We start from the raw sequence: 72,089 nt of genomic DNA, 5'->3' as shown, positions 1-72,089 counted from the left end.
ATTATACTCCCATTATTGCAGGATGCTATGCTTGTCTGCAAGACCTTTGCAACACTGTACTTTGTCTTTGTATTTGATACCTACGAAAATGAACTAGCGATGCTAGATCTTATGCAAGGTACATTGTTATAAATTTTCATTCTTGATTTCACATTTTCTAAGTACCCTTTTTGAAGAATTTTTTATCATCTTCTTCGTTTTATGTAGCCATTGCATAAGCTCAATATATTCACTTATGTATAGAAATGAACTCGTTATTGAAAGAAGTCACATTATTCGAGACAATACAAACTTATGATTAAGTAAACTTTGTTGTATATTTGATATATATAGGCTTACTGTTTTACAGGTGCATGCTATTATAGATGAAATTGTGTTGGGAGGTCAAGTTTTGGAGACAGATTCTTCCTATGTATATGTAGTGAAGGTTGTACAAGAAATAACTAGGTCTGCATCCTTCTGATGTTGTTTCCATTGTCCTTTCTTAATAACACGCTTTTATTTTGCGTGATGATAATGACTTCTCAAGTTTCATGTAGGTTGGAGAAGGCTGCAAATTCAATATCACTAGTTCCAAAATCAATAATGCCTGGCAGGGAAGATAGTTCATCCAATTCTACCATCTTTGATCATAATCTTTTACTAGAATTTCTTGTTCTTCTGGAATGATAATCAATGATGGTTTTGATTTGACAACATATTTGTAAAGAACCCCTTTGTTTTAAGATAATATATAAAATTATGGATCAAATTATGCTTAATATCCATATTTAAGATGCATATCCAATTATCCTTAAAAAAAAGGAGATATGAGAGAAAAAATAAACAATAAGTGAATTAGTATTGATTGAATTTCAGGCTTACCAAAGTAGTAAAAATATGAATATACTATATCTCATATCCATATTTTCTCTTAATTTAATAAATATAACTTAATTTATAAACCTAAACCTAATGAGGCAGAAGCAACTCAATGAAAGTAATGATGAAATATGCTGGAAAACAGAAAACAATGAGAAGTTTATTACAGGAAAGACATGGGAAATGGTTATAACAAGAGGACAGGAGCATAATGTGGTATGGTCTCCAAAGATTATTCTTCGTCACTAATTTATTCTCTGGCTGGTATACAGGAAAATGTTGACTACAAAAGACAGAGTTCGAAAATACATAAACATTCATGATATCAACTGTGTCCTATGTTCGGGAGTTGAGGAAAGCATAAACCATTTATTTGGGGAATGCTCTTTTGTAATACAAATCTGGAGGATGTATGCTGCAAACATGAACATCATCAATTTTTCAAGAATATTGGAAGAAACCCAAGAGTGGATAAAGAATAAAGTAAAGGAAGATCATTCTATGTAAGTATGTTAAAATGTTACTTTTGAGCAGTAATCTACAATATCTGGAAAGAAAAAATTCAAGAACTCACAGTGAAAGAAGTAGAACTGCTGGAGATACTTGGAGAGATATAACTTTAGATGGAAATGCACTCATTCAATCCTGGAGAAGAATCGAAAGGATTTAAGAGAATAAAAAGTTCTGCCAGATATGGGATATTTCATTTGAGCAGAAGGTCACAAGTAGAATAAAAGTAAAAACGCGGTAGACGTTAATTGATTGTTGTTGTCTGTAATTTAATTATTGTTTTATTGTCAAATATAGAAATTGTCTAGATCTGATCTTAATTAATAAATATGAGATAAATATGGTCCTAATGGTATATGATAGCTTAAATCCCAAATTTGATGAAATATGTATGTCTAAACCAACTTGTATATATATAAAATGATCGCATTTATTATATATATAATTAATTAATTTTTCTGCAGTATTATTAAATAACATTAGCGCGCACTAAAGATATGGTCTTTATATTACACATTAAAAGCAATCATAGTGTAATCATAACATCTTATTTTATTGAAATCAGAATATTCATTAATTATGTTAGTTTTTTTAATCGGATTGTTGGCCTAAAGTTACTAATATTCAGCCATTCCCACCCTCTTACACCCAATGAAATCATTGTCCAAAGCTCTTACCATTGATCTAGAGGAACTCAACAAAGATAATGTCATCCTTGGGTAACCATGACTCTAATATATATTTTTTTATCTTGTTACATCAAACTTATCGTCTACTTGATTAGAAACAATTTATTGTTGCAATTCTAATGAGTATATAAATCTTAAAATTTGCTCAATAGACCATTCACATTCATTTTTTCACTGCATGAATAAAAACATTATTATCCCTATTGCATAATAAAGTTCATTTCTCTATCAGTTTTATCTTCTTGATTTCGTTAACCGCTATTAAAATATAATCATTATATTGATATTACTCTCTCCATTAATATAAACAAGCAAAATAAATATATTCTACTCTAAATTCACTTGTTGATAAAAAAAATTACATAAATAATAATGTATAAATGATTATTTCTATTTAGTGTCACATTTATAAATCTATAAGTATTCAATCAACTAAGATTTAACATGATATAAAGACACGCAAATTTTAACGTGAATGAGTAAAATTAACGAATTCTTAAAACACTTAAACCATCCATTATATTACTTAGAATGTATTTTTTTTTATGGTGAAAATTCTTAAATCTAGGAAGAGATGAAAAAATAATTGTATTACCAAAATAAAAATAAAGATGATCATATAATTTGATTTCGGAATAAATAAAAATTGAGTTTAGAATAAAATCAAATAATATAAAAAAAAAAATCATTTATTTTATCAGTTGATTTAACTAGACATTATATAGTAACTTAAGGTAAAAAAATTACACTTGGAAAAGTAAATGAAAATTTTAGCTCGAATGAAAAAGAGAGAGGAGCAAGTTAACAAAGACTGTTAAGATTTCAGGAATATTTGGAGAAATACCTGGCTAGGGTTTGGTCTACGAGGAATTGAACAACGATCTCGATCCACCATCGAGTTATCTGCAGTAATTCGGTCGGAGACTCAGTCCGTTCCCGTGTTTGGACGGCGGCGGCGACGGGAAAGAATGGCCTCTACCCGGTAAACGTCTCCGTTCAGTGTTTTTTTCACTCTCTGGGTAAATCATTTTGAGAAAGTAGTGAAATGGTTATTAGGAAGCAACTTTGCAGCAATTGCTATCTCTTGTTTCGTCCTCACACAAAAAGCTTATCTTCAGCAACCTTAGAATCAAGTTTCAATGACATAGAAACCCAAATTAGATCATTATGTGATAAATCCAGTCCCCGACTCGAAGATGCTTTGCTCCTCTTTAATCAAGCTGTTGAAATCCACGGCCTGCCTTCTGAATCAACATGCGATTTTCTTTTACAAACATTTTCAAAGTCAAAGAAGTATAACATGGTTATCAATATCTACAATAAGATGAAGGGTATTCAAGTTTTTTGCAGTTTCATATCATTGCAAGTTCTGATCGAGTTTTTCCTTCATTCAAATAAGCCCGATTTTTCTTTTGGAGTGTTGGGCACGATGGTGAAGTGTGGTTTTCAAGTTAACACGTTTTGTATAAATGTTGTTTTAAATGGACTTTGTCGAAATGGTGATACTTCAAGAGCTGTAAAGGTTTTCAATGAATGGTGCAGAGGGTCTGTATTGCCTGATGTGATTACTTTCAGCACTCTTATGAACAGGCTTTGTAAAGAGGGTCGAATGGGAGAAGCAATTGATTTGTTTGACGACATGAAGCTGAAGGGCATCAATCCGGATGTTATTACTTTCACAACTCTTATGAACGGGCTTTGTATAAATGATCGAATGAGAGAAGCAATGGATTTGTTTGATGACATGAGGTTGAAGGGCCTCAATCCGAATGTTCTTACTTACAACACTCTTATGAACGGACTTTGTAAAGAGGGTCGAATGGGAGAAGCAATGTATTTGTTTGATGACATGAAGTTGCAGGGCATGAATCCGAATGTTTCTACTTATAACACTCTTATGAACGGGCTTTGTAAAGAGGGTCGAATGGGAGAAGCAATGGATTTGTTTGATGACATGAAGCTGAAGGGCTTCAATCCGGATGTTGTTACCTACAGCACTCTTATGAACGGGCTTTGTGAAAAGGGTCAAATGGGAGAAGCAATAGATTTGTTTGATGACATGAAGCTTAAGAGCCTCAATCCGGATGTTATTACTTACAACACTCTTATGAACGGGCTTTGTGAAAATGGTAAAATAGTAGAAGCAATTGATTTGTTTGATGACATGAAGCTGAAGGGCTTCAATCCCAATGTGATTAGTTTCACAACTCTTATGAACGGACTTTGTAAAGAGGGTCGAATAGGAGAAGCAATGGATTTGTTTGATGACATGAAGCTGAAGGGCTTCAATCCCAATGTGATTACTTTTACAACTCTTATGAACGGACTTTGTAAAGAGGGTCGAATGGGAGAAGCAATGGATTTGTTTGATGACATGAAGCTGAAGGGCTTCAATCCCAATGTGATTACTTTCACAACTCTTATGAACGGGCTTTGTAAAGAGGGTCGAATGGGAGAAGCAATGGATTTGTTAGATGACATGAAGCTGAAGGGCTTCAATCCCAATGTGATTACTTTCAACACTCTTATGAATGGGCTTTGTAAAGAGGGTCAAATGGGAGAAGCAATGGATTTGTTTGACGACATGAAGCTGAAGGGCTTCAATCCGGATGTTTTTACTTACAACATTCTTATGAACGGGCTTTGTAAAGAGGGTCGAATGGGAGAAGCAATGGATTTATTTGATGACATGAAACTGAAGGGCTTCAATCCGAATGTTCTTACTTACAACACTCTTATGAACGGACTTTGTAAAGAGGGTCGAATGGGAGAAGCAATGTATTTGTTTGATGACATGAAGTTGAAGGGCATGAATCCGAATGTTTCTACTTATAACACTCTTATGAACGGGCTTTGTAAAGAGGGTCGAATGGGAGAAGCAATGGATTTGTTTGATGACATGAAGCTGAAGGGCTTCAATCCGGATGTTGTTACCTACACCACTCTTATGAACGGGCTTTGTGAAAAGGGTCAAATGGGAGAAGCAATAGATTTGTTTGATGACATGAAGCTTAAGAGCCTCAATCCGAATGTTATTACTTACAGTGCACTTGTAAATGGATTTTGCAAAGCTGAGAATTTCGACGAGGGAAAGAAACTTTACGATATGATGTTGGAAAAAGGAGTTGAACCGGACGCATTCATTTATTCAAGTTTATTACAGTATCTTTGCAAAATGAGGCGATGGGAGGAAGCTAGCGAGTTATTCAATGTGATGTCACACCGAGGAATAAAACAGAATCTGGTAATCTATAGCGTTTTAATCGATGGGCTGTGTAAAGATGGAAGGCCTATGGATGCCATGCGGTTAGTAGACTTAATGGAGGAGAATGGTGAAGAGTCAGACAAAATAACATATACTTCACTAATCAATGGATTTTGTAAATCTGGTATGGTTACCGAAGCTTTAAGAGTCTTTGAAAGAATGACTAAAGGGAATAATAATAAAATCGACATTGTTTCTTACAATTCATTAGCTTGGGGGCTTTGCAAGAATGGGAAGGTTGATGAGGCGGTGAGGTTAGTATCTTTGATGTTGAAAGACGAGAATCGTGTAGAGCCAAATCATCAATTGTTAACAGCTTTAATTTACGGGCTATGTAAAGAAGGTCGTCTAAAGAAAGCGATGGAGATTCATCGTGAAATGAACATGAGAGAAATATTTCCTCTTAATATACTAATACATGCTCATTTGAAGAAAGGAGATGTTGGTGAAGGAATGAAGTTATTGAAGAATGGGCTTGAAATGGGATTAGTTCTGGATTCATACACTTATTCAGCGTTGATAAATGGATTCTGCCGATTGAGAATGATGAACATTGCGAAAGGTCTTTTGATTCACATGACGAATCGTGGAATTCTGCTTGCAACTCGTCATTACAACAAGTTACTAGAAATTCTCTGCAAAGAAGGTAGTTTGGAGGAGGCAAAAAGTTTCTTTTTAGCGATGAGCAAAACAGACAGTAAACCGGATGTTTTCTCTTTCAATATCATAATTCATGCAACTCTAAGAGCGAATGATCTACAATCGGCGGAACAATTATTCGAGGAAATGCTTCAAATGGGCGTGGAACCTAATGTTGTGACCTTTTCAACACTTGTAAATGGATTTATGAAATTAGGACATTGGCAGGCGGGAAAAGCCACCTTCGAGAGGATGGTGGCTTGCGGTTATGGTCCTACTGCTGCTGTATACGATTCTTTGCTAAACGGTTTTCTTGCGATGGGTGAAAAGGAAGAAATAATTGGTTTGCTTAGACGGATGGCAGCTGATGGGTTTCGTCTTAACGAAGAAATTACTGATACAATTCTCAAATGTTTGTGTCTTTTTTCTGAACATGATAATGTTGAAGAGATCTTGCCTAGTTTTCAACAGGAGGTTTCTAAGGTGATTTGAGAAGAAAATGGAAGAATTGTATTGAATTGAAATATTTGAGTTAAAAATGATAGTGATCATACTTGGGTGACTCTATTACTTAACTCTATTGTCTTTTTCTGTTTTAAGATATGAGATTGTGCTTAAACAAATATTTTTTATATACATATCATTTAAAAAAAAAAAAAGGTAATTACATAAGTGTTTTGTTGATGGATTAAGAAGGAATATTTAAATAGGCATCCAATTTGCATCCAACCAATCAATGTCCAAATATATTTATTATCATTTAACCTGTAGCATTTTTAACTTGTAAGCAAACTTCATTTTATTTTTATTTTGACTTTCCATGACTCTTATGATTATTTAGGCAAAATTTATATATCAAAATTATTGGGTTCTATGTAATATATAGAAGGAGACATTGCATCAAATAAAGAAGCTTGAAAACGATATATTTTGAATGTGGTAATAATTTCGCAAAACATAAATAACCGAATTTATTTGTATGTATAAATTTTATGGAAATATTTGTTAGATTTTATTACTAATAACATTCTCTTTCTAATAACATTTTCTGTCACGTTGTAAAAAAAAATATAATTATTTTTATATATATTAATACTATTTTTACATCCATTCCATTTAAAAGCATCAGTAAAAACCACTTTATAAATAATTAATTTTTCATTTACAACAACAAAATAAATTACTTAACAATAATTTGGTGGGTGAGTTATGTTAAATTACAAACTAATTAACTAATTCATTCTAAATTTCCCTCTTATTTTTTAAATGTAAACATTATAAGTTACGAGTTTATCATTGACTATATCACGAGGCTACTTAGACGATCCATGTATATATATGATCCCATCCATGTGCACATTAAAGGGGCGGATTGATGATGTGTTTTGAATTTGATGGTTAGCTGTTTGTAAGGTAGTATGCATGTGTGTGGTGGGGAATTACAAATTACAAATTATTAATAAGAAAAATGTACGTATGATTTTCATAAAGATTTGTCATAAAATATCGCTGACATAGTTTTTAAACAATTAATTCATCATATTTTATAATGACCTCAAAATCAGAGACCAAGGCTGTCTGGCTGATTGAATAAAACCAAAGGCTAACCTCCAAACCACACTTAATTTCCATGCATATAACCAGCTACAAATGCGGAATGTGACTCACCCATTTGTTCAAATCACCCAACTATTTTTCTTCTTTTTCGAATGTTAAAAGATAGAATACCTCATAATCTCCGTTTCAACTTAAAATTAACGTTTTATGTGAGAATTGAAAGGACCCGTTGTCCATTAACCTCGATAGAATGTATACAACTTGTTAGAAGACAAGGATAGACAGACAAACAAACACATGAGTTTGATTAATTAATTAATTAATTAATTGGGGTCAGTCTTGTTTGGCTTCCCAACATCTAACATATGAATATATAGCCCAGCTGTATCTTTCATTTTAATTTCAATTCATCAATCTCTAAAATCATACATATATTCCTCATTATTAACTCCTAGGGCTCCTCCCATCTTTTTTAATTATTGATTTCTTTCTTGGATTTTATCAAATTCAAATTTATCACTTTTATTATTTTCTATAACTAATATATATCCTTTTTTATTTAAAAATCTAGACAGTATTATAAACCTGCTTGATTTTTTTTCATTTTTAATCTGAGTGTTGGATAAAATCTTTATTAGACTTTAATCGTTTGAAAATATTGAGTTTTAATTAGGTAAAAAAAAAATATGTTCAATCACACTATCTTCTTCCCTATATAAATAAAAGAGCACATTAATATTATAATAAATTACTTTTTAACCATATTAATTAAATTAAAAAAAAAAAAACATAAATATTTATAGATGAAGTTTATTATTAGTACTGCCCTATTTCGTCAGTCAAATCTCAATTTGCTGTGAAAAGAAATTAAATAACATATGTAATGATATTAATAGTAATAGTTTTACTCAGATGATCAGAACCGTTGAGATAACGACATGTGGCGGCGTTTGAGTTGCGATGGAACGATCGAGATGAGTCCACCGAGCGGCGGCCTCATCTTTGACCTATAAATCATCTCATCGTACGGTCGACAGTAAAACCTCATCAACGGCCCAAACGATTCCCGAGTCTTCTCCGCCTTCTTGCTGACGTGGCTCTCCCTTCTGAAGAACACCGCCGGAGATTGGAAGAATGACGTGGAAGACGGCTTCGGGATCGGAGTCCTAGGGTGGCTATTCACGGCGGCGGATGACGTCACGTCCACGTCCATCCTTCTGGACCTCTGTGGCAACGGCGTGGACGGCTTACGGATAGAGTTGAGGTTGCCACGTGGCGCCGTCGACCTTGCCAGCGGGGACGCGAAGGAGAGTGACCTGGCATTGAGTGGCGAGATCATGGCGGGGCCCACCTTAGAGGCTGATGAGTCAGCAAAGGATAGATGCCACGGCTTGAGGGAATCCAAGTTATGGGAGACTGTGAAAGTGAAACGGGATGATGAACAAGATCCAATCTTGGCCGTTGATTTAAGGCCGGAGGATGAGGACGAGGATTCGAATCGGAGGGATGAGGCTCGTGGACAGGCAGTGAAGTTGTTCGAATCCAACGGCTCTTCGTAATCGAGTGACGACACCAACGAGGTCGCATGTGCCAACTCTACAAACGGACGCACTCCCTGCATTTCATTTTTCAAAAAAATAAATGTGTGCCCTTATAGAAACTATTAACTATAATTAAAAATGTCAAACCAACCTAGTACTAATCTCTATTCAAAACAAATGGACAATCAACAATCAAACAAAAGTATGTTTGGACGGCTAGGATTGATTGCCCTACACCGCCAATCACGGACCATGTACCAAACACAAAACCCTTGTTTGATTTTCATATTGAAATTGAGGGTCATCTTTAATTTTATATGATGTACGGTAGATAATCGAGAAATTGAAATTACCTTCCAAAGATAAGAAAATAACGCGGGTGGATCGATGACGAATGTCTTATGGAGTCTCCCGGGATAATACTCAGCTACGAGCTTAAGCATCGCCAACAACACGTTCATGAAAGCTGAACCCGAGCGATAAAAGCCTAATCATGCCAACCAAACAAAGTACATATATAAAATTAACATTCAAATCACCAAAAACATTTTTGTAACCATTTCAAGTAAAAAAAAGTTAAAAGTAAATTTTGGGTAAGAAAAATCTGAAAACAATAATATCTAGTTCTGTGTTTTTTTTTTATATTGTCAAACGAGGACTTTTACTTTAAGGAAAAAAGCTGGGGTTGGAAGAATATAATTGGGGATAATGACGGTTTAAACCCTATGGACCCGACCACTTTAGTTTCCCGGACCCTGACCTATCAAGGGCACTCCGGGCAAGATCTGACAAAAGTGTTTGCTGTTCAATAATTACCACTTTATTCCATTTTATACTTCATTTATTAAATTAATTAATTCTATTAATTTAATATCTTTTGACATTTCATGGGAATGTAAGAAACTACATTAATAACTGTACAATCTCTGTACAACTGAGTCAAAGCCTGTGGAGAGAGAATTCTGAAAAGATGGAAATAATTTGATTTTATAAAAATTAATTTAAAATTTTTATTTTTTATTAATTAATATTCAAATAATTCAACATAAAAAGGGTATTATAGTAAAACTCACTTGCATCGAAGAGCAGAACAAATTCAGAAACATTTCTGGGCATCGTTTGGATGGCCACCTCCAATGTAAACACCAACAAGCGAATAAACCTAAAAAAAAAAAATTAAATTTTCAGAACTTCAATAACTTAATTATATATATATTAATAATATTCATTTATCTTACATTTTCTGTGAATGAAATTTCGGGTAGTCTTGCTTTACTCGAAAAATCTATAACAAAATAAAAAATAATTGGTCAGTCATACTTTTATATCGAATAAAAATCAAAATAGTTCGATAAATTACAAGAACGGGTCTGGATTCCTCGTCGTGACCAGCCACGTATGCAACCCCTTCTGCTAGCTCGGCGGCGAACTCATCCGCCATCAAATTATCTGCATAATATTTTTTAAATGAGAAAAATATGAAATTTTATTTAATTGCAAAAAGTAAAATTATCTTAAGACGTTTGTTGCAACGGTAAAATTATTTTAATGAAAAGTGTAAAATTACGTGTGAAAACCTCGTTTATATTTATTATAAGGTTGTTAGAACACTTTAACGTAAAATTCAAAACTGAAAAAGCAAATTACAAGCCTGTCATATCTTATACATTTAGGGATTTTCAAATAGTCTTACAAAAAAATCATCAATAGTTTTATCAATTAAAATATTTTTTCCTAAAAAGAAATAAAATTAAGTCAAACACAAAATAAAAATTACCGTTGAATATTTGTTACAACGGTAAAAAAAATATTAAAATGAAAAGTGTAAAACTACATTAAAAATCCTCGCTTTTATTAATTACGGGGTTGGTATAACACTTTAACGTCAAATTCAAAACTAAAAAAGAAAAAAACAATTCATATATCATATTCAAATTTGAATTTTCAAATAATTTTCAATCCACTTTTATCAGTCAAAATATTCATTATTATTTTCATTATAAACTATATCTTCCTAATAAAGTAAAATAAAATACAATAAAATAAAAATTACCGTTGTACATTTTACAAACAACGGTAACAAATTTAAATAAAAAAAAGTACACAAAAACGTATAAAACAACCCTACTTTTATTAATTGCGGGGTTGTTCCAAACACTTTAACTGAAAATAAACAAAGTGTTAAGTTCAAATTAATCAAGTATTCAAATAATCTCATAAGGCTATAACCCACCATTTTTTTCAATTCAAAGAAACAAGTTATTCAAATTATAAACAGAATCTGAAAAAGCTTAAAGTAAACCCAAAAAAGATTACATTTTTATTTTTGAAAATGATGATTAAGAATTCAAATTATAAGATGATAGATATACATACCAATACCAATAGTCTCTCTCCAAGAGAGACAAGCCCTAAGTTGTTTTGCAGCTTTCTTGATATTATCTCCTTTAGATTTCAGAAACCTCTCCACGCATGCGTTATTACAGAATTTCTCCTGTCAAAATCAAATCAAATCAAACAAAACATAAATCATCATAGTACATTTGAATCAAAATCTGTAAAACCTTGTCCTTTTCAAAAAAAAAAATACCTGTTTTAGAGACAAAGGAGCTTGCTTTCGGATAAGTTCAAGTACGAATTGAACTCTCTCCTTCTCTTTCAACAGATCAAGTTCATGTCTTTCTTTCTTCATTTCTATTATCAAGAATTCCGACAAAAGACACTAGAATTCAGTTTCAGAAGAGAGAGAAAGAGATAAACACAGAGAGAGAAAGAGAGATGTTTTTGTTTGTATGAGATAGAGAGAATGGTGAAAGCTGTATTTATAGCGATGGGAATGAGTGAAGCCGTTGGGTTTGTAAAATGAGAGAGTAATTCATAATAGGTAAACCGGCTAAGCTGGTTTATTATTATTTACTTTCCATTTTTGCCCTTCTACTTTTTAACTTTAAATAATAATATTACTCACAGATTGTCTTTTTTTGGTCCACCCATTTGTCATATATATTTAAATATTTTATTCATTATTACCTTTCAAATAAATTAATATATATATTATTATATTGGACTTAATGCTTCATTGAAAAAATATCTTCAAATGGGTAAAAGATAAATTCTTCTTTGACCAAACAATTACTTTTTTTTAAGCATAATATATATAGTACCTAGAATTTGTTTTTTCAAATTTTAGTGGTTCACATTAAATTTTTAGTCTCCAATTTTATTTTATTTTAAACAAAGAAAATGGAGATAAATATAAATTTGATTATTTTTATTTGTCTAGTAAAAATTTATTGAATTAATCTTGTAACTTAAAAACCCATTATTAAAAGTATCATCTTATGATGTCATTTTGTTTTTTTACTAGTTTGATATATATATATATATATATATATATATCTTCACTTGATATATTTTTTTCGACATTACTTATCAAATTTTGTGATAAAAATAGTTTTCATTTCCACTCTGACTATTCGGTAAAAATTAGCTCGAGACGGTTTGATTGGTGTGCTCGATTTGTTACACATCATTCTTTGTTATTATGAATTTTAAATGATTATTAAATCTTTTCGATTAGAGTTTATTTTTAACAACAAATCCTCAATTGATAAGATTATAACGTTAACGGAGATGTCGATGCTAATGGTCATCACCACCTTGTAGCAAACATCTACGGAGAGCAATGAAAGTGGATCGAGTTGAAAACTTGTTAAGAATTAGTAAATTGTATGCACCTTATAAATAAGCTTCTAACAATAATAACAATGATTTCAATTTGTTGTAGAACCAGTGACGATGAATTTGTCATCCGATACGAGAAAATGTCAAAGGAATTGATTGTTTAGAGCACAAACAAAAAGAACAAAGTTTGAAAAATCAATGATAAAATTGATCTAAATACTTTTATCGTAAAGAAAGAAAACCAAGTTTCAAGTTAATCTCAAGTCTTTCCCGACTTGAAGCTTTGAGTACAATTAGAGCTTTCTTTCTTTCTATGGTTCAATGTTATTTTTATTTCGATTAAAACATGACAACTAATGTTATGAATTTGTTTAGAATAATGAAATTTGTTATCCTATAAAAGAAAATTACAACAATATATTCTAATAATATTTTATTTCATTTATCCAAACCAAGCAAACAAGCTAGCTATAACAAGATGTTTGTGTTAAAATGATAAAAGTCCATACAAAATTACAAAATTAGAGTTAAAACTCTCCATTCTAGTCAAATCATTATACAAATCGACAAATGCACCCATCTCTTTCAAATCCCGACACAAATATCAATGGCAATGTAATCTCGTGCTATAGTGACTAATCGCAAAAATTACCCTAGTAATGTTTGAATTTGAAAAATGGTAAAAAAAATAATAGAGAAGTAAAATTTGTAAGAGATGATGAGTATAATGGCACGGGGATTTTAGGATGATTTTGTGGGGACTATATATATTAACATTATATATAATGAATGAAAAGGATAAAAGGTGGCAGAGATGAGAGTAGTGGTGTATAATCATTGATGAACAAAGTAAGTACTTAATTTGGATGGGTATGTACAGATGTAATGATCATGGATGATGATATACCAACTTTATGCGTTTTTAAGTTCTTGACAGACAAAGTTATGGCATCTATTGTAACTGCCAACAGAGTTATGGATAGATAATGAAACACAGTACATTCAGAGAACACACATGGTGCCATGCATGAACTCATGAAACCCGTAGCTAGAAGTAGCATACACCTTTTTTTGTTTTGTTTTGAAGTTTTTGACAGTAACTATTGAGTTAGATCATGATGAAAGTTCTTCTAACTAGTTCGATTCCAACTCAAGTTATGACAGTTTTGATGCTTCATTTTTGTTAATTGTTTAGAATTTGACCATATATACCAAACTTATAATTGCATGATAATATTGACATGTGTTAATTGAGTTCTTTTTTATTGTCTATTATTTAAAATGTGACCATCAATATAGTTTATAAAAAAAATGATTTATAAGAGGTTGAAGTTTACGAGTTCAATTCTTACTTTAATGTCTTATCTTGAAATGAAAAGTCATGATTGTGGGGGTAATACTGACTAGGGACGGCAATGGGGCGGAGAATGCATTTACCTTCCCCACCCTGTTTTCACTTCGGGATTTTTTTACTACCATCCTTGTCCGTTCGATTTTTTATACTATATTCTCTATAAAAATAATTGTATATAATAAAATTATGAGATATAAACGAATTTTTTAATATAATTTATATTGTAATATATTGAAATTTTATATTTTTATAATTAAATATATTTAAAACTCTTATAAAATATAATGAATAAATAAATATATTGATGATTTTATATATTTAATTGCGTTTATAGTGTTTCGATGGAATCAGGGTAAAATCTAGGCGGGTCTGACCGGGGACACAAATACTATCCCGTCCAAACCGGGGAAAACCGACTCAAATGAGACAATTCAGTTAGGTTACCGTTAACGATTTTTAAATTGACATCTTTAATGATAACTTTGTAACTTAAGATAATATGTTATAAAAAAAATTTGATGCATGATTAAGAGTTTGTTGGCTTGGATTAATTTTAATATACTTATTTATTTAAAAATAATGTTGATAAGTGAGATTTTAAGGATATATATATATAAAGACTTAACACGTATTAAAAATAATAATAAATTTATTTATTTATTCTTTAAATAGAGGATATATTATTATTTTGATTAATTAAAATTCAAAAATTAATAAAAAAAATATTTGATTATGATTGGATTAAAAAAACAACCGAACAAGCTCTTAGTATTTATTTGAGCTAATCTTTTTTTTTATTGGATCCGGATTTAGGTTTTGAAAAATTGAGTTATCATCCTGAAAACTTTAAAATATTAAAAAAAATTACATAATATTGAGGACATTTTGGTATTTTAATAAATAATTTCATTGCTATGATTAATAAATAAATAAATGAAATAATGATAAATTATTTAATAAACTAATTCTCATATGGTCAAAGGTAACACTTGTTTTTTTTTTTTTTTTTTTTTTAAATGCAACCTCTCTCCTTAAAAAAAAGTAAAAGAAACAATGCAATTTTATAAATAAAATTAGCTTAATTTAAGTATTTGTGAGAACCCATGCAATTAAACCGCCATTTAGATTCTAATCTTAACGTCATTCCCTTGTCTAGTATATATGTATAGTTTGATGTACTTTAAATATATTAATAATTTCATTAAGTCAAAACCTTCTTGAGATTAGATTTTATAAACATGGAGGAGAGAGAGAGAGAGACAAATTCTTTGACACATCAAATACCTTTTAATCAAACTAGCTAATTCCCACATGAGAACACTAAACATGCTATTAAGTCAACATTAAGATTCTAAATTACTCCATTCTTATACTCATTAACATTTTGATTTGGGTTGAGTTAATTAGTTTTTTTAAATAAATTTAAATTGATTAAATTATACTTAAGTAAGAGCTTACATTCAACTATATGATGAGATGTGTGAGATATTGGATTAATTTGATAATTATTCGTAGGGTCTAGTTCACGTGGGCGAGCGGTTGAGCGATATTAATTTGAACGTGATATATTTAGTAATTTGAGTAAAAAAATTTAAACTAAACCTAACATGTTTATTCGTAATTATCTTGAACTCAACTCAACTGATTTGACTCGACTGATTTGAATTAATTCAAACTCAGTCTAATTTAATCCCATTTAATCCGATTTAATTAATAACACGTATCTTCATTTCATATTAAAATGACATCAAAATAAATTAAAAATATAACTAAATTACAAATTCGTTTACAGAAAAACTTAAAAAATTATGAGTGAGTGAGCATCAATTAACAAAACTTTATAAAAGAACCTTATAATTGGGTTGACAAATTTATTTTTGTTCATTTAAGGTCGACTCAATTTTGATTTTTTTATTAATCAGGTTTATATAAGTTGACATGATATCGACCCAAACAAAAATACATGACTCAAATCTGGTTTTTTCTTGTTCGGTTCGGGTTACAAATTGTCGAACCTAACATTGGACATGTTATTTTAAATTATTTTAAAAATTATTAATTAAACAAACTTAAATACAATAATAATAATAATAATAACCATTTTAATAAAGCTTTATTGTTAAATAAAAATATACAAAAATAAGTTGATAAAGCAATTGTAATATATATATTTTTTGAAATGGTCTAGCAAATTTGATAAAAAAAAAAAAATCAAATAGATCATAATTATATGACGTGAGAAAATAAAATAAAAAAATCACAAAATTAAAACGTTATAATTAGAATGAGTTTGATTATTTGAAAAGACTCCATATGTTGTAATGATAATCGAGTTTTTTATATCATGCCTTATAACTAATTAGCTAATCGAATATTTTTCCATTCAAATTGTGTCGAAAAAACAGTTTAACGATTCAAATCAGTTTAGTGTTCAACTCGGTTGGTACTTTAAGATTAGTTTTAGTTAAATAATGATTATATGTAAAAATTATTTGTGATTAGAATTAAAAAAAGTATAAAATTACTGTGATAATATAATCGCGAGATTTGAGATGAATCAAAGTTGACCCATGTATAGTGGAGGAGGTGATTAAGTTTTCTCGTGATACATAAAATAAATAACATTATTAATTAATAAAAATCAAAAGTGGGGGATTTAGTGAAACATATATGGAGCTTGGGATTAAGGTTTCTCGTGATACTAAAGAAAATAACATTAATATAAAATCAAAAATGGGATTTTAGTGAATTACATGTTTCACTTGTCCTCACTCACATTCACTTTTATATTAGATTCCTCACTTTCTCTCTCCCACCCACCAAAATTATATATATTCATTTCTAATATCAATTATATTTAATAAGGGTGTATTAGATGCTAAGAAACATCAAACTAATATTAGGCACCTCCTATTTTTCAATAAACATCAAGTTTAATTCATATAAATATGATCAAAATATATATAAGAAGTTCTAAATAGTGGAAGTTATTACACAACTAGTCAACTAAATGTTAATGACAAATATAAAGATTTAAATGGTAGTAAGAAAGTCTATGACGGACCATTAAACATGCAAATATATGTTGCGATTTCATACATACTAGTACTAATACAAGCGAAATTCATATGATAATCCAAACAAACAAGAAAAATCGCTTGCCGAAAAGAGGCCATGGAATTAATGTAACATCAAAAGGTTAGAAACTTCTATTATAATATGAATAGATTCTATCAACCAAGTCAAACAAATGGAGGTCAAGAAATAAAAACAATTGGACTCCACCTATATGAAGATTGAATCGACGTATCGCATTTTTTTGTATTGTCGTAGAGTAAAAGATATTTGAAATTTCTTTTGGAGCATTACTGAAATCTAGTGTGTGATTACCAATTTCTCGGTGGTTGTTGAAATATTTGAATTCATGCGATAAATATGGTGAGCTTGAATCGTTGTGTTATTATTATTATTATAGTTGAAAATGAACGGCTAACAAATGTGCATCATACACAACATTGTTATTACGATAGTTTCGAATATTTGTTTTTGAAAGTATGTAGAGTTGGTTGGGGAGCATTGTCATTTTTTAGAGGACTTTCGTGCTAGTTAATTTTTTTTTTGTTATGCTTAGTTTTATTGTACTTGACCATTTTTTTAAACAAATAAAGATTAGTATACTAATAATAAATATATCAAAAAAACATGATGTATCTAACTTAAAAGAAATAAAATTTTTGCAATATAAATGAATGTCAATTACCGTATTTCATAATTCTTTTATTAAGATTCAAAGTGATGAACTTATTTCCTTAGTGGATTAATATATAGACAATCACTTCCCCATCACCTGACATTGCAGGAACTTGACTAAGGATTCATCTTTAGTTAAGATGTAATTGTTCGTCAAGTATTCGTCCTTGGAATCGAATATTTGTCCTTAACAATGATATCGTTAAATTTTCGGTACAAGTCTTGCTGTTAATTCATTTTGCTCTTTATGTTTTGTTTTTGAAACGTGACAAGTGACAATGATATAACGAATTGTCTTTAATTTAAGAGTCAAATAGTACCTATATAGATATTTTACCTTAGGTCATTGATTTCATTAAACTCTATATTTATAAAATGAAATAAAACTTGTTAAAAAATATATATTTGAGTTATTTTGGATAAAGTACTAATATATTCATTAAATAATATTTTTTATGTTTTAGTTAAATTTTAAATATTATTGAGTAATAAAATGATATGATTTATTTAAATGAAATAAAAATCACATAATAGGGATATATTCGAGCTGAGGGAGATATAGGGGGTACAATATTCCGACTGTGCTTTGTCTGCAACATTTAAGGCTTAGAATAATAATTTCTATGATTTTTTTAATTTTTTTTAAAAATATTAGTTTAAAAGTAAAATTACTTAAATGTTTTTTATATTTAAAATTTTAATTTTATAAATAAAAATCACATTTAATTGATAAAGTGACTTATTGAATAGTTAAAAAAAATGATGATACATAAATCAAGGGTGAAAAATATTTATATAACTCATTTTAAATTATCTCTTAATAAATTATAAGAGAATTTTGCAAAATAAAATTAATGAGTTTGAATTTAACTTAAAACATATTAAATGAAAGTAATTTATTACCTTATAAAAATTAAAATATAAAAAATTATCTTATAAATAGACATAGTTAATTTTAAATTCAACTCAAATATCTCCACAATTATTTTTTATCAAACACTGTAATATAGTATTTTTATATAAGAATAAGTTTACTTATTATAATATTGAATGATAATGATAGTTTAATTATTTGATTTAAATAATCTAGTTTTCTATCAAATATTTATTTTTAAAATATGTAATGGAAAATAAACCCAAATCATTGAATCTAGATAAATTTATAATAGATATTTAAAAATAGATAAAAAGGACTTAGGTTATATTATTGTTGAGCATATGGGGCCAAGCAAAATTTACAAAAGTCTACTTGCAACCTAACCAAATGGCATCTTTTTATTACTTTTCTCTCTTTTCAAAATTTGAACATCCTCCCATTCTCTGTTTCTCTCCATATATTTATAGATTTCAAAATTATGATCACATTTCAATCTATACATTTTAAGGTGAAAATGTAAAAAGATTCTTTGGATTTGAGTTTGATTGTAATTAAAATACAGTTTAGTAAATAATTACAATTATGTATCAATAAATAATTATATATTTGAAAAAGAGGGGTTATTAGGATTGGAATTAATCAAAATATGGTTATTTAGAAATAATAATTTATGATAATTTTGAGGAGGTGTAGATTTTTTTTTTTGGTAAAAAAGACTTAAAAATATTAATATATAATTATAAAATAATAATTTAAAATAGAGAGGGTATATTAGTATTTTAAGTAATGAATTGAATGATGTGATGAAAGCGATAGAGAATGATACGATGATTTTGGGTTATGGTTATTTGAATAACCTCAAACGAACCAAGTCTTGATGTGATAAATATGTTGGAGATATTAAAAATGATTTTAAAAAATCGTTTAATCACACAACTATACCGAATGTAGCTCGTATATTTTAAAAAACGATTAACTCTTCAACCGAAATAACCAACTTTTCAGAACGAATCTTAACAAACGTCATAATATATAATAACATTATGAATAATAAGCATTAAACGACTACAATGTTTAACGAATTCTCTTAAACTAGATAATTCATCAAAAAATAATGGGTATGATAACTCAAATATATAGGTCTCTTATATTAGCCGTCTCAATCCAAACTAACCAATAACTCATTTAGGTTGAAACATGTTTTTTTTTTAAATTATCATTTATTACATTCATGTTTTATTTTCTTTTAACCCTCTAATATTCTTATTTTTATAAATTTTAAAAATTAACCAATTAAAATTCAAAAAATCTTTTTTTTATCAAACAATATTTTCCAAATAGAATAACCCAACATAAAAAAAAAAAAATCCCCCAAGTGGTTGGTGGAAGCATATAAATGTATTTTTGTTTTGCTGAAAAATATATATAAATGTATAGATATCAGATGGATAGTAGGACAGTGAAAGTAGGATCTTTGTCCACATCAAAACTAGGCAAATCATATCCATCCAAATTATATTTGTACACTTATTTTTGTCTAACATCTTTATTTTTAAAATAAAAATTAAGTTATGAATTCAAAATTTAGTTTAACGATGAACAAATTCATTTGGGTTAACTGTTTATATTTTAAAATTAAATTTTATAAAACAAGGCACAGTATTTTTATATTTCACTAGATTGATTTAGTAATTTAATTTTATGATAAAGAGCTTCTTTATATATTTAGGGTATATATATAGATTTTCAATCAAATAATTCAATTATTTTTTATAAAATATTATATTTTTTACAAAAATTAAATACTAAACTAAAACAATTATTTTTATTTGTTATCAATTATTTTTAATTATAGTTATTCAAATTATCACGAGTTTTAATGAATATATATTTTTAAATAATAATAATTGAAGTAATAAAATGGTAATATTTATAGTGATGTCATGTGCTCCTTTTTTTTTTCTTTCGTTTTTATGCTAAACGACAGAAATTAATAGCGACATACTAGGAATATGTTTGAAGCTTATTGCAATGAAAATGAAATGATCAACCTCTAATTAATTAAGTTCAATCTAATTAGTGAAAAACTATGCAAAATTTATTTATTCTAACTTATTTTTTAAATATTAATAGGAAAGTGATTTCAATACAAATAACAATATAAAAAAAAATGCAAAAGGAAGAAAATAAATTAAAAGTTTTTAAGAATTGGAAGTGTTATATATAATCAATTAAATAAAAAAAAAATCTAAACATATCCCTGTTTCAGTCGAGTTTGCAACCAATGATGAAATCAAACCAAATAAACACAAATACAATTTATCCCAAGTTAAAATATAAAAACACTAACCAAAATAAATACAAAATCATTGTCAAATAGAAGAAATCGAAAAAACGGGAGCAAAAGAGAAGACGGTCCAACAAACAAAAAAGACGATTGGATCATCTTAGAAAATTTCTATCGTCATTTATTCAAATCTGTATGGACGGATCTATAAAATAAAATGGTGGTATGCTTGAATATTTTTTTAAATGTCCTACAAAGTTTAAAGAAGAAATTATAAATACAACTATGAATTTCTTTTTTAATTATATTAATAAAATAGTGTACATATTAAATTAAAAAATAATAAGAAATTAGAAAATAATACCACCTTATTTGTTTGATCAACGACTTAGATCCGTCCATGTATCCATATATATAATATATATATATATATATATATATATATATATATATATATATATATATATATATATATATATATATATATATATATATATATATATATATATATATATATATATATATATATATATATATAGGCAGTGTTTGTTCAGCAGTATTAGGATAATAATTCAAACAGTATATTTGATTAAGTGTTTGGTTAAATTTTTTATATAAACAGTATTTAGAGGTTATATATTTTATATATCAAACTAGGTACAAATTTGTACCTAGTCAAACCAGTTATAGTATAAAAATTTATTTTCAAATTTATCCCACTCGTTTCTCATTTTTTTTTTTCATATTATATTTAAATTTGTTTTTATATTTAAATTGTTATATTTTAATTTATTTTATATTTTAGTTTTATATTTTATAATTTTATTTTGAATAGATTGATCTAATGTACATTGATTATTGATCGATAGACAAGTATCTTCCATTTTACGAAGATTGGTGTATTGTATTTTAAAAAGATCGAGTTAATGATATAGAGTATGAAAATATTGGAAAAGAGCCTACATCAAGGTTAGTTCATGCAAGAACTAATGATGTAGAAAAAGAAAAACCAGATAAGAGAAATAAATAATTTGTATTTGACATGTTAATGTTAAATACACATTTTTAATTATAATTTGCTAAATCTATTTAACTTTGTTATTAAAGAAAATAATATATGGTGTCAATCCTATTAATTATGTGAGTAGTGTGAGCAACTTGGTTGTCAATCATTTTATTTTATCAACTAGATATATTTTTAAATTAGATAAAAGAAAATTATTTATTACTATAGTCATGATTTAATATAGTGGTAATAAATTTAATTCTTAAACGAGATCCTAAAGAGTGTAAGACTTTCCCATGAACAAATAAGTAAAAAAAAAAACTATAGGTAAAAAATAAAGTTTCAATATTGAACCTGAACAAAGAACTATCTTTGTTAACATCATTTTATAACATAGCACAAAATGTGTTCATAAATTTATGGTAACATTATTTTATAACATAGCACAAGATGTGTTCACAAATTTATGATAATATTATTTTATAACCTAACACAAAATGTGTTCACAAATTACAAGCATTACAAGAAATAATAAAAAAAATTAATAAAGAGAAATAATAAAAAAAATTAAGTAAATATTAATTTAACAATTAAATTAAATTTATATAAATATAAAGGGGCAAAAATGTCTTTTACATTTTATACAATATTTTATACTACCAACCAAACAAAAATTTATAAAATTTATACAATTTATAACCCTCTTATACTTTCAACCAAATACAAATAACATATATAACTTATACCTCTTAATACCCCTTATAACTTATAACACATACAATTAATACCTATATAACTAATACCATCTAACAAACGCTACCATATATTACTTCCTCATAAACTGTTTTTTTTGCTAGTCATCTTTGATTTTTCTTATTTCCCTAATTCCTTTTCAATAAAAAAAAATATAATATTAATATTTAATATACTGTCCCTTCTAATTAATATTTGAGCGATGAATTCAAATCCCACGTTTTTTTAATCATATGAATACATAAAAAAAATTATTCTTTTTTATATAGAATTGACAAAATTGCGTAATAAATTATTAAAATAATTTTATCGAATAAATTATTCCATATAAATAAAATATAACATATACGAGTCATCTTAACTTCCCAAAAGAATAGACCGATATTAAGGAAAAATGACAATCATTAAGACAAATGCTAATAACTTTAGTTTAAATGTCTTCACGTGCTTCTTTACAAAACATTATTTTCGGGTCTTTTTATTTATTTATTGATATTTTGTCATCTCCTACAAAATAAAACTATATGAACCTTCCAATTAACCGGGAAAAAAAATATTACTATAGAAATGTGACATCACCTCTTAATTTCTTCACTGTTTATTTATCAAATCATTAAAAATGGTAAAACTTATTTTTATCAACTCGTTTTATCTAAAATTTGCTCGTTGTTTTTTTAAGTTTTTCCTAAATTTATTCAAACCCTCCCCAATTATAAATCTTGGATTCGTCCCTGAAGTCTAAGAATAACACCCCGAAAGTATTGCAAGCTTCTTCCTTTTTGAGCTCAGTCAAGAGATTTTAGTTAGGCACAGCAGCGCAAACGATGTTCTGGTTCAAAAATAAGATAAAAACAAGGTGACATTGGAGTAAGTTACAATAGACATTGAAGAAGAACTTGAAGACTAGGCGTCACAAGGGCTCTTCATCTAGTATGTAGACTAATCTTTATATTCCTAAAACAGTAAGCAAAAGAAGAGGTAAGAACTAACTCCACCGGCTAGAGGGATATGGACTCTTTAGAAGGCTCACAATAACCTCTTCATTTGGGAAGTAACGAAGATGACATCGAATAAGAATTTAATCTTATTCTATATAGTAAATGTTTGAAATAAATAAATGTAAAAATGATTCAAATAAATGAATATTATTAAACGTATTAAAAATAACAAATTTATATATGCATAATAATGGAAAACAAATAAAGCTGATTTAATTTTTATTTTATGAGGGAAAAGTGACATATGAGTTGAATTTTAATAGATAGTGGAAAGATGAAATATTAACGTTGGAGAAAGGGAAAGTGTGATGGCAAAAAAGGAAAGTAATCATTTAATTTAGATATTAATTAGTTGTAAACAAGACTCCACTTAACTTATAAAGTGTTCTTACCAACTAATTATTAATAATTAACATTCTTACAAACCCTAATTAACCTATACTTTTAAATATACAGTCATGATTAAATTGTACTAATTAGTTAGCATATTTATTTATTAAGAACTTATTACATTTAACTATTATTTTTGTTATTGACATACATTTCAATAAGTCATTTTAAACATCAATGCATAGAATACTTTGTGTTATGTCCAATAAAAAAAATAATCATAATATCATATCATGAACGACTAGTGTTTTGATTAAAAATAAAAATAAAGTAGCCACAAAATTCAAAATAAAATTATTCCAAATAGGCTATAGACATGGACAAAGTAACAAAGAAATATGATCTTATTAGCTTTTCCCTTTAATCTTCAAGGGAATCGAACCGTTGCATGAAAGAAATGGAATAAGATTCAACTTATTCTTTTAAATATGTATGAATTTATTCACAATTTAATTTATTAGAGAGTAATAAAAGATATGAAGAGTGAATAAAAATATTGCTAGACAAATTCAGTTTATTATTATTGCAGATAAAGAAATAATATGAATTTGTGTTTTTTATATAATTATTGAATTTAAATAATTTTTTGACATAGATTTAAAAATAAATATAAAGATCTGGTTAGGTTTAAGTTATTTAAATAATCACAATATAATTAAACATTATTTTATTCTCTTATTCATTACATATTCAATTTATTTATTAAAATACTAAAATATTTTATATTTTTAATTATTTTTATGTCTTTCAATTAAAAAGCAAATCACTTCCTCACCATTATTCCATTCACTTCTTAAATAACTCAAATTATTTTAATGTTCAATTTGTAAAAGTTTTAACTCACAGTAGAATGTCCTACACCCGCTATATATATATATATTCATTTTTCGTTGTTTTATCTCCATGGTCCAAAAAACATCAATCATTTTCGGTTCAGGTTATTTAAAGAACCTGGAAAGAGAGAAAAATGATTATTGGTAATGATTGGTGATAATTTTGAGGAAATGATGATGTTTTTTGGTAAAAAGACTTAAAGGGTATTGATATATATAAATAAAATAAATAATTATAATTTAAAATAGATAGTATTTTAGTATTTTGGTTAATGACTTAATTGATTTGAAGGATGAGAGGGGGAGTGAAGTGACAATTGATTTGGTTGGGTTATTTTGAAAACCCAAATACGAACAAGGCCTTGATTTCTCATGAATCACCTCTTCTAAATACTATGTTAAATATATTATGAATATTAATTTGAACTTTTGGTGAAATAATACTTATAGAATATATTTATATTATATTTATATTTAAATTTATTTATACTTATATAGTAAAAATATTTAACCGCTTAGGCAACCAAGGTAGTAGACAGTCATTTACCGTCTACCGCCATTTAGAACATCGATGGTAATACATTGAAAATGTATACTATTAAAAAAAAGTAATAAAACATGAATAATAAATAAATATATTAATGATATGATATAATTAATTATGTTTATTAATATTTAAGGGTAAATAACACAACAACAACTAGTCGGAGAAAAATATCGTGTGACAATTCTGATAATAAAAACTGCATATGAATTATATTTGTAATATCCGAAACTAGGAAACTTCATCGCCCCTTGATATTGAATTATGAATTATGTTAATTTTCTAATTTAAAATAATAATAAAATATATATCACAGTTAAAATTATGATTTGTTTGTTTAAGAACTATAAGTGCTGGGAAATTTGACGAAATTTCCCTAAAGAATGACTTATTTGCATTTGTGGTCATCCTTTAATTTTTATTGCTCTGTTAACCACTTTATTTTGTTTGGACGAAAATACCTTTATCGCATAACGCGAATAGACTTCGCGTTTCGCGAAAGGATTTTTTATATATATAAATACTCAAATTTTTTCATTTCGTTATTTTTTCTTTCTCTCTTTTCTCTCTTCTCTCTTTTTGCGACGGTACGGCAACGGAACCCTAAACGAATACATTATACAGATCGACAACGAAAACCCGTTCTAATATCAGGTGATTGGATCGATTTATGTTCTTATATTCATTATGTTCATCTTTAAACCTTAAACCATTAGGTTTTCTTATTATTCATCTTACTATTCATCTTGGTTTGTTATCTTGTCGATGATGATGTTTGTAGTTGATGATGCTCTGATTCGGTTCCGTTTGAGAGAAGATTCACTTGATTCTCGCGATTGGGCTTCTCGCGAAGCGCCTTCACGTTTCGCGAAGGGTTTTCACGTTTCGCAAAGGGCCTTCACGTTTCGCGAAGGGATTTACTTTTGGTTCTTACTTCTCTTTGTTCCATTACCAGCAACTAGAGAAAAAAACCATGGCACACTGAGTATATTATATCGCTTAATGCTGATGAAATATCTCAAGGAAGTAATACCTATGTTGGAAAGATAAGGTAAGGAAGGTCCGGTTAGTGAAAAATGTATATGGGGGTGATGTTTTGCTGATAAATTGTTGGTTATTGTATGGTTTTACAGTTCGGATATCATTGGGACCAACTTTAGAATATATGATAGCCAGCCTTCTAGTGATAGAAGAAGAGTTAACAGGTGGTTTTCGAGTAAGCAAATAAGTCCCCATATTGTTCCATCTATCAACATTGAAATTAGACATGTAGCTTACAACTTCAGCATCCTGCATTATTGTTCCCCCAAAAGAATGAGATGTATGGTGAAAGGTCTAGACCAAAATACAACGAAGAAATGGGATGGATCATATGATACAGTCCTGGAGAATACAGCTCTGAGAAGGCATGGACATCTATAGTGTTGGTGCTAGTACTTGAACAAGTTAGAAAGGGAAGATAATTTGGTGTCTTGCGTTTTCCTACTTTGACAAAGATGGAAGCGGTCTCATAACTGTCGACGAGCTTCAACATGCGTGCAAAGACTTTGGTTTAAGCGATGTTCATCTTGAGGATATGATCAAAGCCGTGAAAGAAAATCTTGTAATTTTATCAACAATAGACCAATTGAACAAACAAATAGAACATTATCTAATAAAAGCTTATCAAACCAGGTATTAGAAGATTGCTAACTTAGAATCAATGAAAGCAAATGGCACTTCTAAGCTTTTCTACTAACAAACAAATAAAAGTTGATATGAAATAGAGATTAGGGTTTTGATAGGTCGATCATTAGTAATAGTACTTAGGATAATTATGTTAGTTTTATTATAGCTTATTTTGATTTCCATTAGGATTAGGTTTAATAATGTAAATTGGATTAAAGCCCCTAATATGAAGGGAAGTTTATACAAGTCCAATCTTAATTTTTCTATGTCTCCCCCCTTTCAAAATGCAATTCTACAAAAAAAACCCTTTAACATATAATTATATAACACCTAAATGAAAACAACTCAATTGTATTGACTATTGAGAGAAACCCTATCTACAAAATGAAATCAAAGAGGAGAAAAAACTAACTACTCACACCAACATAAGAAAAAATCCAAGTATGAAACACTGATTTCAATAGAAACTCCGGTATGAGATGTATCGACGGTGCATATAACAGCCGAACCAACCACATCAACAAGAGCAGTAGTAGTTCCTCCGTGCAAGAAATTCCCAGTGTTCTTCATTAATAATAAATGAAGAATCGATCAATCTAAACGGAGATAAGGAAACACCTAATTATATATTTAAGAAGTCGTACCAATAAACGAGGGGGTACTTTCATGGAACAGACGATTCATCTGGCCTCTACAAGATTGAGATGGAGACCTTGCATAATGAAGGGCTCGATGAATTTTGGTGGCATACCATCTATAACGTCGGTGCTTAGCCGATTTCCGTCTTGATGTAAGTACTTCTTCACTGAATCCAGACCCATTTCTTTCAATATCTTCGCCTAAGATTGGATTAATGAAGCCCTTCGCGAAACGTGAAGTCTCATCGGATAAACAATAAACAACAACAGTGAATGTGATTTAGAATCGAATACAGGATGTCCATTTCAATTAAATAAACAATAAACAATAAACAACAAACAACAAACGTACCATGTGGAACAGTTCCCGTGCTTGTCGTGCTCATTGTCCGTCGTCGAATATCGCTGTCGCCATTGTCGAAGATCGTTGCCGCCGTTTAGGGTTAGAGAGAAGGAGGAGAAGAGCGGGAAGAGAGAGAAAGAGAAGAAAAGAAATTAAAAAAATATGCCCAAGTTATATTAAATAGTAAAAGTATTCTGGACTTTTCATATTTTTCGCGATAAGGGTATTTTCGTCCAAAAAAATAAAATAATCACCAAAGTAATAAAAATTATGGGGTGACCACATATGCAAATAAGTAATTCTTTAAAGTTATTTCATCAAATTTCCCTAAGAGCTCTTGGATGTGGATTTTTTAGATTACTTTAGAATTTTATCAAAATTTATAAATTATCTCTATCACATACTCGGAGGATTTATCTTAGGGCATAGCCTATCTTGCTTTTTTTTTACGTTAATGAATTATGACATTATCCTATAATTTTTTAATTTTTTAATTTTTTAATTTAATTCACTATTTTTTCTCTAATTATTAAAAAAATAACAAAACCTACATTTATTCATTAATTCTATTTATAATTTGTCCATTATTCTTAAGCCCATCACAAGTACTATTTTGTAAGTGCACCTCATTTTAAATTAACTAACAAATCAAATTATTTTAACTATTAAATCACTTATTTTATCAACTTAAATATTAAAATACATTTATTTTATTTTAAAAAAAATTTCCAATAGTAATTTAATAAATTAAAAAGTCACACTAATTTTTCAACCCATACTTTTTTCTTCTTTGGACAAAACCCATATAAAAACAATCACAAGATCTTTCTCTTATGTTGAATTTAGTGATTTTGTAAGAAAAATATTTATTACATTTTATTTATTTTTAATTATGTAATTTATTAATTAAAATATCAAAATATTTATTTTTATTTTTATAAAATTTAAATTTTACATATAAAAAAATTATTATAACAATTAAAATTTTAAACAACTTTATTTATGAAATAATTAAAAACAAAATCAATTAAAATTCTTAAATAAAAGAATAATAAATTATGCAACTTTTTTCATCACGCAATAGCAATGATTAATGAGTATTACAAAAGTTGTGACAGAAGACATTTATAGTTGACCAGAAACAAACACACTCAAGATCACTCTTTTTGCTATCTTTATTAAGGGCTGTTTGTTTTTTTATTAATTATTATTTCTTTTAAATGTAGGGTTAAGAAAGTCCATACTCATTTCATCAACAAAATCGAATGATTGAGAATTTTGAATTCTTAAACTCAAATTTTAGTAAAAAATAAAATAAAATAAAATTAATGTAAAACAAATTAGTACGTTTGTTTCAGTCAAAGGACTATGATTGCAACTTTTTCTCTGCATTGTTATTTTTTATTTTACAAATTTTCGACCAATTAAGGTTAGGGCCTTGTTTGATGGTTGATTATTGAGATAAAATTAAGTTTTATCTTAAAATTTAACAATCATATTATTTATCTAATTAATCATTTAAATAATTTAAATATCAAAATTATACTTAAATATTTTATGTTATATTAAAAACTGATTTTTTTGAGTTTCATCAAACATAGGTTTTTTGAGAAAAGCCTAAATAAAATCCAAAATCCCAGTTCCTCAAACAAGTCCCAGGTCTAGGTTAAATGAACCAGTCTAATTAAACTAAATTTCACAATTTTGATTTTAAAAAAATGAAAACAAAATGTATAAATATAACTAAACAAGCACATCATTAATTAAAGTATATCTACCTCCTCTCAAATTCTGAATTCAAATTAAAATCCTAGATTATAAAATATAGAAATATTAATACAAAATTTTAAAAATAAATAACAATAGCCAACAACACACTGCAAAACATTAGTTTTTTTTATTAAACATTTTAAGAAAAAATTGGGACGATAATTTTATATTTATATAGATTTTTTTTTTTTGTGAATGAGCCCAATATATTTGGTTAGATTTTAGTAATAATCAATTGGGCCTATAATCAGATCTATCTCAGTAGCATTATGGCGGCCCAAATCTTAACCCAAGGTCCCAAACTACACTTTACTTCAAAATTTATGTATATTTTTTTTTTTATAATTGGACTTCACTTTGCCTACTAAAAAATATCCATCTTTTAGAACAAATCATTTTTTAATTTATTATTATTATTTTAAATAAAAGTTTATTTTTCAAAATAAATTAGAAACTATCATTATATTTATCACTTACTTTGTTAATGAGAATCGAATTTCAAACACTCTTAAAAAAAAATTATATACATATTTTTGGGAAAAAAACCAAAAAAAAAATGGAACAACGGATTAAGTATGTAGTCCACAAACACACTTAACCATTTAACAAAGCACAAAACTTTGTTGAATGGAACAAAACTCTCACCATCAAGAGAGCTTATGGGAGTTGGAGTAGAAAGTGGACTCCTTGTGGGTCAAATGGGTGCATACAAGATTTATGAAAGAAGAGCAGAATATCTAAACACGAAACATCAATGAATGAATGACATGGTCATTGAAGAAGATCCTAAAAACAAGAAAAAAATGTCTTTCAAATGGTGCAAACCACAATTGGAAATGGAAGAGGGATACCATTTTGGCATTATCCTTGGCTGGATAATATTCTCATTATATTCAAAGAAGAAATGCAAGGATGCAGAATTAGAAGAGAATGCATCAAGTACTCATTTAGAGACGTCTATGAAGGTAAATTGATTCACTTCTGGGGCGTATTTCAGAAGGTGATAGACTCCTAAACCTAATGAGGCAGAACCAACTCAATAAAATAAATGATGAAATATGCTAGAAAACAGAAAGTTATAAAAAGTTCAATACATGAAAGTCATGGGAAATGATTAGAATAAGAGGACATGAGGTAGATTGACATAATGTGGTATGGTCTCCAAAGATTATTTATCGTCACCAATTTATTCTCTGACTGGTATATAGGAAAATGTTGACAACAAAAGATATAATTTGAAAATACATAAACATTTCTGATATCAACCGTGTCCTATGTTCGGGAGTTGAGAAAAACATAAACCATTTATTTCATTTATTTGGGGAATGCTCTTTTGTAATATAATTTTGGAGGAGGTATGTTGCAAATATGAACATCATCAACTTTTCTAGAACATGGGAAGAAATCTAAGAATGGATGAAGAATAAAGCAAAAGGAAGGTCCTTCCATGTAAGTATGTTGAAATGTTACTTTGGAATAGTAATCTACAATATCTGGAAAAAAAGAAATTCAAGAACTTACAGTGGAAGAAGTAGAATTATTGAAGATATCTGGGGAGATATAACTTCAGATGAAAATGCACTTATTCATTCATGGAGAGGAATCGAAAGCAATGAAGAGAATATAAATCTCCGTCAGATATGAAATATTTCGTTTGAGAAAGTCACAAGCATAATCAAAATAAAAATGTTATAGGCGCTAATTGATTGTTGTTGTTTGTAATTCAATTTTTGTTTCATTGTCAAATCTAGAAATTGTCTAGATCTGATCTTAAACTTTTGTATGTTTTTTTTTCTTTTTGTTTTTTTTTAATGAAATGGCACTAAGTTGTTTTCTAAAAAAAAGTGTAGAACTTACCGCCTGATTAGCTAGAACCCAGGAATTTAGGGTTAGTATCCACCTTTTATTGTCGCAAAACAAAAAGAGGGGATAAAATTATATACATTTGTAAGACCTTTCACTGGTTGTTAATAGTGTATTAGTAAATATCAATACCAAACGAAACAAAATTTGAATCCATTATCAATATTACATTTAAACATTTTAAAACTTAGTATTGTATCGTGATCATAGTCACAATCATCTCTTCAAATGGTAAGAATGAAAATAATTTTGTTTTCATTTAGTACAAAATTATTTAACTAAATTAGGTGAAATTTTAACCGACTATTTCTTATCTGGATTTCAATCGAATGATTTCGGTTGTTTTTAGTTTGTACTTTGTCCTATGATTATTTTTTTAGTTCTTTCAAATCATAGACCAAGGAAAGGAAACGTTAGATTGCAAATTCCATCATAAATTCAATCTCGGTGAAAAATTTAATTCACGGAATCTCTTTAGAGCGGAAAAATTGAGTTCCCAAAGTAACTTAAACAAACTAGCCATAGGGCTCTTTACCTCTGATAAGAGGAACATGAGCTCTGGACAAGGTTAATGAAAAAGTAATTTATTTTATAAAATATGATTTGTTTTGATTTTCCAAAAAAATGTAAAAGTAACAAATAAGGAAGGTAATGCAATGTGTCTTAAGAATAATCCTATTGTCGGTAGAATTGGTAATTTAATATGGAGAAACATAAAAATAATATTTTGATGGGCATATCTGTCTAATATTAAAGTGAAAGATTTTATTTGATTTTTATTTTTTCCCTAGAGCTAGTGATATCTGTACATGTGGAATTGTAAGGTTGAACAAAAAGAAATATTTAAATGAGAAAGATGAAGACAAGTTCAATTTAAGCTATTAATAATAAGTATAGATAGGTAAGATGGCATCTTCTGCTACAAGTAGAAAATATATGACATTGACATAGCAACCATGACCTAAATTCATTTCTTTAAGTTGAAGAACAATTTCAATATCTAAGCAAAATCTTTCTTAAAAATAATAATATCAATTTTTGATCTTCAATGAACTAACCAGATGGGTAATAATTGGCTGCAATCCCTTTTTTCACCATTGAAGAAGCTATGGTTTCGTCTTAGTTTGGCACAAAGGAAGACAAGTAAGTAATGCATCCTAGAATTTACCAACATTTCATCCTTTTTCCTTTCTCAAGAGTTCATGGTTTCGATTTTTGATTGGCAGAAAGTGGTATATACTTATTGTATGAAGATGTCAAATCATGCCCGTGTGAGGATGTGCAGATGTTATGGTCAATTATAGTCGAATCTCGATCCCCTACTTTGCCAGTTATCGTCGATAAGAACACACGATAAAACTTCTCCATCTTTTAGTACTCCTCTTGTATATATAATAATGAAGTTGAATCTAAACATGGATATATCTTTGTAAGGAAAAACCCTTTTTTTAACCAGTTTTTATGCAGCTAATAAGATTAGAATATAAGAGAATGAGAATGAATTGAAGAACACATTCTGATATCAAAGATCTACTACTTGCAGCCATGAAAATGTTACTTTTATCAGAAAGATGCTGAATTGGGATGAAAATTAATGTTGGGCCACACAAGTGACAGCCACTCCTTGAAAGATTTGTGAACATTTGAAAAAGAAACACTTAACTTTAATAATGCCCATTCCAACCCAATTTACATCCTTCTTTCATCAACCAAAAAGGATGACATTGGCAGGTGTCACATGGCCTCTTTAGGAGTAACTTATAATGTTCATTTTTTTTGGTTGAAAAAATAATCATTAAACTGAATTATCAAAAGATATCAAATTTCTGAGAAACATCCAACAAAAACAATATCATTCAAATTATAACATTGATGGTCATAAGTTAATCACAAACCGAAATTAAACGAATATAAAATCAACAAAAATCTCAGAAAAATAAAAAGACTTCTGAAATTTGTTCAAAGTGAAATTACTCGTCGAAAAGAGTTTAGATCAGCATCTAAACGAAGTCTCATTCTTTTATTACCCTTTTCAAAATCTTCCAACTTCATAAAACTTGAGGGTATAATTAGTCAAAGTTAGATGTAAACTCCTATTATTTAGATTGCCTCCAAGAATGGACTGTAAAATGGAATTGTAAGAGTATATAAGATTAAAATGATTTAACCCACTAAAATTTTGTAAAGAGTAAATTTGTAATAGTAAATTGAATTTTAGTGGAAAATTTTACTTTTTAGGCAAATATTTTCATTAAACCATTACAAACATAAATGTTAATAGTATACCTTGAGTTTAATTAAAATCTGAGTTAAATAAGGAGCAAACAAATATAAAAATAAAAAGAGAAAAGTATGGACAATCTTTTTGTCCTTTATAAAAGATTTGGTTTTTAGAAATTTATCTGATTAACTAGCAATCAAATTTTTGTTTAATTGGGATTCTTGTGGCTTCATTAAAAAAAATGGTATTAGGTAAGACATGTTGTATTTTTGGAATAGGTTTACTTATGTAATCTTTTGTAGGGTGGGATTGAAATTCATTAAATGATATCAGAGTATTTCGGAGTTGCCGTAAAATTCGGATTTTCAACGATCGTATTCGTCCGATGCTTATCATTCATAACGTTAGTATTATAACATTTTCTTATCTCGTCCCGGAAACCGATAGAGTTGGTCGAGAAATTATTCGTTTTTCTTGAGTATCTACATTGTTGTTGTGTTTAAACAATTCTTATCACAATTAAATTAAAAAAAAAGTTTGAAATCTTTAATTTATTGCCTCCACTATCTAATACATTTTACTTTCTTTTCATGACTATTATAATAAAACCCAAACAGACCACAAGAGTCAGTAATACCAGATCCACTTCTTTTCGTGGTGGGATCAACTCCATATAGAACGTGCAAGCATGTATCTAGGCTGTTTTGGACCAAACCAAACTAACCTAAACTTTAGAACCTATATAGATAAGGTACTTTAATTTGTTGGGGGCAGAGACATAAAACCATTTATGGAAACATACACTGGTGTGTTGCCTTATGTATATGGTCTGTTTCGAACCGCAAGACGAAGATTTGGTTTTAAGAGACTGAGGAGAGTTGAAGATGACGATGAAGCGTTTATCGAACCACCTAACCGAAGGTTTCGAATAGTTGGGATGGTCATTATGTTGTCTAAGAGGTTAAGAAAAGAATAGTTAGTACTATGAAACTAACATATTTATTTCATTCATTCATTTGTTATGTATTTTGATTTTATTAGCATTTACTTGGTTTCAAAGCTGATTTTGAATGAAAAAACGTTATTAAATGAATGAATATTATCTCATATAAATTAATATTCGAATAAAATATTGTCAAGTTTTATTACTTAACCTCAAAAATGTCTGGATTAAGTGCTAATGAAGCTTCCAAGCCTTGAGTTCTTCACTACTCCTATAAAAATTCTTCAGCCATGTTCAAATCCTTGAGTATTTCAGACTTGACATCTTCCGGAAGTGGCGCAGATGGACCAGCTTTCGAATAGAACTTTGCTAGCGATCTTATGGCTTTCTCGATCATGACATAAGATTCCTACATTCAAACGGGATTATATTATATAAAAGAGTTAAATTTGATCAATGAAATCATACTTAATTACCTCTTTGGTCACTTCTTGTCTGCCCCTCCAAGTGTTTATATACTCTCTAATAGACTCTTTAGCGGAATCTGCAGTCCTCCTGAATTTAGAATTATCCTTTGGATCTTCCTTAAACGACTCTTGCAGAGTTCTAACCACCTCTCTCGCCGATTTCAAATAATCCTTTGGCAGTACTTTACCCGACTTTGTCACTTCGTTTGGATCAAACAACGATTTCACTGCACCAACAATACCATCATCATCTTGATCCTTTTCCCCATTTCCTGCCCAAGCAGGCTTAGCCATTAACCAACTGTTGACTGTGCAAAGGGTAAGCATGGAAACACCACAGCATGACATGGCATATCGACGACCACAAGTGGAATCTTTCTTTTCAGACGACAGTGCGACGCGAACAATGTTGGATGGTAGATTACCTGTTCTATAAACTAGTCAATAGATCATCTAAACAATAAAAGCAGTGAATAAGATGGACTACTTTAATTTGATCGATATGATGGAGAAGAAGACTAAAAGTAATAGGAATTCTGAAGAAGGTTGTCTATAACCACAGTTTTTTTCCCAATTCTTAAGGCGTTCTTAATAGAATCGGACTTAAAGATAGATTACTTGTTCTATAAACTAGTCAAGAGATCATCTAAACAATAAAAACAGGGAATAACATGGACTACTTCAATTTGATCGATATGATTGAGAAGAAGACTAGAAGTAATAGGAATTGTGAAGAAAGTTGTCTATAACCACCGTTTTTTCCCAATTCTTAAGGCGTTTTTAATGGGAATTGAACTTAAAGATAGATTACCTGTTCTATAAACTAGTCAAGAGATCATCTAAACAATAAAAGCAGGGAATAACATGGACTACTTCAATTTGATCGATATGATTGAGAAGAAGACTAGAAGTAATAGGAATTGTGAAGAAAGTTGTCTATAACCACAGTTTTTTCCGAATTCTTAAGGCGTTCTTAATAGGAATCGAACTTAAAGATAGATTGGAAATGGTTGTGTTGTTATGTAGTCGAGTGAATTAGTCTATAATCATGATTCTTGAAGGTTAATTAACTAGCCTGATATGGAGGTGTTTCATCTCCTCCATATTTCATTTACAAACTTCAACATTTCAAGGAAACCCTAATTGACTAATGAAGAACTTGTTGCAGCATTATAGACAACTAATGTCAAGAAACTCCATTGATGAACTGAATCAGAAAATCTGCAGCTGGGCTTAGCGTAAAACTGGATAAAGACTACTTAGATTGAACAAGCAGCAGTAACAGAATGAACAGCATGAATGAATCTAAGAATTTCTAACCTAATAACAAGGTTTAGCAGGTAGAATCCTCCATATATACTTAATCAGGATCTACATTTCTGTTTAATTTGATGAAAATTGCTGAATAAAAAGCTAGATAGTTTCCGTGAAGAGTGAAAACAGAAAGAAAAGTTACCTTGATCGATTGATCTTGAAGGTTCGACAGATGAATTGAAGATTATACAGGGACGTGTAGTAGCTGAAAGAGAAGTTAGCATTTTGGCAGGGCATTCATAAGCTCATTGATGCGCTCTGTCTCTAAGTTCGCCGCCATGGATGTCCATATTCATTCATTCATAAAATCAGATAGATTGGAAGTTGGATGTCTTCTGCACATTTCTGTCCATTCAATTCCAACCTTCCAAAAAGTTATTATAAACCCACTTAATTTAAGGGGAAATTTGATGAAATGGCCCCATAACAGGGGAAATTCCAAAAAGGGCCCACGCCTACTAATGTTGGCAAAAAGGCCCTTTTGCCCTGCGAAATGTCAGAAATATCTCTTCGGCGCCATTTTTTACGCTCAAAGACGCGAATTACCAATCACACGATTTAATCTAAATCGCGTGAGTTCATCACCGCGATTTAGAAGAAACGCGTGATTGGTAATTCGCGTTTTTAAATGTACGTGAATTACCAGCCACGCGTTTCATCTAAATCGCGGTGATGAACTCACGCGATTTAGATTAAATCGCGTGCATGGTAAATCGCGTCTTTAGTCGTATATATAATTTTTCGGCCCTAATTTAAAACAAAACCACCCCGATTCTCCCTCCCACTCCGACTTCCAAAACCACGTCTTCTCAACTGCCGACTTCCTTCAACATCGATCAAGATCATCGTTCACTCAACATCGTTCCTCGTTCAACGTCATCGACTTTCCACTCTATTCGACATCATCGTCTTTTTCCGCCGTCTATTCGACATATTCCGGTAAGTTTAGGGCTTTCAGTGTTAGGGTTTAGGGTTTAGAAGTGTATTATGCCGTCTATATTGATTTATATTGATGTATTTAGGGTTTAGGGTTTGGTTCTCGTTTCGTTGATGTGTGTAAATGCTTTTAGTGTGTATATGACGAGTATTGTATCAATGTTCTTATTCTGCATGCATGCATTTCACGCTTATTCATTCATTTCTCGTTTAAGAAATGACATTTCCGTGTTTGTTATGTTCTTGTGAAGAAATGGTATTTCTGTGTTTTCTTTGACGGTGTAGGCTTAGGGTTTATCTGTTTTGTTGCTTTACTGCTTCATTTTCGTCTGTTCTTATTCTACTTTACTGCTTTACGTTTAATAGAATTTCAATGAGACAGGATGAGTTGTTGATCTAAGAAATGACACATCATATGCTTAATGTCTTTAGAACTGTCCATTACTGCACCTTAATGTATTACTGCACATTTACTGCACCTTAATCTATTAAGAAATTTGCAAGCATTTCTCAATGGTTAATTCGATTTGCTTATTCCCATCTTCTTCCTTGTTTTGTAGATGGAGTCCACTACAATACCCGAGTTTGCTGGGAGGGTATCCTGGAAAACCAATATGAGAAATATTGCTGCCAAGTTTGCCAAGATGAATCTAACTGAAAGGGTAGAGGAAACCCAATTCAGATTCTTATTCAAAGGGCACCCGTTACTGCGTTTCTCAGGAATGATTATACACCACATGCTCCTCAGGAAGTCCAGCTCAAATTCTATGGAGATGAAGTTCCTTGTGAATGGAGAAGAGCTGTGCTTCGGGATGAGGGAGTTTGCATTGGTTACAGGTCTCAATTTTGGGAGATTCCCTACGGAGCAAACAATTTTCAACCAGGTTGAAGAATCTCCAACTTTGGTTCTTAAATATTTTAAACGTATTCCACTTATTAGAATAGGAGACCTTCATTCAAAATTCCTGTCCTGCTCTGATAGGGAAGATGCATGGAAATTGGGGCTGGTATACATTGTTTCCCATTATCTCTTTGCCCTTGACCCGAGGAGGATAATAAATATGAAACTCTTCAGCATGGTCGATGACATCGACACCTTCCTCAATTTTCCATGGGGAAAGGTGGCCTTTAGAGCAACCATGAAGGGTTTGACCAAAGACCTTGATCGCTACAGGAAGCTGTATCTGCAGAAGAAGGATGCCGCCTCGGGGAAGAAGAACAAAGACAAAGACAAAGATGTCGATGTTTCTTATACCGTATATGGGTTCGCACTAGCCTTACAAGTGTGGACTTATGAGGTGATCCAAACGTTTGTCCCCAATCTTGCAATTAAAACGACGCTTCAAACTGAAGAGCCTGTCTGCCCAAGGATAATACAGTACAAATCAAAGAGGAAGAGCACTGCCTCTGATCTTCACACTGCCCTGCAAGGCACGATTGTTAAGAAAATGGAATTGTCTGAAGAAGAGAAGATCTTATATGCTGGGGATGACTTTGAAGATATGAGAGGTAATGTTTATGATGTCTTTTTTGATCTTGACTGCAGAAAGAGGAAATTTGGAGATATTGACGATGGAGTTCCTCATAAAAAAACTGTCACGAGGAAGAAAAGACAAATTACTCCAGCCAAAGACAAACCTTCCACAAGAAGAAGAACCCGCAACCCTGCCCCCAGCACCAGCACCAGCACCAGCACCAACAGCTCTTATTCTGTCGAGAGCGCCACGAGTAGAAAAGACGAAGAAGAAGAAGAAGACGAAGACGAAGACGAAGAATCCTCTCCCCCAACTCCAACAGCAACAACTCCCCACGATAGATGTAGATTTGATCAACTTTCGAAGGAGCTAAATGAATTCAAAACTGTAATGAGAAACGAAATAACTCTCTTCAAAACTGAAATGAGAAATGAAATAAGTCTCATCAAAACCGAAATGAGAGATGACATAATTCTCATTAAACGGATGTTAAAGCAACTACAACAAGGGGAGAAAAAGAAGGAGAATGAAGAAGAAAAGGACGAGGGGGATTTTGAGGTGAACATTGAGGACAATGATGTGGTGATTTTGGAGAAAGACAATGATGTGCTTGTGGAGGAGAATGAAGTTGAGGTATGTATTTCTTGCATTTCCTTGAATTTGGATAATTGGTGCATTTCTTGCATTTCGACTAATTGAAGGCTTTTCTGTTTATTGTAGGATGGACAGGAGGAAGACAATGATGTGCTGATTTTGGAGAAAGACAATGTTGGGCTTGTGGAGGATAATGAAGTTGAGGTATGTATTTCTTGCATTTCCTTGCATTTGTATAATTGGTGCATTTCTTGCATTTCGACTTATTGAAGGCTTTTCTGTTTATTGTAGGATGGACAGGAGGAAGACAATGTTGGGCTTGTGGAGAAAAACAATGTTGAGGAGGACAATGAAAATGAAGAGAAGACAGTTGAAGATGGTGTTAAAAATACTGAGGTATGCATTTCTTGCATTTGGTGCAATTCGCGCACTTTTCCTAATTCTTGCATTTGGACTAATTGAAGGGCTTTTCTGTTTATTGTAGGATGGACAGGAGAAAGACATTGTTGGGCTCTTGGAGAAAACCACTGTTGGGGAGGACAATGAAAATGAAGAGCAGACAGTTGAAGATGGGGAAAAAAATTTCGAGGTATGCATTTCTTGCATTTGGTGCAATTCGCGCACTTTTCCTATTTCTTGCATTTGGACTAATTGAAGGGTTTTTCTGGTTTTTGTAGGATGGGCCGTTGTTGGAGATGGAGAATGTTGGGAATTTGGAGGAGAAGACAGTTGAAGATGGGCAAAAAAATTTCGAGGTATGCATTTCTTGCATTTGGTGCAATTCGCGCACTTTTCCTATTTCTTGCATTTGGACTAATTGAAGTGCTTTTCTGGTTTTTGTAGGATGGGCTTTTGATGGAGATGGAGAAGACAGTTGAAGATGGGGAAAACAATACTGAGGTATGCATTTCTTGCATTTGGTGCAATTCGCGCACTTTGCCTATTTCTTGCATTTGGACTAATTGAAGTGCTTTTCTGGTTTTTGTAGGATGGGCTTTTGTTGGAAATGGAGAAGACAATTCAAGATGGGGAAAACAATACTGAGGTATGCATTTCTTGCATTTGGTGCAATTCGCACACTTTGCCTATTTCTTGCTTTTGGACTAATTGAAGGGCTTTTCTGGTTTTTGTAGGATGGGCTTTTGTTGGAAATGGAGAAGACAGTTCAAGATGGGGAAAACAATACTGAGGTATGCATTTCTTGCATTTGGTGCAATTCGCGCACTTTGCCTATTTCTTGCATTTGGACTAATTGAAGTGCTTTTCTGGTTTTTGTAGGAAATGGAGAATGTTGGGAATTTGGAGGAGAAGGTGGAGGAGCAGGTGGAGGAGCAGGTGGAGAAGCAGGTGGAGAAGCAGGTGGAAGATAATGAAGATGATGTTGAAGAGAAGGTTGAAGAGGAGGTGGAAGAGGAGGTGGAAGAGGAGGTGGAAGAGGAGGTGGAAGAGGAGGTGGAAGAGAAGGTTGAAGAGAAGGTGGAAGAGAAGGTGGAAGAGAAGGTGGAAGAGAAGGTGGAGGATAATGAAGATGAGGTATGCAATTCTTGAATTTGGACTAATTGAAGGGCTTTTGTTGCCTAATTCAATGATTTCTTTGTAGGTGGACGATGATTTCGTTGTGCAGAGGGGTAGGAAGGGGGTGCAGAGGGGTAGGAAGGGGGTGCAGAGGGTGGAGGATAATGAAGATGAGGTATGCAATTCTTGAATTTGGACTAATTGAAGGGCTTTTGTTGCCTAATTCAATGATTTCTTTGTAGGTGGACGATGATTTCTTCGTGCAGAGGGGTAGGAAGGGGGTGCAGAGGGGTAGGAAGGGGGTGTAGGTGGACAATTGAACAGGTATGATCTTTTACGAATTTACGAATCTCAAACATTTCCGAGGAATTTACTCTGACAGCACGCAGTCTCCACTTGCAATTCTTATCCAAACATTTCACAACCCAAAGTTCTTTTTTTGACTTCACCACTTTGAATTCAAAATGATTAGTCATGGCATATTTATATAACCTCAGCTGAAGTTCTTTTTTATTCTCAAACAAAGAACCGACTTCCAATCCGATTCCGGTACTTACTGCCTCATGTAAAGGATTTTCACTACTTGGTATGTTACTAGCAACCCATTCACTGCAGCTTGGTTGAGTACGAACAACAACATTGTTTTGTTGTGTACTAGGAACCCAAGAACCGCTTGGATTTGGATTGGTACTAGGAACCCAATCAGAACTACTAGGTTGGGTAATAGGAACCCAATCATCATCAGCATCATCCCCCACATTCAGACGCAAATGTTCATCTTCAATGTCATTTTCAAAGAAAACCTCACACTGCATCGGGAAGAGGTTGGGGTCATCAATTTCTGGAACCGCTACACTTTCTTGAGTTGGTAGTGACTTCTCTACTAAGGATACACACAATGGAGTGCGGTTGTGGACTGAAACTGCTTCATGTAAAAAGAACTCCACATCCACATCTTTTTTTATATCAGTTATATAAGAAAATTTGGCAATCATGCCAGGAGCATTATACTTGGCTTGAAGATATAAATCATATCTAGATTTGTCAACATCGGTAGCAGAATAAATTTGATCAACTAATTGGGCATAAGTAGAATTTTGGGGAACAATCATACCGCTGTTTGACTTTGCAGAAAAATGAGTAAGATCATCCGTAGTTTTCCACTCTCCATCAAAGTAAAGAAGTACAGGTACTTGAGCTGCAATTGAAAACAGTTCAACAACATCACAAGAATTGAAAACAGTTCAACAACATCACAAGAATTGAAAAAAGTTCAACAACATTACCATAACCGAGGAGAGTTTGCTTGTAGAGTTTCAGGAAATCCAATGCCGCAACTTTTTACCATAAGTTTGCTTCAATGAATCTAATGGGATAAGAGCTCCCTATCCAATAGGTCCATTGAAGCAAACTTGTGGTTAATTCTTGGAACATTGTATCTCCACGAAACATACCAGTAAACTCTACCTCAATACTAGAATAACAAGATAGTATTGAGTGAAATCAACTACACTATGCCAGCATGCAAACCCTAAACCTTAATACTAGAATAACAAGATAACTCAAGAACTGTGGAACTTAAACAACGTACTGATAAACAAATTCCAAGACAATAACTCAATAAGACTTTCTAAGAACTAAAACAAAGCTAATACCCAAATCAAGGCCTCGTTTGAGGAAGGGTTATTTAGATTTAATCAAATCATTTCAATCATCCACAAATTACCCTTACTTTATTTGAATAGCATTTTAAATATTAAATAAACATACCCATTTTGAGAACGAAGAGTAGTGGGTAAGCTGCTGCTGCTCGTGGTCGAGTTCTTCAGGGTATCGTGGTGTCGTCGTAGTCGTCCGCTGCTGCTGCTCGTGGTCGAGTTCTTCAGGGGAGGGTCGAGTCGGAGTGGCGAAAGCGAGAGAAGAGAGAAGGGGAAATTAAGGATTCGTGGTTTTGTTATAAATTAGGGCACAAAAATAATATATACGATGAAAGACGTGAATTGTTATTCACGTGTTTCATCTAAAACACGTGAATAAACTCACGCGTTTTAATGTGAAATGCATTCACGCGTTTCATCTAAAACGCGTGAGTTTATTCACGCGTTTTAGATGAAACACGTGAATAGCAACATTGTTCCTTGTTCCTTGTTGTTTGAGTTATGTGGCGAATATGCGTGAATAACAACATTGTTCCTTGTTGTTTGAGTTATGTGGCGAATAACAACATTGTTCCTTGTTCCTTGTTGTTTGATTATACACAATACGCGTGAGTTATGAGGATAAGTTATGATATTGTTAACATAAGTAATAAACCATAAATAGAAGAATATTCAGTAATATAAACCACCATAAATCATAAATATCCAAATTAAGTATTGTTATAAACCATAAATATCATAAATAACCCATAAATAGAAGAAGAACAATAAGTCTAAACAACTCCAAATTAAGTAAGCAAATGCTGCAAATCACAAGCAGCAACAGATTGAAGCAACTTTGTATGAGGAACAACATGTTCATCCAATATGCATGACATAGCAGGCGCTGTCTCAAAAAGCCAATTGTCGGGGAGAACATCAAAATCCTTTTCAATTGATCGATACCTGCTGTCTATCTCGAAGTATACTATTATAGTTTTCGCATCCCTTGGCTCAGCAAATGGATAATCTGGATTATCTGATTCTTTAATACTACCACCTCCAGCAACTATTAACTCAATGAGATCCTGTTTGTAAAGTGTGTTGAAATTCCCTACAAATATAAAAATGTAACCGTCGAACAGTTTCGAACGCTGAAAAACCAACAAAGAAGATAATTTCAGTTATCATGCAAAATAAGAAAAAGTACAAATAGGAGGAATAAGACCAAACTCACATTATTCAACAACAGAAGTCTGCATTTTCTAGGACCACCTTGGGCTCCATGATTATCATGTTTAACCTCATAAGGTTCCTCATCAACACAGTTTTCGGTTTTCAATGATGATTTTATCCCTAAACAAAACAATTTTTAAACTAATTTAACAGACATATGTATGAAAATAATCGTGTTAACAAAGACTCACAATCAATAGTAAGGACCCATTTCCCGTTCAGAATTGCCTTCAATACTTTTTGAGTTCGGCCGCATGCACCATTGGGATCAGTGTAAGCAATAACATGGGTTACATCTTCTCTCCACTTCGGAGACACCCTTGCACCAAAAGTGCGAGCAAATTCAACTATCAACAACTCTGTAAAACAATAATATAATGGTTATTACATACAAAACTAGTTAATATGGACATAGTAGAGAGAATAGAACATACATTATTTTCAGGTGATAATTGATTGGGACATAAGGTCATAACAGTGTTTGTTGCCTGCATATTATAAAAAAAAGGAGTTGAACGAACTAAGAAAACCATTTTATTAACAACCATTTTATTACATACCATTTTGTTGAACGAACTGAGAAAACCACAACGGCAGCTCCTGATCTAAATATTACAATATCCATCATTACAAACAGCAGAATATACATCAATAGCTAACCATACAATATTCATGTAATTGAAAATCAACAATCAATCAGTATATATAGGAAAACCAACAATCAATCAGTATATATGAAACGGCATAATATACATCAAAACCAAACCTTTAACCCTAAATACAACAATATCCATGAATATAAATGGCAGAATATACATCGAAACCTAACCCTAAACATAAATACTATAATATCTATCAATATAAAAGGCAAAATATACATCGAAACCTAACCCTAAACCTAAATACATCAATATCCATTATAAACGGCATAATATACATCAAAACCAAACCCTAAACCTAAATACATCCATATAAATGGTAGAATATACATCGAAACCTAACCCTAAACCCAAATACTTAGATATACATAGGAAACAACATAATATACATCAAAAACAAACCTTTAACCCTAAATACACCAATATCCATGAATATAAACGGTATAATATACATCGAAACCTAACCATAAACCCAAAAACTTCGATATACATAGGAAACGACATAATATACATCAAAAACAAACCTTTAACCCTAAATACATCCATATACATGAATATAAACGGTAAATATACATCAAAACCTAAGTCTAAACCTTAAGCCCTAAACTGACCTGATGATGTTGAAGAACGATGATGTTGGAAGGATCCCGATGATGTTGAGGAACGATGATGTTGAGGAACAATGATGTTGAGGAACGCTGATGTTGATGAACGATGATCTTGATGGATGTGGGAATGGAAAGTCGGCCGCAGTCGGAGTGGGAGGGAGAATCGGGGAGGTTTTGTTTAAAATTAGGGCTGGAAAATTATATATACGACTAAAGACGCGATTTACCATGCACGCGATTTAATCTGAATCGCGTGAGTTCATCACCGCGATTTAGATGAAACGCGTGGCTGGTAATTCACGTACATTTAAAAACGCGAATTACCAATCACGCGTTTCTTCTAAATCGTGGTGATGAACTCACGCGATTTAGATTAAATCGCGTGATTGGTAATTCGCGTCTTTGAGCGTAAAAAATGGCGCCGAAGGGGTATTTCTGACATTTCGCAGGGCAAAAGGGCCCTTTTTGCCAACATTAGTAGGCGTGGGCCCTTTTTGGAATTTCCCCTGTTATGGGGGCCATTTCATCAAATTTCCCTAATTTAAGTTCCAATAATTTATTAAAATTTTAAAAAATTCTTAAATTTGATTTTATCTGAAAACGTTTTAAATCGTTTTAAATTAAAAAGTTAAAGCTGGATTAGATTTGTCTCAGATTTATGGGAAGTAAAACTAATTCTCAACCAAAATAAAAAATAATAACCAATCATATATATATATATATTTATATATACACGTAATTTAATTTTTTTTAATACGGTTTAAATGAGCTTTAAATGAGCGTGATTAATGTTTTAAATCTTGACAAATAAATTTAATATTTTGTGTTTCATTTCTCCTTAAATTTATTTTGATTTAATTAATATTTTAATAATTTTTTAAAAATTAAATAGTTATTCTTTATTTAATTTAATAAATTTTATTTTAGTTTGATCTTATGACCGATCTAACTAAATAAACATTTAATTGTCAACTCACGGTTGGATATTTTGAAAAACAGACCACTATTATTAAAATGATATTTTCAATGAAAACTGATTAAACCAAATCTATTACACTCATATAAACTAGACCATCATCAATTTTAAAACAAATAATACTAGGAACAAGATAAATAATTAACTAGCTGGAAATATAATTGAAGAATAGAAACAATTGTTAATTAATTAATGCCCTCATTTACAAAATTGATTTTATCCATTAAAAGATAAATATTTTCCTTTTTTTTCTATGAAAAATATTGTTCTTGAGTGACATTAACTATGCCTACAATCATGAACCAAGAGGATTTTTTATTGAGAGTGAGAGGATAAGTTTATAAAAGTTGTCATCACATGACACATATGGTGATGCAATTGCAAAGATTCCATAGCCCATGCCACTCAAATACCTATTTTTTATTTAAATATTAATTCTTTCCTAACAAAAAAAAAACTCATTTCATGTTAACACATTTTTAATAGAAAAATGTTATTAATTAGTCTATTACATATTAAACACTTTCTATTTATTTAAATGTAATTTTGTAACATTTAAAAGCAACTTCTTATTATAAAATAAGAAAAAAATATATTAATTGTTTGCAAATAATTCATCATGTCACCCAAACAGCTACATGATGTTTTACTTCATATACACACAATTAATTGCACATGCGCATGCACTATATTTTTGCTCATTCTATGCAGTATGCACAAACATATTTCAACATTAGTCTTACCTTATATATGAAAACATTATATTATACATTAATACTATTTTTTAATTTTTTTTTTGAACTTTATAATTTTGTCACTAACACTAGAATATATTATTGCAGATAATCAAGAGTCAAGACACGCCTCCCCTGTTTTGAGTAAGATTAGACATAATATTTTATATTATATATGTTACTTGATGATCATCAATGATCAATTAATTGTAATTAATTTATTCTTGATTTCTTGAATCTGTTCAAATATACAAAATTGTGTACATAACATGTTAGAAGAAGCAGCTGATGAGAATGGGTACCCAAAAACATGATATCTGCAAGTATTCTCGGACGAGACCGGGGATGAATAATTTCAAATCGAGTCTGGGGTTGGAGTTAGACAGTAAACAACAGAAAATATATGTTGGTTCCGATTCTTGAACATGTAAGTGGTTGATAATCAGCCTCAAAATATATTAGAATTATCCTAAGGAATATTTATAACTTTCATATTTTCCTGCATCTCTTATATGTACGTTTAACCTTCTTTTGTATGATTTTTCGTTCTTATAATTCAAGTTGACAAAGATAAAATTGAGGAGATAAATATCATATTATCGGTTATTTGGGGTATACGTGATAATACTCGTGTTATTGGGAATGATAATTGAATATGAGGTACTTTTTGGATATTAAAATCAGGTACAAAATTGGATACCATTACTAACAAATGAGTAATGTGTACTAATTGCTATCCTTAATACTTCTTTTTAAATGTTTGTGATCATATATTTTGACATATTTGAATTCGAAATTAAAAGTTAAATTTGAATTAATAAATGTTCGATAATTTAAAAAATATAACTTTTTTATTCGAATATTGATTTAAATAAGATAATATTATAAACCTAACTTATTATACATATATTTGTTAATAATTTTTTTTCAACCTGAAAATGAGATTGTGAGAGTATATTCAATTAATAACATATATAATTTGTTGCATGACAACAAATAGTAATGCAAAAAACCATACCCTTTTAGGTTATAATTAATGTTTTAGAAGCTATTTAGAGAATGATATACATTTTTTCATAATTTAGAGTAAGGGGAGGAAGAGATGTCAGAAAAAATCATGTGAAGAGGAAATGGCTGTGGGGGCAATTAATCCTCATACTCCACCAACCCTAATTACTCATCTTTGATCTCCAACTAAAGCAACCACAACTTTCTACCCACCCAAATACCCTAGTTCATTCTCTATTATGAATCTCTTAATTACATTCAATTTATTCCATGTTTACTTTTATATCTTATTTCAAAATGTAATCTTATTTGCATATCTATAGCTATGGGGAATAGTTAAAACTTCCATGAGGATTTTCAATAAAAAAAAAAAATTGTCACATTCAAATGTTCTTTTTGATGGCTATTAAAGTTTGCAAACAAAATCAAAAAAATTGAACCGAGTCGATAAAAACTGACCGAACTAATTATATACATATTTTGATATTTTTTAATAAAAAAATTTCTAGCTTAGTGTTAAATGATTAACATAAAATTATTTTTGATTGAGAGTTCAAATCTTGATCAAACCAAGTTTAACTGTTACTACGAAAATTAAACCCCAGATAAAAGGTTGGATTGTATTTATTTTTTTAATAAGTTTTTGTTTGTGAAAAACATAATAAATTGATGTAAATTGGAATAAGAAGAGTCAAATGGCTTAACATAATTATGATAAGTTTTAACTCTTTGAAATTATTTTAAAATTAAATATTTTTTATATTTAATTACTTAATCAAAATATTAAAATATTTTTTTTATCCAAAAATAATTCATATTTTAAAAACCTAAAAAAAATAAAATTATTCAAATAACAAAAATCCAAATATTGTCTTAACATTATAAATCCAAATATTTTCACAAGTCATAACAATATATAATTCAAACTTATTTTGTTTTTTTTAATATTCGGAGTAAAAAAAAAAAAAATTCAAATGCTGTGTGCTGGTTTCCACTGTAACGCAGCGCACGTTATCACATGGGGTCTCTCTTACACGTGTTATGATACATATACGTATACGTCACCTTCTCCCGGCAAACTCTGCTTTATCGATTCTCTCTCTCTTCTCAACCACTTTCTCTCTCTAAAACTTCATCTTCTCCGATGAGCTCCATTCCAGATCCCGGCGGCGTATTTGACGACAAGCCGCCGATTTCATCTTCTCCGATGACCAGTTTTGACGACTTTCAACGACAAGCGTCTCTCATGACGAGTTGCACTCTGTTATGGAAAGAACTCTCCGATCATTTCTCCTCTCTCGAGCAAGACCTTCAGAGAAAATCCGACGCGATCAAGCGAAAGATCACTAACCTAGATAATCAGACGAAGGAATCACTCGATTTCCTCGAGAAACGAGAAACTACTATCGACGGTTCATTATCAATTGCGTTTGAGAAAATGAAAGCTGCAGTTACATCTCTGAATAGTACAACACTCGAAGAAGATGATGATTGTATTGTTATTGGAGGAGAGGTTGATAATGGAGAAGGTTTGCTTTTGAAATTACGTTGTTTCTGTACTAGAATGGATTCAAATGGTTTTTGGGGGTTTGTGATCGTGAGGAAGAAAGAATTAGAGTTAATGAGGGCTCAAATGCCGTCGGCTTTGTCTTTATGTGTTGATCCGGCTAGGTTTGTATTGGAGGCGATTTCTAAGGTTTTTCCAGTGGATAAGAGAACGGAGAAGAATGATAGATGGAATGATTTAGGTTGGGCGTGTGTTTTGATACTGGAATCATTGATTCCAGTAATGGTTGATCCGTTTATTGGAAATTTACGGATGTTGGTGACTCCTATGATGAAGGAAAGAGCTAAAGATATAGCTGAGACATGGAAGTTAAGCTTGGATGAACGTGGAGGGATTGAAAACGTTAAAACTCCTGACGTACACACGTTTCTGCAGCATTTGGTGACTTTTGGTATTGTTAAGAAGGAAGATTTTGATTTGTATAGGAAACTTGTTATGGGTTCTGCTTGGAGGAAGCAAATGCCTAAGCTTGCTGTTTCACTTGGATTGACTGATCAAATGCCGGGTAATCTTCACTCACTTCTTGTTTTAACTGTTTTCAAGTCTTTCTTTTAATCTTTATGTTTGTAATGGTTTGGACAGAGATGATTGAAGAACTGATCGGTAAAGGACAGCAAGTTGATGCAGTTCATTTCACATATGAAGTTGGTCTTATAGACAAGTACCCACCAGTCCCTCTTCTTAAAGCATTTCTCAAAGATTCAAAGAAATCTGCAAATTCAATCTTGGAAGATCATAACAACAACTCCGGCAGCCGAGCTGCTGTGGCCAAGAAGGAGCAGTCAGCGCTTAGGGCTGTTGTAAAGTGCATTGAGGAATACAAGCTAGAAGATGAATTCCCACCAGAGAATCTGAAGAAACGCATTGACCAGCTGGAGAAGACAGTGAAGAGTGAGAGAAAGAGGCCGGCCACTGTCCCTGCTAATAAGAGAACAAGAGCAAGCAGTGGAGGTCCTATGCCGCCGGCTAAGGCTGGCCGGTCTACAAATGCATATGTCTCGTCTTTCCCTGTTGCCCCAGCTTTCATCAAATCTCCATCTCCTATCCATTACCCAGTTTCTCCCTTGATGTATGGAAGTAGAAGCAGCCCTCCTGGGGCTCTGCCTGTGACTGGTTATGGTTGTTACTCGCCGGAATCATACCAATTTGCTCCACCTCCTCCTCCTCCATTGAACTATTCCCCATACGGTGGTGGTGGGTATATGGCAGCTATCTACCAACAGGCTTACTATCGATAGACATGATGACTACTGATGATAATATAAAAGGTAACTTCCTTAAGAAATAATCTCTATTATTAATGGTAGCTGCTGTAGTTTTGTTTTTAATGGGGAACTTAAAATCTTGTGTTTTTCTCTGCTAATGTTGGTTATAGACTAAGTAGAAGAAGAACAAAGGTGATTAGTAGTATGATCAGTTGTAGTATCTCACTTTTAACAATGGAATGAATGAGAAACTATGATGATGAATTGATGATGATGGGCATAGTTTTGTTGTCACTGTTAGTTATTCCTTTTGGGTCTGGTAAAAAAGAAAGCTGTTTTTGAGAATTGAAGCTTTATTTTTTACTTTGAGGAAAGATGATGGGTGACAGGGTTTGGCATCCAAGGAAGAGAAACTCTTTAATGGTGTGTACTATGCTCTGCCCTGTTCTTACTTATGTCTTATCTTTGTCTGATTCTGCCCCTTTAGGTATCCAATGTTTTTCTTCTCTACCATGAATTAGTATCTTCAAAATGAAATTAGGGTTTCACTTTTAATCATATCTAAGGATATAGTTGATCAAAATTAGGTTTAGGGAAGTTAAAACCATAGTCAAACCTCATCTCATGTAAATGTTAATTCTCATCAAAACTATTACAAATATTTGATTGTTTATTTGTTTCCAACTTTAGAAAGGAAATTAATTAATAGCCGTTATATATTTCCATGTCAGTTAAATATACATATAACCCGCCAACTGTTCCATTGTAAGTAGACATGAAAACAGTTGACTAGACCATGCCAAAATTCAAAACACACTAAACCAAACCCGATTATCATATCCCTATGTTTATGGGTTATCCATCTTCCCCTCGTTCATTCTCGCCGCTGCCGCCAAGGATGACCCCACCCCGCCTGGATGAGTTGTCGAGTTCGGGTTGTTCTTCAACTCCGCCATCACCACTTCCTCCGCGTCCTCCCTCGTCGCCGCCTTGTCAACCGACAGTCTCCTCGTCACCGCCTCCATCAAAATATCAATAGTTATAGTTATACTTTAAAACCCAAATAATTGTAATTCAATTGATGTTTACCCTTAGTACAGCACTAAGTTTTATCTTATCATCTTCACAAGTCACCCCCGCATTATAAGCTGCAGCCGATTGAGCCGTGGCTGAAACTCCGCCAGGCTTCATGATGTTTCTACCGGTGGCCCTCGCCTCCGCCTCATGGATTGCAGCTGCGTCGCTCTTTTCCACCGGCTTGTTTCCGGCAATCTGCGTAGTCAACTCCAGTGCCTCTCCTATAGTAATCGGCCCGGCCACCTCTTCTTGTGAGGAGGTTGATTGATAGTATTGTCCCACAACCTATATTCAAAATTAAATATATCTTTGTGAAGAACTAGCCTAACACCCGAGAATGTTTAGAAAATATACCTCTCCGGCAACTGATTGAGTTATGACACGAGATGTGACGGTGACTCCTTCGGCCTCAAGAGAATCGGTAACATCTTCGACACCGATTCTTTCATTGGTTGTAGCAGCGGCCTGCATGGCGGAGGCCGGAAAGCCTTTCTGATTCCGGCTAAAGACGCACGTCTCAGCTGCCTGCATCATAGCTGCATCTTGCGGTTTGATAAGCTCATCGGATAGATCGTATTTGACGGCCTCCTCCTTCTCGTCTGGCCGGTGTGGTTGTTCTTGACTCATGTTTGTTAGATGACGTAGTTTTTATTTTTTTTATGTAGTAATTTGGAAGAAACAAGGATGAAATTATTGAAATGAAAAAAGCATAGTTTATATTTTAGGTGAAGGGGCAAAATTGTTGACACGTGGATAACAAATATGAAACGTGTTGTGATCTTAAATGCATTAAGTTGACACGTGGTGAAAAGATAGGGATTTCACAGCCATGTCATTAGCGGCGTATGACACCTGTCCTAATGCAAGATTATAATCTTATTATAACCTTTTATTTTCTACTATATTTTGATAGACAAAAGATTATTATTTTTAAGAAAGCTAGAAGAGTCCCTATATATATATAAATATATATATCAAGCCACAACTTTAAATAATTAAAAAAAATAGTATTTTTAAGATATAATTCAATTATTAATTTGTTTAAGGTAAGAAAAAAAAAATAAAAAAAAAATTAGTGAGAATTGAACCAGATTATCACTAGTGAGTTAAAATAAATTAAGACAAAATAATTCAAATATAAAGCATTGTCAATACAAAACTTACCCATATAGCTCGTTTGATCTTAATTATTTGGAGATAAAAACTGAGTTAAAAAAAAGTCAGTTTGATATGATTCCGAATTTTTTTTATGTATATTATTTAAATATTTTTATATTTAATAAATAATAAAATATTTAAATAATAAATAATTTAATATTTTGTTTAATAAATAGAATGATTTGATTTAGGAGTAAAATCCCAAATAACTCATATGAGACAAGCCCATAACGAGGTCTACGCCAATTATAGTATGGCAAAACAAAAAAAGGCGTATGTTTATGTTCGAGCAGTTCTTAGCATTCTGTCCTTCCCCAAGCAAAAACTAACGACAAACACAGCACGTTCCTAAGGGCTCGGTGGATACAAACACAGCACGTTCCTAAGGGCTCGGTGGATTCAGGGGCAGCCCGTAACATATACCCGATAGAGGCCTTAACACAAGCCCAATAGAAGCCTCAGAAGGCACTTTGTTGCCACTGCAAAACCCTCAACAACTTACTTCAAAATGAGCCCGACTTGCGGTTGATTGATTATAAGAAACTGATAGCTTCACAAATTAAAAAATAAACTAAAATCTTACATTTTAAAATTCAAAACTTGATTCAAATCATTTAAGTTGTTTTGAGTCTAAATGAGTTAAGTTTAACTTAATTGATTAGAACCCCCAAACTACTAACAATTTAGGTTATGTTAGAGCAAATAGATTGAGTGAACTTATAAGTTATCAATCAAAATAACATTCTGTTAGGCCTACGCATCAAGGGCCTCGGTCCTAAAATAAATTCCAGCAACCTTTATCGACACCCGAAAACACACCTTACGAAACAAGTCGTAACACATTCATTTCAAGATCTTGAGTCTTGACCCTCTCTATAACCTGAAACTTATTGCCTTAATCCAATGAAAAACAACAGATTCGAGCAGAGACATACTAGATTACAAGATTTGTATACATATATAAATCCTGTTTATTTATTGCTGTACCATGCTAGCAGCCTCCAACCCATTACCTACAAATTCAATTGATCATATATAACCCACAAATTACACCTCAAATCAAATGATCAAAATCTGGGGATATTGAGATATATACCATCTGGGTCGAAGAAAAAAGCTTGCTTTATGCTCCCATCTGGTAAACTCCTTTGATTAACTTCAATTCCCCTCTCCTGTTATAAAAAAACCCAAATCATCTTCTCAAATATAATCCATATTACAGATAAAACATAAAACAAGAAGAAAGGAACCTTAAGGGTTTGAACAAAAGAGTCAAAATTTGGTACAGAGAAACAGAGGTGATGTCCTCTAGGGAGATGTTTTGGATCCTTGATAACAGAACTGGATTCGGAGCTCCATGGTCCTTCTGGAAGCTTCGTAACTGGATCCCTTTCTATTAGATGAAGCATCGTATCACCCAATTTCAGCCATATAACCTCGAATTCGAACTTGGGATTCTCTATTCTTTCAAACCCGAATATCTATATAAACCCGATTCAAATTTCATCATATGCATGGATAGAAAAAAGGAGAAAATTGAAATACATACATACCTCTTGATAGAAATTGGCGAGACGTTTGACATCCGATGATTCTCTTGATATGTGGTTAAGGTATGTTGTCTTTGCTGCCGCCATTTTCAGTGTCTGTAACAGCAGCCACCAGCTAGGGTTAGAATAATTAGGGTAACTATTAACTAGAAGAGATGAGATAAGGATACCCCAGATTTGAAGGACAATCAGCTTACAACTATAATATCTGGCGTCTTTAATTGAAATGGGAACTACTGTGATATGAGAAAAATTAAAATTAATAAAAAAATAAAGACTTTAGGTCACTTGTCAGGCATCTACTTATAAGTTATAACAAAATATATATATATATATATATATATTAAAAAAAATAAGTAAAAAAATTTATTTCTTTCTTACAAAATCCTAAGACCTAATAAAATTATTATAACATTTAAATAATTTTACAAACTAAACCAAATTAGTTATGTTAAATTTTATAAAAAAAGATTAATGCTGTCATTATAACCAAAAAAAAAAAATATTTAATAAAAAAATAGTAACAAAATTTTTCTCGACTAGATCCCAAATTTAAATTTTGAGGTCGGTCCTGGACTTATACACACCAAAAGATGAACGTACACGAAATTTTCAAGAAAACAACTGTTTTATCGACTTTTCAGAACGAATTTTAGCTAGTGTCATAATATTGACGTTATAAAGTGCTATAATTTCTTTTTTCACTAAAAGATAATTTCAGTCTATAATATTTGTTGCTTCAATTCAAACATCCTAACAACTATAACTTTTGATATCATCTATAAAAATTTTATACAGTTTGGCATATGATTTTTTTTAATAAATTTTATAATTTACACGAAATATATAATAAAATATATAATAAGATAAAAAAAAGTTAGGGACTTGTTTTTATATTTGTTCATGTTTATATAGATAGCAAAATGTCCTAACAAAATATTCAGCTCTTTCCCGATTAGAACTCATTTTCAATTCCTTGATGTGTTCTTTCAATCACATTTCTATTCCAACGAAGTTTCGATCATCATCAAAGAGTAAATTTCTTCGGTGTTCACTTCATTTCATAGTGATCGGGATGATTTAGGTGTTAGGAAAAATTTCACCATGTGACTTTGGTTATATTATCCCATTATTATTGGTGGTTAAATTGACTTTTCTCAAAAATATCAAAAGATTGTGTTGATAGTATGTTTGCAGGGGTGAATATACGTTGAGGAGCCCATCTCGAACTTTTTTTCTAAGGTATAGAAATGTGACCTGACTCTTTAATTTCTTAGTTTAATTCAATATTTGTTTACCTAATTATTAAAAAATAACAAAACCTACATTTATTCATTTGTATTATTCATAATTTTCTCGTTATTTTTTAAGTTTACTCTAATTTATTTTTTAAGTTCACCCTAACTTAAATTTCTGGATCCATCCATTTTTGTTAAGTTATTCATTTCCTACTATACTAAAACATTATTCAAATTTTATGAAACAACCATTACACTCAACATGTTGCCGGTTGTTTGGTCTTTATTTTTATTATACTTAGTGTCTTTGAAATATTTGAATTTCTCACGTAAATCACCCCTCACTATTTAAATAATATTATCACTTCTCACTCTCAAATCTCAATTACTTAATTTTCTACACGTGTTTTGATTAAATATGAGTGGTAGCATAATTTATTTCACAACAAAATAAAATATTCTCCTACTTTGTAGTGAAACCAAAGTTATTTTGAATAGAAAGATTGTTTTATTTTCTTTATAATTTTGTTTGTTTATATAGTATTTAATAAATCAGTTCATTTTTATTTTCTTGAAAACATCATTTTATAAATAAATTTTAAAGAAAGAAAAGAGTGTAGAAAGCAAACCAGTTTCACTTAGTAATGAAATAAAAAATCAGTCAAATTAAATGTATCAACAACAAAATACAATTTTATATTATAATAAACAAAATTAATTGAGGTACTCTACATTACTATATCCACTCAGTTTTCTAACTTTAGTCACTTTGTTTATATCAATGTTCCATTTTGTAAAAAAAAAAAAAAAAACTAATTAGTGAAGGTATTAAGAAAAAAAATCCTATTGTCAATATGTGTAATTTCAATTATTTTAATGTTTTTCCAAATCTCATCTTTTTTTATTTCTTCTGACTATATATTTGTGTTTTCATTCATTAAAACATTAGAAGTTTGCTAATTTGAATGTAATATATATATATATATATATATATATATATATATATATATATATATATATATATATATATATATATATATATATATATATATATATATATATATATATATATATATATATCATAAAACAAAATAATTTTTGTGGTCTTTCTTTTAGGTGTAGGGAAATCTATATATACATATATATATATTTTACTTTTAAAAGTCTTTAAAGCTTAAGAAAATTAATTAATGAGAACGAATTAAATATATTTTTTTTAATTAAGGAGAGCTAACATAACACCTTATAGACATGAATCCCATTTCAATTTAAAGCGTTTTCAGATGAAATTGAACTCGTGACATTTTGGTATTTTAAATCGACTCTTACAACTGGACTACATTGGTGGGTTATCAACTATATCTAAACGTATTATTTAATTTTACAAAGATTTGTTTCATGAATCATTTCGGGTTAGACCAAAGCTAAATAACATTAGTTTTGCATCTATAAATACAAATGAAAATGCATGTTGGAAGCTCATTTCTATATCGAGGAGGTGGATGCGGCAATAATGGATTATGGTAGTGATAAGTTTCTCGGGAGCGACGATTTTACTTTGTTTTTTTTTAAAAGCTCGGGTGTTCCTTAAGGCTGATATTAAGGCGGATATGAATCATTTCTACCAATTTTCATCTTTTGAGAAATGCTGGAATTCTACGTTGACTGTCCTAATTCATAAGGCAGCTGGAATTATCGACGTGATGAATTCTCGACCCATCACTTTGGTTACGTCATTTTATAATATTATCTCGAAATGTTTGGCAAACAAGATTGCGTGGAGTTTTGGGCACGGTTATCTTTGGCAATCAAATGACTTTCTTAAAAAACTGTCAAATTTTTGATGCGGCACTAATCGCCAATGAGTGTATTGATTCGACTAACTTTAGAGGCGATAAATGTGTTTTTGTCAAACTCGATATCAAGAAAGCATATGATAAAGTTAACTGGGAGTTCCTTTTTGATAGTATGGGTATAATGAATATGGGGACATGGACCAGATGAATTAGATTTTGGTATCGATGGAAAAATCCTCTACTATCGTGAATGGGAGATTTCATGATTTCTTTGAGAGTTCAAGGGGTATAAGGCAAGGGGACCATATTTCCCCTTTCTTATTTGTTATTATTATGGAAGACCTTTCTAGAATGATGTTGTTTGCTATAAATATGAGTTTGTTTCTTGGGGTAGATTGCGGTGCGAGACGATCTTTGTTCTATATGTCTCATTTATTATTTGCAGATTACACTCTTTGCATTATTCAGGCTACTAAGAGAAATGTCAAACACCTCCGTGATATTCTTTAGTTATTTGGAGCGTGTTCGGGGACTTCGTGTTAATTTGAGTAAGTCTGATATTTTCTTCTCTAATTTAGTTTTGTCTAGGAGAAAGATTATATTATCATCTATTATAGGATTTAAAATTGGAATTTTTTGTCTATGTATCTCGGGCTCCTTCTAGGTACTAAAACTAGCTCCAAAGCTTCTTGGGATCCCGATCATTAGTAAGATGGAGAGGAAGGTTCCCATTTGAAAAAGTAAGATAATGTTTAAGGGAGGTCGTTGAGTCTTTATCAAGAGCACTCTTTTTTTAATGCCATCTTAAATGATGTCTCTATTTGTCCTCCCAAAATGTGTGGCCGTAAAAATCGAGAGAATTATGTGTAAATTTTTAAGGGGATCGTCTGATTCCTCATTTTCTCATTTAGTGAGTTATGATAATATTAAATTAATAAAAGAGCATGGGGGGATTGAGAATCCACGATCTTGTTTCTTTTAATAAAGCCTTATTATCCAAATAGTGTAGTATATTTGCATATGATCAAGAGAGTATTTGGGCTAAACTGATTAAATATAAATATGGTTAGAATAAGTCTAATTGGTTCACCATGAATTCTTATAGACCCGTAGGATGAAACATTTGGGGTGGTATATATGCTATGTGAAAGGTTTATCGGGAGCATTCGATTTTTATTGTGCGTGATGAAAATTTGATTAATTTTGGGATGTCACTTGATGTGGTGGTAAATATTTGGCGAAGATTTTCCTCGAGCTTGCTGATATTTCTATTTGTAGAGATGCATCAATCAAAGATATGTTTGACATCTGGTCTAGTGGTTTTGTTAATCGTATCAGATATATAAGAAGATTGAATAGTGATGAAATCATGTCCAATGATAGACTTTTGTACATAGTTAGAAATAATGGGATAAACCCGTCTTATCAAAATTCTATGTGGTGGCGTAATCTGAATAACTTTCATGTTGGACATTCTTAAATGTATGCATGAAAAATTGAAATACCCTAATTTATATACAATATTATCAATTTATAATAATATTAAATAATACTTAAAATTTTTAAATTCAAAATAACCCAAAAAGAGATTAAAAATCAAATTAGGGTTAATTATTGTAGAAAATTTTAATAAAAATTCAAAAATAATTTGAGGTTAAAATATTGTATTTATTTACCCAAATTAAACCCAAGAAGGAGTTGAAATTATTTAATTATGATTTTAAACATAAATTATGTATAATTTATGACTTAAAATAATTAAATAAATACCCCAAAATACCCAAAAATAAAATAAATGAACATAATTTTTATTATGTTGTCAAAAATATTTTTGTGTATTAATATGGTGAAGAAAAATACAAGAAAGAGTTAAAAAATCAATTTCAAATAATATTTTTATTAAAAATATATACTGATAATCCTGTGTGGCGAAATTATATTTAATTATTGTAGCAAGGTTTCCATCAGATCAGTGCTGAATTTTCATCAAGCGCCCAGGAAGAAGCCAGGCACCCTGCTGTAGTGGAAGCACGTGCACGCCTAGTCCACATGGGATCGACTAACGGGACGTCAACCCTGTTAGTCCAATCACCCGAATGCCAACGGAACGCAACGACGCATTTCATTATAAATGAAACGACGTCGTTTCATTCGTCTTTCTTGATCAACTAGGCAAACGCCGGAGGCAGCGATCGACGTCGGTGATTCTTCCAAAAACCTTATCTCAACCGTTTCTCAACCTTATCCCTCCGTTCTTTCACCCATGTACACGTCTCTTCCTCATCATCATTTCCTCTATGTCTAGAAGGTTTCTAAGGACAAAAGAGAAACAGGGAAGAAGAATTCCAGTAGCAAAATCGAAGTTGAATTCGATGATGACAACCGACCTAACTTGGTATAAATAGCCTCTAGGTGATCTTCTTCCAATCCATCATACAATCATCAAACATTACAACCTAATTAGAAGAATTAAAGAACTCCGACGAGGTAGTTTTTTCTTAAAACCTCTCTGGCGAGCTAAGCATCGATCCAGGGCTTGGGAAAACTTCTTACACGTCATTGGAGTGTTCTCCAATCATTATCAAGATTCCAGACCTACTATAATTCGATTTGTGATTTGAAATTGAATTTTTCCAAGTTTGATCGGGTTGATCATATTTATGGTTGAATTTTGTGTTTTCTTTGTTTAAAACAAATCCCTAGATAATTTATAATCTTTCTATCGAAAGAAATTTGGCCAATTCAACCTAAATAAAAAAAACCAAATTTGATTGGAAAATGTGGAAAATTTGAATTTTGTGTCTAGAGCTTTTAGGCTTGAATTTTGATTCAAATAGTTGCCTAACATGCTTGTAAATATGTTAGGACGATTTCCAAATCATAATATCAACATCCCAATCATGTTTGATCCAACTAAAATATAAAAAAAAATGGGCTTGAATTTTAGTGACAAAAGTTGTTACAGAGCTGCTATGATGTTCTTGTTTTGGTTGTGTTCAACTATAAATATCATTTCAAAGTTGTTGGAGCAAGAATTATTCCTTGAGATGACCTAAATCAAAAGTTCCCAAATTTTTCCCTAAAAATGATTTTAAAAATCAATTGTTATAGAGTTCGATTGTTCGTGTTTAGGTTAGGGGTTATGATCCTTACATTCATATGAGTTGTTTGCAAATTACAGATCATGATTTTATGATCTGTATCAAAAGATACAAACTTGCAATTTTTCATACAAAATGAAGAACACTCGGTCCTCGATGACTTAGTATTATAGGACCAAGACCGAGAATCCTCGGTCTTGACCAAGACCAAGGACTGAGAAAATCGACATAAGACCGAGACCAAGGACCAGTGTTCTTGAGTTAGGACCAAGCCCTATGACCGATGTTCTTGAGCAAGGAGCGATGAATCCGACCGAGGATTCTAACCTAGGACCAAGAGGTCTAACTTGGGACCGAGCCTCCCTATCCTAGGACTGAACAACTTGAGTTCAGGACCAAGCCTCTTGAACCCTAGGATCGAGGCTTCTAATCCCTCGACTAAGCATTCTGAGCCCCGATCTAGATCGAGCTCGTCCGAGCCCAGATCGGTAAAAACAGACCCAAGCCATAAGACCCCGGTCCTAAGGCCTGTTTGGTTCCATTTTTTAAAATTTAAAATTATTTTTGTAATTTTGAAACCCAATCCATTTTCAAAGAATCCCGAAAGGCCAGAAAATAATATTTAAATATTTTTGGGATATTTCCCAAACAAATATTTAGACTAAGGCCCCGTTTGGAATTTATTTTTAAATTCTAACACTTTTTTGATATTTTTTCAGGTATTGTACTTAATCTTATATTAATGCAATCGTAGGTACACCCTTTTAAATTATATCAACGCAATCGTAGGTACACCCTTTTAAATAATTTTATACAATTTTTATATTATTTAAACATATCCCTGTTTAGGATCCCTAAACTACTAATTAAAAGAAATAAGAGTTAAATGTTGAATAGTCCCTAAAGGTTTGGATATTAGACTACTTGGTCCCTGAACCAAAATAATAGAACTCGTTAGTCCCTGTCGTCCAAAACTGTTAGTCAAAAGCCTTTTAACTGTTAAATAATGACCATTTTGCCCTTACCTTTTTTTTAAATTAAAAACAAATTAAATTAAATTAAAACCTAACATAACCTAAATCTAATCTAACCTAAATCCACAGTCGAAGAGATCTCCCGTCGAAGCCGGTCGAACCTCTTCTCCCAAATCGGGATTTGAAGACGAATCCATAGTGCAAGCGATTGACGACGACCTGGGCGACCTCGACTGGGCGACTGAGGCAAGCGAACGAGCGATTGAGGCGAGCGACGGAATCCACAGTGGTGCAGGCGGCGAGCGAATGAACACATGGACGAAATCGAACAAATAACGACGTGCTTTACCCCCAAGACAGTTAAGTTCTTAGAGTTTACCCAGACGTTTACGATTGAGTTGCAGTGGAAAGAACAGAAGATGGTGGTATATGATGTCGATGGAGATAAAGTTAGCTTACTGGATTTGCACAATTGGGCTTATCAGCGATTATTAGTAAGTTCTTCAACACTTATTCAGTTTAGAACTGTAAGTAGGTTGAAAATAGATAGTGACTGTGACCTACTAGATGTACTATTCATTGCTGAGGGGGAAGAATTTCTGAAAATATTGGTAGAGGAAGAAGTGTTGATTCCTCTATGTTACATTTCATGTGTTGACATTGAGGCCAATGAACAAACTGATGGTGATACTGTTCAGGATGATGCAAATGTGGGGCTGGATGAGGCTGTTGGGCAGGTGGATGTTGGACTGGATGAGGATATTGGGCTGGAAGATGGTGTTGGGCTAGAAGATGTTGTTGGACTGCAGGGTGGTGTTAGGATAGAAGAGGCTATTGGTGAGGAAACTGATAGTGAGGATGATGATGAGTGTGGTGAGGAAACTGATAGTGGTGATGTTGGGCTGGAAGAAGGGGCTGTCACTAATAGTGAGGATGATGATTACATCTTCTGGGAGGAAGATGTAGAAGAAGATCTAGATGAGGAGGATGACAATTGGTCTGATATCAGTAACGGGATTGAGTCATCAATGCAGGAGAAAGATCCGGTTGAATTGCCAAAGAAGAGAAAGAGGACTGATGTGGATGGAGTTCCTTTTCATGTCAATGGTGATGAGGAAATTGAATTTGAAGTTGGGCACATGTTTGATGGGCAAGAAGAATTTAAGGCTGCTTTGAAAGACTATAGCATCCAAGGTGGCTACAAGCTTAAGTTTTTGAAGAATGATCGTGCACGTGTGACAGTAGTATGTAGCAACGGTTGTCCCTAGAGAATTCATGCTTCAAAGGTTCTATTATTTTGGTTCAGGAACTAAGTAGTCTAATATCCAAACCTTCAGGGACTATTCAGCATTTAACTCAAGAAATAATGTTATAAATAAATCTGGTAATAGTTAGACTTTTACTTAAAAAATAAAATCTTCTCTTGACGGGCGCAGAGGACATAGCGCGAAAGTCATTTCCTAAGCGTAACCAAAAAACAATCTCCTTAGAGAAATTCTGGTATAAAGTACATTTATACACGTACCTTTTGCTGATTTTTCTAAAAATTATTTGGCGACTATATTTTCAAATAAATAATCTTTTAGATTAATTATGTTTGGTTAGTTTAAACCGAGTTTTAATTAAGTTGTTATTTGGTCCCCAAATTATTAAAATTTGAATAAAATTAATTATTTTTATATGATTAATTTCTAAAGTTCCCATATATTTTCAAAATCTTTTTAAAATAAGTTTCATTTGAAAATGATGTCTGACACACAAACTAATGTTGAAACGCATCAAACCTCGAGCCACTTTGGGTCTCCCCCGTATTGTCACGTGTCATCCAAACACGTGATAAGCTACGAGGGGACCATTTCCAGGGGTTACATTACACTTTGTTCAATAAAGTTAGTCCAATTGATCTTTGTTGGAAAAAGTTACGTGAGTCTAAGATGGCTACCAAGATCTTCTTTTTTGGTTGAAGTGTTATTCACGGTGGAACTCTCACTAACGATATATGTATGAAAAAGACATGATTATTGTGAGTCGTTGTCGTATGTGTTACAAAAGAGGTTGAAACAATTTTCATCTATTTTTATATTGTCACATTGTTGCAAGTATATTAAGTGTTATGTGGAATTTGACTGAAATACAATGGGTTGTGCCGGAAACCGTTAGTGGCTATTGGGAGGCATAGATCGGAGCGACTAGAAATGTGAGACTTAGAAGATGAATCTCTATCCCTATAATTTTCTGTTGTACTATCTAGTTAGAAAGAAATCAGAGAACTTTTAACAACCAAAATAGACCGTTAAAGATTATTCACAATGCCATTATCATAACGATGTCGGAGATTAAATTCAAAAAAATATGTGAATTCGAGTCAATTAATTATTCTAATATATTCAATTTTTACTTAACTTCTTCATTTTTTCATATTATGCTTTTATCGTTCTGAATAAACGATTTTTTTATTAAATGAATATTTTCAAAAAAAAATAAAATTAGTTAACCATCATACATAAACTTTTATTACGTACAAAAGGTTGTTTTCATTTTTTTTGGTTAATAAAGGATTCATTTTATAAAATGTTAAACTGAAAAAATTAAAAAGCCAAAACAAAATAATGCAAAGACTTTGAACTCATGACATTGAGTTCTTACATTTTAGTCTCGGTTCACCTAAAAGCAGATCTGCGTTATAGGTCACAAGGCTGTAACCCGGGTGCCCTATTGGCCCAAAATGTGATAAACATCTAACGGTAACAAACTCTAGATATTTTTCTCATTCCTGTCAGAATGTAGATTCAATGCAGTACCTTGTATCCCTCGTTATCTTCAACATACTCAAATCATTTAAAATTTTTTATTCTCTAGTCCGGATCTCTCTCGATGCAGTTAGTTCTCTTGAGTTTCTGTCGTCCTCAAGCAGTAAATTCTCTAAATTTCCTCACTCTTTATATATATATTTGTTAATGTGTTTATTGGAATATCTCGATGAATATTCGGGAGAACAGATGTCTAGTTTAATAGATTTGAAAAGTTTTTAGTCTGAATATATTTTAGTCTAGATAAATTTTAAATCTTGATTCAGTCCTTGGACTTCATTCTAATAATGTGTCTCGACTACGTAAAATAAAACTAAACATTATTAATTCGAGAATAATAAATGAAACCATCATCAATCCAAGAAGTACTTTTCTCAGTTACAAATTCACTGATTGAAGGTGGCAATTAAATTGGGGTGAGTTATGTAGTGAAGAAATACACACATATCAATTGTTTTTTAAATTATGAACCTTACTCATTCTAACTCTTGGAGGTCAAAGTTATTAAGTTATTCACCAAAAATTAATAATTTATAGACATTCAAATTGAATTTTATAAGAAATCATTGAAATTGAATTCATTAAACTACAACCCATAGTAATAATCACTTATTAGTTATTGAAGTATCATTGTAACAAAACTTAGTTTGCAAACATCATAGTCATATAAACTAGATAGAATTGTTTTGAAAATTTTATTTAAATTTCATATACATCAACATCTTTATTATAAAAATTAAACCATCCTTGTCCCCCAGTTCAAAGTGGGCCATGATCACAAGATAAGCTATGTCTTGTTTGATTTATTATAGTCAAACTGTAAAATATATATATCTTATTTGATGAAAAAACCATTTGTTTGTATTAAATTACTAAAATGTTCTTAGTGTTTATTATTATTTTTTTAAATAAAGTAATATATTTTAATTGATGGTTTGAAATAAAAAATGATTAATTATGATAAATTTATATGGATTAAATTTAATAAATCATGTCAAACAAGCCCTAAGTATGGATAATGATGAATATTGTGTCAATAATTGTAATTGGTGGTCTGAATGAATAATAACTATTGCAATCAAGTTATCAGTCAAAGTGGGAGGGCTTCTAGTTCTAGGCAATAAATAACTACTATATTTCTCATTAATTTTTACACCTTCTTCGAAAATTACTTATATATTAATATCTTCATTTCAATAAAAATATAATATACTTATTTTTATATATTGGATTCAAATTTTAAAGGAAGAATATATAGCTATAGCATAATAAGTTGGTGTAATAGTTTTAACAAATAAAAATCCATCTAGCTAATATAATAGGAGAGCGAAAATATCTCATTGGACTTAAAGTCCTTATGCAACACGCATATAAATCAAATCAAATAAGTATGTTTAATATGCTTAGCGATAATATGAAAGCAAATAAAAGGTATAAATAATATATAATGTGATAATCAAACTTACTTATAGACAAACATACTCACCGTGAATAAATCAAATCAAATATACATGATTATTTGATATAATTTATAAGCATTAGCTTATTCATTAAAACTTTTCTAAACAGGTTATTACGCAATTTGCAATTTATTTGTATTTACAATACGAATCAAAATAGCCATCAACATCAATTCAACTTAAATGTGTAGGAACTCACAACAAACACACACAAGTGCAAAATATGAAGAAAGACAAAAGAAAGCTAAAAAAATCAATGAAATAGTGGAAAGGCTTTCATTCTTATAGCTATAATGGTTTCCATATGTGGATGAAATTCACATGCAAATGATTCCTACCAAAAATATTTTTGACCCTAATTACCTACATAGTGGTGGAATATTGCTAAGCTAAAAGAAAATATATATGACTTTAATTAATATTAATATTATAAATGTCAACACATTAAAGAAACTCATGACTTTTAATTAACAGTGAACTCTACACATAAAACTTGAGATCCTCTGCTACCAAGTTAGTATGTTCTCATGTTCCCCTCTCACAAGGTGAGGGGTAGTATGGTAAATAAATAAAAAACTTTTAATTATAAATAAATAATACAACTTGCATGGTTATAATCTATCCCAAAATGCTAGTTTTTTTAATTATAAGTTGAGTAGGGTAGATTCATGTTTTTAAATTTAACTAACAAGATTTTCGTGAGATATACACGGATAACAATTTAAATAAAATAAATTTAATAAAAAAGTAATAATAATATGTATTTAATGTTTACATTTTTTAATAAATTAAGAATAATATATTACAATAAAAAATGAAACGCTCTCATTCCACATTTTATTCATTTTGGTAAAACAACTTATCTTTTCACACATCTCATCACATATTTTTTTTTTCCGAATGGACCTCTAATCTCGTGACCTAACACTTTCACTTTGGTCAATCAAATATTTGATTCATATTTTTTAATATTTAACATCGTGATCTCACACTTTGGTCAATCAAATATTTGATTCATATTTTTTTAACCACTTTCAATTGATATCGGCCTATTATCTTTAGGCAAACCACATCCCAATCACACTTGGTTAAAGGGTTGTACTTATTTTGTTATGCTGCAAGTTCGAAACATACATATAACATTTTTAATTTTATTTTTAACCGTTTTAAGTTTATGGGCGGGTCAACCCACAATCCGATCCAAATATCCATTTACTCTCACATATAAATATTAAATATTAAAAAATATGAATCAAAATTTGATTCATATTTTTTTAACCACTTTCAATTGATACCGGCCTATTATCTCTCGGCAAACCACATCTCAATCACACTTGGTTAATGGGTTGTACTTGTTTTGTTAGGTTGCAAGTTCGAAACATACATATAATATTTTTAATTTTATTTATAACCGTTTTAAGTTTATGAGCGGGTCAACCCACAATCCGACCCAAATATCTATATACTCTAACATATATATCCAAATTAACCACAACTCTCGACCCGATAATCCGGAACATATATATCCAAATTAACCACAGCTTTCGACCCGACAATCTAGACACTTTAAAAATTAAACATCATTATATATATATATATATATATATATATATATATATATATATAAATTAGTTAGTTAGTTAAAAAGTTGAACTTATATTGTTAAAATATCACGCGTTCGTATAATTTGGTATTGAATTTAAATATAAAATGTTATTAGCCTAATTGGTTAAAGGGTTGTATTTGTTTTGTTAGGTTGCAAGTTCGAAACATATATATAACATTTTTAATTTTAATTTTAACCGTTTTAAATTTATGGACGGGTCAACTTGCAATCCGACCCAAGTATCAGTTTACTCTCACATATATATCCAAATTAACCACAGTTCTCGATCCGACAATCCAGACACTTTAAAAATTAAGCATCATTATATATATAATTATATATATATTAGTTAGTTAAAATGTTAAACTTATATTGTTAAAATGTCTCACGTTCATCTGAATTTAAAATATAAAATGTTATTAACCTAGTTGATTAAAGAGTTGTACTTGTTTTTGTTAAGTTGAAAGTTCGAAACATATATATATATATATAGCATTTTTAATTTTATTTTTAACCGTTTTAAGTTTATTGGCGGGTTAACCCACAATCCAACCCAAGTATCCATTTACTCTCACATATATATCCAAATTAATCACAGCTCTCGACCCGACAATCTGGACACTTTAATAATTAAGCATCATTATATATATATATATATATGTTAATTAGTTAAAAAGTTGAACTTATATTGTTAAAATGTCCCGCGTTCATCTAATTTGGTGTTGAATTTAAAATATAAAGTGTTATTAGCCTTATTGGTTAAAGGGTTGTACTTGTTTTGTTATTTTGCAAGTTCGAAACATAAATATCATTTTTAATTTTATTTTTAACCATTTTAAATTTATGGGCGAGTCAACCCACAATCCGATCCAAGTATTCATTTACTCTCACATATATATTCAAATTAACCACAACTCTTATGTCCCGACAATCCGGACACTTTAAAAATTAAACATCATTATATATATAATTATATATAGATTAGTTAGTTAAAAAATTGAACTTATATTGTTAAAATATCCCGCGTTCATTTAATTTGATGTTGAATTTAAAATATAAAGTGTTATTAACCTAGTTGATTAAATGGTTGTACTTGTTTTGGTATGTTGCAAATTCGAAACATACATATAACATTTTTTATTTTATTTTTAACCGTTTTAAATTTATGGGCATGTCAACCACAATCCGACTCAAGTACCCATTTACTCTCACATTTATATCCAAATTAATCACAGTTCTTGATTCGGCAATCCAGACACTTTAAAAATTAAGCATCATTATATTTATATAAATTTTATGATTAACAATAGACTATTGTTTTTTAGAATGAAGATACTAATATTACTCTCACAATAATGACACCCACTACAATTTAAAATGTTTTAAATAAAAATTAAACTTATAATTTTTGGTCTTTTCAAAAATCATTTTAGTTTAAAACGTTATAAGTGAGAATCGAACTAGGGATCTACAATAACATTTGAAAGTTTTAAGTGATAATTGAAACTTATTTTTTATTTTTTATAAAACACATACATATGCACTGTATTAGTGTGAAAAAAAAAATGATTGAATTCTAATGAGAAGTAAGTCTAAAATATAATTTTAATAAAAAGAAAAATGACATGAAAATTGGCATTGTTATTATCACCAAAAGCTTTGATATGGACACAACACAAGAAAAAGAAAGAAAACAATAAGTGGGAAGGAATCTAATGATCTGCTTGATTAGTGTTCTTCAATTATTTACTTAATAACATTAAAATACAAAAATCAATCACCAAAACAGATGATCATCAACCTCCAGATTCACCTTCTTCTTCTTCTGTTCATCATCATTAACCTCTTCTTCCTCTAGCATCATCTCCTTGAACCGGCATTCACAGCTGCAAAAAGCTTTCTCACCTCTGCAAATCACCATAGATGATAACAAAATAAGTTCTTTTTTTCAAAAACAAATTAACAAGAAAGAATCTTAATCAATTACCTGTACATATAAATGTCCTTTCCATGTCCAAGACTCTTCTTGCAAGAGTAACAGAAACTCAAAAAGCTCTCCGATGAACAACTCATGTTCATCATCACCGGCTTTCCAGCAGCCGGAAAACCCACAACCTCACCGCAGCAACTCTCAGTCTCAACAATACAATCATCAAAAATATGGGTTGTTTTAGGATTAGGCCCGTACGAGATTACCCGTGTATAATCCTCAGATAACTCCATTTCACTCGCTGACAGGTTTGCCGGCGGCGACCTAGAACCAGATCTCCTCGTTGTTGCCGCCGACGGAGACTTCGGACCCAGTTGGGTGTTTCTCGTCTTGATGCCGAAATCGGTCGGGGATTGAAAAACAGAGGGGGAATAAAGAGGGGGAATCTGGATCTTGAGTTGAGATCCAAAAAGAACCATTCTGTTGTCGGGTTTGGAGAAATTTGGAGTTGATTTATCGTCTTTGAGAGTATCAACAATGGCGAGACCAAGCCCTATGGAATCCTCCAATTTATCCCAGTTGGATCTTGGTTTGGGTTTAATGGGTTTTGAATCGGACCAAAATGGGTTTCTGAAAGCAGAGATTGATTTGGTGTCGAGAATTGAAGTAGGGCTTAATAGAGATTCAGAATCTGAGATCCCTTTCGATGTAAAACCAGAGAATAATCTAGGGGAAAGAAAGATTGAAGATGAATTGAGTTTTCTGTGTGTTTCTCTTGGTGAACTTCCATATTCCGCCATTAGAGCTTACAGAGATGCAAACAAAAAGGTTGAAGAAAGACTCTCTTTTTGTTCTTGGATCATCTATGATTGGAACTATAATTTAAAGAAATCAAAGAAAACAAGTGATGGATATGATGAGAAAGAGAGAGTAGATGCATAGGAATCAGTGGGTTATGGATGGATCATGGATTGAAGAACAACAGTATGATCATAATAATTCATAACCTGTCCTGAAATGGCAGTTCTTTCATGGCGTTTTTTGGCCTGAAAGTTTTTACTCTGTATTTGTTTTCTCTCTCTACTGCAACACATAAAGAACTCAGTGCATGCGAATATAAGAACACACATTTGTTTTTTAAAATAATTTATAAAATTAATTATTATAAGGAGAAATTTATATATCAATTTAAATTAAATCAAATTTTCAGACTGGCTTTATATAATACAAATTATTGAAGTATTGGACCATGGAAGAAGGGAAATAATGGTTGTGATCAAATGTCTTTCAGCTCTTTTGTTTATTTATTTATATATTTTGCAGCAAATATATTTAATATTTAGCTTATTCCAATTAAATCAGCCACAATTTTATTTGAAAAAAATAATATCTTAATTATTAGGCAAATAATGAAACATGTATAAATCTAACCACCAAACAAAAATAAATTATTAACATTTTTTATTATTTAAAAAAATTATTTGACATTAAAATTAATGGTTCACCTAGAACACCTAATATAACCTGTAAAGTACATATTTTAAAAGGAAAAAGAATATAAATAAAGATTTTTTATATTAAAAGTGTTTGATTATTATTCTTTAGGTTATGATATATTAATGGAAGTTTATTTCAAAAAATAAATTATGTTTTAAGTTGAAATAGAAATTATGTAGATGATTATTTATTTAAAAATAAATAAATTTTAATTAAAACAAATGTTCTTGAATATGTTTTGATTATCAATTATATAAAACTACTTAACTCAAGATAAAAATTATGACATAAATTGTAAACTTATTAGAGAAAATAAATTATGTTTTGAATTGAAATAGAAATTATGAAGGTGAAATATTTACTTTAAAAAATAAACTTTAAATAAAAAAATGTTATTGAGAATGTTAATAGGAAGAATGGAATTCTTCTTCTTTCAAATAAAAGCATATCCATTCAATTTACACAAAGAGAATGCAATTTATTGGATCTGTAACATTATACAATGTATGTTATTTTGTTTATGTAACGTCATTCTTAATACTTTATTACTTATTATTTGGTATTACAATTTTCTTTTTTGAAAGTTTAATAAATGTTTCATAGTATAACATATTAAAATAAAAAATAAAAAATTCATCTAAGTAGTTTTCGAAGTGGGTCTACTGTACTGAAATTGTGCAGGACCACTTCAACATCATCTATTATATATATATATATATATATATATATATATATATATATATATATATATATATATATATATATATATATATATATATATATATATATATATATATATATATATATATTTATTATTAATTTTATTTTATTGGATTGTTGTAGATATAACTATTGCATAGCCTAAAAAATCATATTTTTTTTCTACATAAATATATCAAGAAAATATAATAATAATAATTATTAATAGAGAAATAATTTAGGTAACAAAAATATAACGAAATCAATGCTATGAAATT

At 30.8% G+C, this 72,089-nt stretch overlaps 8 protein-coding genes across 11 annotated transcripts in view; 3 read left to right on the top strand and 5 right to left on the bottom strand.

Annotated features, from left to right (window-relative positions):
- LOC124939424 (AP-3 complex subunit sigma-like) overlaps positions 1-669 on the top strand; it is a 786-nt gene extending 117 nt beyond the window's left edge. The window contains exons 1-3 of the mRNA XM_047479901.1: positions 1-56; positions 334-447; positions 540-669. The exon at positions 1-56 is cut by the window's left edge and continues 117 nt beyond it. Coding sequence (XP_047335857.1) covers positions 1-56; positions 334-447; positions 540-669 — 300 coding nt within the window. The remainder of the gene's footprint in view (positions 57-333; positions 448-539) is intronic.
- Positions 670-2,930: 2,261 nt separating this feature from the next.
- Positions 2,931-6,534, top strand: LOC124940146 (pentatricopeptide repeat-containing protein At1g63330-like). Its single transcript, XM_047480629.1, has 2 exons — positions 2,931-3,909; positions 4,120-6,534. Exons 1-2 carry the CDS (start codon positions 3,106-3,108, stop codon positions 6,454-6,456), a joined length of 3,141 nt encoding a protein of 1,046 aa, XP_047336585.1. The 5' UTR covers positions 2,931-3,105; the 3' UTR covers positions 6,457-6,534.
- A 1,756-nt stretch (positions 6,535-8,290) lies between these two features.
- Positions 8,291-11,754, bottom strand: LOC124939423. The gene is made up of 7 exons (XM_047479900.1): positions 11,653-11,754; positions 11,439-11,556; positions 10,423-10,511; positions 10,301-10,347; positions 10,136-10,224; positions 9,416-9,549; positions 8,291-9,136 (listed from the first exon to the last, which is right to left on the bottom strand). Exons 1-7 carry the CDS (start codon positions 11,752-11,754, stop codon positions 8,438-8,440), a joined length of 1,278 nt encoding a protein of 425 aa, XP_047335856.1. The 3' UTR covers positions 8,291-8,437.
- A 22,855-nt stretch (positions 11,755-34,609) lies between these two features.
- LOC124938431 (photosystem II D1 precursor processing protein PSB27-H2, chloroplastic) lies at positions 34,610-37,121 on the bottom strand. 3 transcript variants are annotated; one of them, XR_007099406.1, is made up of 4 exons: positions 36,908-37,121; positions 35,461-35,881; positions 35,196-35,393; positions 34,610-34,994 (listed from the first exon to the last, which is right to left on the bottom strand). XR_007099406.1 is itself a non-coding variant. In XM_047478870.1 (3 exons), exons 1-3 carry the CDS (start codon positions 37,000-37,002, stop codon positions 35,256-35,258), a joined length of 654 nt encoding a protein of 217 aa, XP_047334826.1. In that variant the 5' UTR covers positions 37,003-37,121; the 3' UTR covers positions 35,126-35,255. The 3 variants fall into 3 exon arrangements, 2 of the variants coding, with proteins under 2 accessions (XP_047334826.1, XP_047334827.1); XM_047478870.1 differs by lacking the exon at positions 34,610-34,994 and having other exon boundaries at positions 35,126-35,393; XM_047478871.1 differs by lacking the exon at positions 34,610-34,994 and having other exon boundaries at positions 35,126-35,393; positions 35,461-35,876; positions 36,908-37,117.
- Positions 37,122-49,232: 12,111 nt separating this feature from the next.
- Positions 49,233-51,209, top strand: LOC124937512 (FRIGIDA-like protein 4b). Its single transcript, XM_047477778.1, has 2 exons — positions 49,233-50,215; positions 50,293-51,209. The coding sequence occupies exons 1-2, from the start codon at positions 49,288-49,290 to the stop codon at positions 50,946-50,948; spliced, it is 1,584 nt and encodes a 527-aa protein (XP_047333734.1). The 5' UTR covers positions 49,233-49,287; the 3' UTR covers positions 50,949-51,209.
- Positions 51,210-51,763: 554 nt separating this feature from the next.
- Positions 51,764-52,619, bottom strand: LOC124939422 (late embryogenesis abundant protein D-34-like). The gene is made up of 3 exons (XM_047479899.1): positions 52,347-52,619; positions 52,005-52,277; positions 51,764-51,934 (listed from the first exon to the last, which is right to left on the bottom strand). The coding sequence occupies exons 1-3, from the start codon at positions 52,617-52,619 to the stop codon at positions 51,764-51,766; spliced, it is 717 nt and encodes a 238-aa protein (XP_047335855.1).
- A 1,402-nt stretch (positions 52,620-54,021) lies between these two features.
- LOC124937514 (glyoxylase I 4) lies at positions 54,022-54,914 on the bottom strand. 2 transcript variants are annotated; one of them, XM_047477781.1, is made up of 5 exons: positions 54,871-54,914; positions 54,704-54,796; positions 54,401-54,631; positions 54,247-54,322; positions 54,022-54,163 (listed from the first exon to the last, which is right to left on the bottom strand). In XM_047477781.1, the coding sequence occupies exons 2-5, from the start codon at positions 54,785-54,787 to the stop codon at positions 54,126-54,128; spliced, it is 429 nt and encodes a 142-aa protein (XP_047333737.1). In that variant the 5' UTR covers positions 54,788-54,796; positions 54,871-54,914; the 3' UTR covers positions 54,022-54,125. The 2 variants fall into 2 exon arrangements, with proteins under 2 accessions (XP_047333737.1, XP_047333736.1); XM_047477780.1 differs by lacking the exon at positions 54,871-54,914 and having other exon boundaries at positions 54,704-54,864.
- A 14,394-nt stretch (positions 54,915-69,308) lies between these two features.
- LOC124937513 (FCS-Like Zinc finger 8-like) lies at positions 69,309-70,721 on the bottom strand. Its single transcript, XM_047477779.1, has 2 exons — positions 69,673-70,721; positions 69,309-69,592 (listed from the first exon to the last, which is right to left on the bottom strand). Exons 1-2 carry the CDS (start codon positions 70,413-70,415, stop codon positions 69,463-69,465), a joined length of 873 nt encoding a protein of 290 aa, XP_047333735.1. The 5' UTR covers positions 70,416-70,721; the 3' UTR covers positions 69,309-69,462.
- Between the last annotated feature and the right edge of the window lie 1,368 nt (positions 70,722-72,089).

Source organism: Impatiens glandulifera, chromosome 5 (assembly GCF_907164915.1).
Source record: "Impatiens glandulifera chromosome 5, dImpGla2.1, whole genome shotgun sequence".
NCBI lineage: Eukaryota > Viridiplantae > Streptophyta > Magnoliopsida > Ericales > Balsaminaceae > Impatiens > Impatiens glandulifera.
The sequence above is the reverse complement of the archived record's forward strand: the minus strand, read 5'-3'. Positions and strand labels throughout refer to the sequence as shown.

Bases quoted from the DNA above. Each gene is read 5' to 3' on its own strand.
- LOC124937512 (XM_047477778.1), top strand. From the start codon at position 49,288: ATGAGCTCCATTCCAGATCCCGGCGGCGTATTTGACGACAAGCCGCCG. The intron at 50,216-50,292 runs GTAATCTTCACT...TGGTTTGGACAG, and splicing joins ATTGACTGATCAAATGCCGG to AGATGATTGAAGAACTGATC.
- LOC124937513 (XM_047477779.1), bottom strand. From the start codon at position 70,415: ATGGCGGAATATGGAAGTTCACCAAGAGAAACACACAGAAAACTCAAT. The intron at 69,593-69,672 runs GTAATTGATTAA...GGTGATTTGCAG, and splicing joins AAGGACATTTATATGTACAG to AGGTGAGAAAGCTTTTTGCA.
- LOC124937514 (XM_047477781.1), bottom strand. From the start codon at position 54,787: ATGGCGGCAGCAAAGACAACATACCTTAACCACATATCAAGAGAATCA. The intron at 54,632-54,703 runs GTATGTATGTAT...GGGTTTATATAG, and splicing joins TCGCCAATTTCTATCAAGAG to ATATTCGGGTTTGAAAGAAT. The intron at 54,323-54,400 runs GTTCCTTTCTTC...TTTTTATAACAG, and splicing joins CTTTTGTTCAAACCCTTAAG to GAGAGGGGAATTGAAGTTAA.
- LOC124939423 (XM_047479900.1), bottom strand. From the start codon at position 11,754: ATGAAGAAAGAAAGACATGAACTTGATCTGTTGAAAGAGAAGGAGAGA. The intron at 11,557-11,652 runs GTATTTTTTTTT...TGATTTTGACAG, and splicing joins CTCCTTTGTCTCTAAAACAG to GAGAAATTCTGTAATAACGC. The intron at 9,137-9,415 runs GTAATTTCAATT...AATGAAATGCAG, and splicing joins TATTTTCTTATCTTTGGAAG to GGAGTGCGTCCGTTTGTAGA.
- LOC124940146 (XM_047480629.1), top strand. From the start codon at position 3,106: ATGGTTATTAGGAAGCAACTTTGCAGCAATTGCTATCTCTTGTTTCGT. The intron at 3,910-4,119 runs ATGAAGTTGCAG...TTGTTTGATGAC, and splicing joins CAATGTATTTGTTTGATGAC to ATGAAGCTTAAGAGCCTCAA.
- LOC124938431 (XM_047478870.1), bottom strand. From the start codon at position 37,002: ATGCCCTGCCAAAATGCTAACTTCTCTTTCAGCTACTACACGTCCCTG. The intron at 35,882-36,907 runs GTAACTTTTCTT...ACTAGTTTATAG, and splicing joins TTCAAGATCAATCGATCAAG to AACAGGTAATCTACCATCCA. The intron at 35,394-35,460 runs GTAATTAAGTAT...GTTTGAATGTAG, and splicing joins GACAAGAAGTGACCAAAGAG to GAATCTTATGTCATGATCGA.
- LOC124939422 (XM_047479899.1), bottom strand. From the start codon at position 52,619: ATGAGTCAAGAACAACCACACCGGCCAGACGAGAAGGAGGAGGCCGTC. The intron at 52,278-52,346 runs GTATATTTTCTA...TTTTGAATATAG, and splicing joins CTCAATCAGTTGCCGGAGAG to GTTGTGGGACAATACTATCA. The intron at 51,935-52,004 runs GTAAACATCAAT...ATTTTGATGGAG, and splicing joins AACTTAGTGCTGTACTAAGG to GCGGTGACGAGGAGACTGTC.